This window comes from Gymnoscopelus microlampas, assembly GCF_963454915.1.
Source record: "Gymnoscopelus microlampas genome assembly, chromosome: 4".
NCBI lineage: Eukaryota > Metazoa > Chordata > Actinopteri > Myctophiformes > Myctophidae > Gymnoscopelus > Gymnoscopelus microlampas.
In genome coordinates this window covers 1035338-1102500 of record NC_139941.1, presented here as the reverse complement: position 1 = coordinate 1102500, position 67163 = coordinate 1035338, and the positions used below count along the sequence as shown (strand labels likewise).

General features: G+C 40.2%; 1 protein-coding gene and 2 long non-coding RNA genes across 3 annotated transcripts; all 3 read right to left on the bottom strand.

Moving 5' to 3' along the window:
- Positions 1–26583: 26583 nt before the first annotated feature.
- Positions 26584–34425, bottom strand: LOC311043250 (uncharacterized protein; the record flags this gene model as incomplete). The annotated part of the gene is made up of 5 exons (XM_084054426.1): positions 26584–26639; positions 27968–28093; positions 32690–32731; positions 33314–33355; positions 34254–34425. 5 exons carry the CDS (start codon positions 34423–34425, stop codon positions 26584–26586), a joined length of 438 nt encoding a protein of 145 aa, XP_083910552.1.
- A 13200-nt stretch (positions 34426–47625) lies between these two features.
- On the bottom strand, positions 47626–49408 carry LOC311043638. The gene is made up of 3 exons (XR_014600622.1): positions 49294–49408; positions 48908–48990; positions 47626–48390 (listed from the first exon to the last, which is right to left on the bottom strand). It is a non-coding gene; the product is annotated as an uncharacterized lncRNA (long non-coding RNA).
- Positions 49409–55969: 6561 nt separating this feature from the next.
- LOC311043736 lies at positions 55970–56745 on the bottom strand. Its single transcript, XR_014600634.1, has 3 exons — positions 56643–56745; positions 56183–56253; positions 55970–56087 (listed from the first exon to the last, which is right to left on the bottom strand). It is a non-coding gene; the product is annotated as an uncharacterized lncRNA (long non-coding RNA).
- Between the last annotated feature and the right edge of the window lie 10418 nt (positions 56746–67163).

Below are 67163 nucleotides of genomic sequence, written 5' to 3'. Positions count from 1 at the left end.
CAAGCTCACAACGCGTCAGACTCGACACTTTGTGAGCTTGTGGGTCTGCTATTTTCGGCTCACATGCAATATTAGTATAAATTAGGCTTCACCTCGGATGATATCTAATCTACAAGTCTAATTATCTAATGTGTTATTTTCAACAGGACAGAATGGAGGAACTGCTGATGAATAAAGACCTCGGACTCACCTCATGAGATAGTCATATTCATATATATTCTTTTTCTAAATAAAACGGTTACATTTATACCCTGCTTGCTGTACTCATTGTTCATGGTACATTTTACATTGCATTCATAATGACAAAATGTATGACCCACAATTCTATAATGGTTATTTTGAACCATTACATGATATATTAGTATTTACTTCTACATATGATCATCATCATCACGGTCTCAGTTGATTCTGCCCATCATGTTTTCTATAAGTTTAGCCCAAAGAATATAACTGGAAATGATAGTGAAACATTATGCTCTCAGAAATAAGGAATCACACATGCCATGAGTATGAAACGTTTTGTTTTATTATTATATTGTTGACTATGCCTCATCGCCATGGATGTCCCGAGTCCCAGATGGACGTCACCTGCACTGGACTGTCTTCATGGTGGGAACTGGGAAGGAATGTTGAACACACGTTTAGTGCTACTCTGCTAATTTACACATGATATATTTAGTTTGCTAAAAGATGCAATCAATACAGAACACAATACAACAGCAGCAAAGATTGAATATTTTCACCTGGCTGGCGCAGTAGTGCCACTGTTGAGACGATGATGATGGGGATTGGGGACTGTTATATCCTTCTGTATATATAGCTAACTTGCAATGTGTACTGGTCCAACTGTGTACTGGTTCAACAAGAGGCAGATTTCACATGGTCCAAGAAAGAACATGGCTTCATGTCGTGTTCTGTGATCCAAATTGGGTAAATAAAAATGTAAACGAAGTCGGAATGGAACATTCATGAAGTCTATTCAGTGTTGCCATCTTGTTGATGTGACTATTTTCTAAGAAATCTTGAGGAAAAAAAGCGCTAAATGTATGGAATATTTTTTAAACATTTTAACAACACAAATCTGAGGTCCCTGGCAGAAATTATAATTTCAGATGAGGGTCCGTGGACAAGTACACAATTATTTTATTTATGTATTTAAAAACAAGCCCAAAAAAACGTCACCCACAACTACCAATATTTACAAAGTCCCAGAGTCGCTTATAATAAGCAGACATGGCAACACTGGTCAGTGGTCAATGTGTTGATGACAACATCAACATGTGTTGATGTTGTAGTGAGAACTGGGAGGGGAAGTTACAATGTAGACCACACCCCCACGCAGCCTCCCCTCCCACAATGAAGGGCAGTGCCCCAAAGCATTATGGTCATTGTAGTAATGCAGCAGTCCAGTCAAACCCCAGTAAAACACACAGACTTCTATATTTTTCTGGCCATAGGGTGCAAATTTCAAAATTTTCTACTGTTATCTACTACAAATATTATTAACATTTAGTGACTGTAAGTTCTTCCAGGGGTGAAGTGCTCCTTTAACTGCATATTGATGTGTGAGCCTAGCAAAACTTAATGTTGTTCTACTCTGCAGGTGCTCACTGCTCCCCCCTCCCCGACCTGTTCTCTTCGTAAGCGAGAGGTGTGCGTGGCGTGCTGTCTGTCTGTTTGTCCAGTCTGTGCTGCTCTAACTGTTTATAGAGGTAAGGCAGTCGCGCTGCGCACATTGTAGGTTGTTTTATGTTATTTATTGATCAGGTTATTAATTATGTCATGTTTGTTTTGTTAGGAAAAGCTCCGTTTGCCGCTGCTGTTTGTCCTTATTATTTTGGTTATTTGATTTAGTTATTTGATTTAGGTTTATTTTTGGTTATTTGATTTAGGTTTATTTTTGGTTATTTGATTTGGTTATTTGATTTTTGTTTATTTTGATTTATTGTATTTGTGCAAACCAGCTGCTCGATAATAGACATATAATAGTATAAACTGAGGTATCTTTGGCTCCGGCCGTACCAGTACTAGGGGGCTATAGTTGTAGTCCCGACAGGTGGGTGGTCACTGGTGATAGGCTGTATTGGAGTTTGTGTTAGTTTTAGTGCATGATTTACTGTTTTGGCTGCATGCTGATTTAGTTTTTAAGATTTCAGTGTTGTGTTGTTTTTAACATCTTTTCTCTTGTCTTTTAGTGCGTGTGCCGTTTGTGCGCTTTTGGTGGCGGTGAAACCCCTCTCTCCTCACTCCCTTACTCCCTGCCTCCCTCCTGTGTGTAAGGACACCTATGCCCCCGGGTTACTGGTACTCTAGGCTATTGCCCCATTTTTATCCCTTTTGATACTGTTTGATTGAAATGGTGAATTACCTTTTACTTAGTCTTTGTAATTGATAATAAATATAACTTACAGTTCATGAACTTGACCCCTTCCAGTTTGACGCATTATTGATTGTTGCTCATTTTGCTTTTAATTATAAATAAAACGAATATACTCTTTTCAACTGGAAACACACGTCTCTGCTCCTCCTTATTATAATAACCTGTGGTCTAGTATTCAAGGTGTATTGTGCATTATATAATATAATCTCTGGGTGAAACTCCCAGGGTGGCGTAGTCTGGTATCCTGTTTCCGGGCCTAAGTGCCCTGGTCACATTATGCATCTTATGTCTCCTCATGTACATACTGTACCTTATGCACCTTATGTCTAACCCAGGGGTCATCAACATGTCCGTACACGGACAAATGTGTCCGTGGCAAATTCTTCATTTACACACCATTATAGTGTTCTTATTTTAATCATAAGACCCAATTACTGAATGTTAAGTCTCTGGGTTTTCTGAATATGTATGACTACGACACTATATATGACACATTAGGAGTCCTACTAGTGGTTCTCAAATGTTTTATTTACAAGGACCCCCATAACTCTGAGAGTGTACAAATGGAACCAAATGGACCCGTACATATCTGGTCACCTCAGAAGAGAAAACCCAAATAAACTCCACTGGTCTACTCTGCACATACATATTATTATGCAGGGTGACAAGGGGGAGTGGTCTCTGAAGACCATATTCACACGGCGGCCATTTTATTATTAAGTTAATGAAATGCCACACCGTTTCTTCAATGCAAAATGACAAAATGGCCGCCATGTAAATATGCTCTATTATTTTCAATTCCATAGTGTAAAATAATACCAGTCAGAGTTCCATAGTTTTTGTGTCCACCCCCCTAAGTACTTAAGTACAATTTTGAGTTACTTTTTACTTTACTGGAGTATTTCCAATTTGCAATACTTTTACTTCTACTCCACTACATCTCAGAGGCAGATATTGTACTTTTACTCCACTACAATTATTTGAAAACTTTAGTTACTAATTACTTTGCCGATATAAATCATTACATTATAAAACATACATTAAGGGACAGGTCGATTTTTAAAGAAGGGTACCCCTGGAGAAAATGTATGTGCCCTGATCTAAAATGCCATGACCCTCCCTTTGACAAAAAATACAAATCAATGACCCTCCCCAAGTGATTAAAAAAAAAGATTAACCCTCCCCGCCTAGGAGTGTCACGATATATTGTCCGACGATATAGCCTATCGTGATATTAAAATGTGACGATAGGTATTGTCATGATGTCATACTGTATCGTAATATATATATATATATATATATATATATATATATATATATATATATATTTTTTTTTTTTTTTTTTTTTTTTTTTTTATAAATAGGAGTTCTTAGTTACTGTATGATATGAAATGTAAGCATAATCACAGTAATTATTAATCATGTCTTCCATCATATTCATAGTATTTTGGAGAGAAATGTAACAGACTCCGGTCACTTTCAGATTAAAGCACTGCAGAGGGGAGGTGTTGTGTGTCAGCTGATGCTGATATCATGTGCCCAGCAGAACCCTAAGGTCAGCCGTCCAGAGTCTATTGGTCATTCGCTCCCGGTTGTTTTTAGGATTGATTTTAAAATGATTTTACTTGTTTATAAAGCTCTCAATGGTCTGGCACCTTCCTACCTCTATGACCTCCTCCCTAAATACGTTCCAAACCGCCCCCCTCAGGTCTTCTAGTGCAGGCCTACTCTAAGTGCCTGAAATGTCAAAGCACGGCAAAGCAGCATTCTGCTTCTACGGTCCGACGGCTTGGAATAAACTCCCATTACACATAAGACAGGCACCCTCTGTGGACAGTTTTAAAGCACAGCTCAAGACATATTTCTTCTCTCTTGCTTTTAGTTGATTTTTTCTCTTCTAAATCTCTGTGTTGTTATTCATGTCTTTACTGTTTTGCTCACTGCCTCACTGCCTGTTATGTATTATTTTAGCCATTAATTTTATGCCAGTGTTTTTTGCCACTGTTTTATTGTGTATTTAATACATTTTTATTGTCTCAGCCAGGAGACATTGTTTTCACTTTCCACATGTCAAGCTAACATTGGTCAAGCCTCACGTGACACGTGACAATACGGTGAAATAGTGTGATCTGATTGGCTAGTGACGTATAGCGGCCTATAAATACATGTGTCACTTTGAAAGAGTCTTAGCCTCTTTCAAAGTGAGGTAAGACAGGAATAATCACGAAATGGCTGAGAAATGGCGGATACTGTAACAATTGGATAGGACACTTACACAGACAGGACAGATAGGACACTTACATAGGACACTTACATAGACAGGATGGATAGGACACTTATACAGATATACAGACAGGACGGATAGGACACTTATACAGACAGGACGGATAGGACACTTATACAGACAGGACGGATAGGACAGTTATACAGACGGATAGGACACTTGTGTCATGTTACTATGACACAGTAACATGTTCTATTTTTTGTAAGAATTAGAACATAAGAATTAGAACATTCCCAACATTCCCAACACAAGTCTGCTGGCGGAGACTTGTGCTCCGAGGAGCACATTTTCTAGTTTTTGTTTGTTTTTGTTTTGTTCTGTAAAGAACTTTGCGCTGCATTTATGTCATGAAAGGTGCTATATAAATAAAGTTTATTATTATTATTATTCCTCGTACCAGGTTGGCGGCCATAGTTGAATGGTTAGAGAGCCCGCCTGGGAAGCCTAAGGTTCGAAGTGTCCCTGAACAAGACACTTAAGCCCTAACTGCTTCCCCCTCCGCATTCCCCCACGAGATGAAGAAAGATAATAAAAAATAAAAGAAAATGTATGGAATGTCCTTCCACAGGTCTTGAGAGCTGGAACGAAAAAAGGTCAGCCTCTGTGGAATTTTTTAGAGCCACTTACAAACATTACTGTTTAAACAAGCATTTGTGGAATGTCTTAGATTTTTTGTTTTTTCGCTTTTAAGCTGGAGGAGGCGGAGGAGGAGTTCCCCCACGGGACGAAAAAAGGTCAAAACTAAAATGTATGGAATGCCCTTCTACAGGTCTTGAGAGCTGCAGCCTCTGGACATTTTTTAAGAACCACTTGTGGAATGTCTTAGATTTGTTTGTGTTTGTTATTTTGAATGTTTCATGCTGTGTTTTTATTTCTGTTGTATGTCAAGCACTTTGTGAGTTCTATCTGTGAGAAGTGTTATATACTGTACAAATATAATGTACATACTTACTTACTTCACCTCACCACACGTTCGGAAGAGTTGTTGGACATGTTTCACCAGGCAGGTCATGTAATTTGTTAATGAGGTAATCAAACAAGCACTGCACTGGCTATGATGACATTAGAGACTATGGATGATGATGGTGCTGTTGTTCCCCAAATGGAAGGAAAGTTTTAAGCCTAGCCTGCTCTTAAACTAACAGTGTCTGCCTCAAGGACCAAACCTCAAAGATGGTTTCAACAGGAGAGCAGCCTGATAGTTGAAAGTTCTCTCTAGGTTGCGATTCTAGGAGCCACAAAGTAAGCCTTCATAGCCTACTGGGAATGCAGGGACGCGGAAGTGTGCACTCACACACACATGCGCGCGCACACACACACACACACACACACACACACACACACACACACACACACACACACACACACACACACACACACACACACACACACACACACACACACACACACAATCTTTAAATACACACTCCAAGGATTATGAGAAAATAGTCGTCAAGAAAACTAAGTATTTACTAAAAAGACAAATATAGATGTAATCTGAACATTGTTGGCTCTGTTTTTAAAAAATGCCCAAAATAGAGTCAAGATATGCTTAAGAATACCAATTTCATTCCTCGATTCCAAATTGTATGGAATATGTGTTTGTTTGTTTGTTTGTATGTTGTATACTTCCAGATATTTGCTATGTTTCCCTTTTTGGGTGTAACATAGGGTTAAAAATTAATCCTGCGGGACATTATTTCAGTCTGGTACATGGCAGAATTTTAAATACACACGTCAAGGATTAAGAAAAAGCAGTTGGTAAGAACTATTTAGTAAAAACAGAAATATATGATATGAACATTTTCAGCTCAGTTTTTTTGTGCTGTTTTTGTCCTGTAGCCTAATATAGAGTCAAGATGTGCTTCAATCTTAATAATAACCACTTTATTCCTTGGGTCCAAATTGTATGGGATTTATTTTATCTTGTCTCCGGATGTTTCCTTCAAAAGTTATGGCCGTGTGGCTCCTGGATTCTGACAGTCCAATGTTGGCAGCCCTGCAATTATGGCCTGATGATTCTGGTTTTACTTATGGATCTAGGCTGGCATCTATCCACGCGTTTTCTAGGGCGTTGTGGACATCACTTCCTGTCGATTTCATTGGATATCATTGGATTTCGTTGCATCAAATCGACAGGAAGTGATGCCCACAACACCCCAGGAAACTTGTGGATACACAACTGTCCATATAGGTCCAAATTAATCACATGCACAGAATTACTTCAAATGATTATGAATATCCAGTTATAAATTGGTCATTGTAACCTACCTGGTGTATATAATTCTATGAGCAACAAAAACACACTTGAAAGAGGATATTTCTGTGTTGGAAATTGGGATAATGCATCTCTCCAATATGCCTAATGCCTGTTGAAGTTTTGCTTAATTGTTCAACCATCGTTAAGACACTGAATAGATTTGACTGGGTTGTTCACTTGCTGTGCGTTGATGGCTTGTTAACGACCGTCATTGATTCTAAATAGACCAAGTACTTGATATCCTTTGAAATAGAGAGGGGTCATTGACCACTGTTCTGCTGTCTACTTAAAAAGTACCTAAAAAACGGACTATTTCAATTCAAAATTGCATGACCCTCCCTTGGATTCAAAGTCAAATTAGCTGACCCTCCCTTGGACTAAAATTAGAAAGCCATGACCCTCCCCTATTTTCCTCCAGGGACCCCCTTCTGTAAATTTCGACTGGTCCCTAACCACTTTAGTCGTATTTTACACATGGCTATTTGAAAATAGCAGATCTACAAGCTCACAACGCGTGGCAAGGCTTTGTGAGCTTGTACATCTGCTATTAATTTTTTTTTAATACGTTTACTTTTGGTGCTTTAAGTATATTTTGATATACTACTACTCTTGTACTTTTACTCAAGTAACATTTTGAACACAGGCCATGCCACTTGTAACTGAGTGTTTTTTTTATATTGTGGTATTGATACTTTTACTTAAGTAAAATGTCTGACCTACTTCAATCCACCGCTGGACAGTATTGATACTTTTACTTAAGTAAAGTATCTGAGCTACTTCAATCCAGCACTGGACGGTATTGATACTTTTACTTAAGTAAAACATTTGAGTATTTTCTTCCACCAGGCGGCTCTCTCTCACATGCAAACAGTCTTTTTACCCCATGTTCCTCAGTAGCCCCGCCCTGTAGACCCCATAGGGGCCTACTGGGCGGTGCTTCTTTCGCTCTACATTAGAAGAGTTGGGAACGTTGGGGGTTGTCACATTCAAATCCAGCCCAAATACCCAATCTCAGCACCGGCCTCAATGGCTGGGTTCGACTCCCGCTTGGGACAACACTTTTTCAAACAACCGCGGACTACTTTTTTTCCGCCGATAAAGTATAGTTTTGGACCATGACGTTGGCGTGCCGACTCAGCAGAACTTGAGGCTGAGGAGTCGCGCCTCAATTCTGTCCCTATGTACCGATAGGGACAGAATCGTAAATATTTTTGGTGGGGACTGCGTTTGCCCCAACTCGTTTCACTCAACTCGCCTGTCTCTCCCCGCCCCCCACCCCCCGCTACTGAGAAACATGGGGTAAAAAGACTGTTCGCGTGGGAACACTCTAAGCCCCCCACCTCACGTCTAAAATACACTTTTTGGCCAGAAAAGAAAATATTTCACCGGAAGGAATAAAAATGTTTGGTTACTCCACTGCGCCCCCTACAGAGTTTTTTCTATTGACCAGATTTTTCCTTCCGGTGAAATATTATTTTCTTTTCTGGCCAAAAAGTGTATTTTAGACATTAGGTGGGGGACTCAGAGTGTTCCCACTTAGTAGAGTAGGCTTTCAACTCCATAAAGCCGTCTTTGTTTTGGTGAGTAGCAAAAGTGTATTTTTTATTTTTTACTAAAGACTAGAGGCTGCGCAGCATGTGGTACGGCGCAAAGGCTCCAAGTCCCCTATCGTTAAGTAGAACTTCTTCTAACGGTATGGGCCAGAGCTAGGTCTACAGTAGGTTTATGGATGACCATATGTTCATGTAGCTCCGATCAGAACCTCTCCCTCCGCTATCGGAGCTATGCTGGAGGGTGAGGTTCCAAACGGGGCTAATGTAGATGGATTGAATAGACTAGGCATACTTAGACAGAAATGTAAACAGCACGTGGTAAAGGATAACACAAAAAAGTCCTGATGATGAGTGAGGTAGGGCAGGCCTATGTGAGCCAGCGGTCTTTCTTTCTAGAAATGTTCAAACTTACCTGCAGTTTAATAGATGGTAAATGCAAATCTACTGCATGGCACCATAATTCCACCTTGTTTTAATGGATATTTGATATACAGGTTCTGTGAATCTATAAAGTTTAATATTGCAGCTCATGAAGACAGTTCATGTGCTTCTGACCAGCTCGGACACTGGAGTGACAGCATTGATTTGACCTACTTTTGCGTACACATACTGGCCTGTGTAATTAATGATTTGGAAGCACCTGCGTAAGATTCCAATAGTAAACATCTTAAATGGCTTTCATATACTATTTATATATTTTTTTAAAATGAGATGTGGCCTTACAGATTGTAATGAGACCTGCATGTATGTCATAACTTTGCGGTCCAAACATCATGCAAATCGGTACACATTATCTCTATAGTCAAGAGATCAAGATGGTTCTGTCCGATTTTTATATTCCATCCTGATTGGCGAATTCCGAACATTGCTGGCCCACAATAACCTACCTGACCTGGCGGAGACCTGTGCTCCGAGGAGCACTTTTTCTAGTTATAAATGTAATTGCAGTATTTTTCTTCTTTTTTTTTTAGATGTAGTAGGACTTCTATTAATATTTCTGTTGATGTTTATGATCAGTGCAGTGGTTTAGTGATTTCTAGTTATAAATGTAATTGCTGTTTTTTTCTTTTTTTTTTAGATGTAGTATTGACTTCTATTAATATTTCTGTTGATGTTTATGATCAGTGCAGTGGTTTAGTGATTACACTGACTTCTGTAGGTGACAGATATGTTGGGGATGTGTGTGTCAGCTGATCGTTTGTTCCACTGCTTTAAAAGCCAGCAGTTTTTCTCTTGTTTCACATTTTTTTGGGGGGAAATAGACTGAAAAAATGGATAAAGAAAAAAAGAACAAGAAAGACTACAACCCCGATGCTATTTATACAAATTAGGAATTGCAATTGAAGTATGGAGCTCATGGAAATAGAAAGAACATAAAATGATCCGCAATAACCCTGAACATTTGGCCAACAATATTCATTATTGACACTACTTGCCCTTGGTTGGCAGACAATAGGCAGTAATCATCACTGGAAGTGACAATTACTGTGACTTCAGATCATCAAGAAGAAATGATGATGATGAGAAAAAAAAATTCAAGACCTTTGTAGAAAACGCGTTTGGCTTTGACCCCGCGTTTATCCAGGAGTATGAAGAGTTCCCTCATCTTCTTGACACTGGTTGGCGCAGCCCTCACGTCACCGTAGACCTCAGCCTGCATGACCCCCTCATCAACCAGTAGATCCAGGATGGCGTCGACCATGGACACTCGCTGAATCAGGTCACCACGGTGTTTAGTGACAAAGTCAACCTTTGAGGACAAGGCATAATTAAACATGTTTTAATTTTCTTTGCATTCCAAAGTTACTGGAATATGAACAATTGGTTGTATAGGCTGTATCTCAGCTTTTTGGAATTTGATAAAAGCTTTAATTTAGCCCAGTTGTTGCTTCCTACAAATTTTATTATCATTGAAATAGACTTCCAATGTAATAATATATGGAAAGTACTCTTATAAGTTGAATTTTCGATCTGTTTCAGGTATGCTTTAGGTCAGGACATGTTTTCAATAGGAACTAACCATGTCACAGTCAGTATGTGAAGCGCTTAACAAATGCATAATATATATTAAGTGTAAGTGATATTTTTGGTTAAAACAAAACAAAATTGTTAAATTGTTAAATAGCACTATATTTTGATAGTAATCATTGCTATAGAACTAGGCTGTAGTATACACGAATCCACGGAGCGCCGCCTCTGCCAGTGCAACCACTGGGTTCTGGGGGCTTTTTATGATCCAAGCACCACTTTAGAAGAGTACACCCAGAAATCACGTGATTACAACAAAGAAAATCTCGGCACCTTTCATGTTAAAGGATTTATAATTCGTCGTACAAGAATGCAAAAGCAAAAGTAGGATCTATCTACATGTACATGTACGAGGAATACCGTCGGAGGCCGCGCGACTTGCGATTCGAATTCGGTGCCGATCGGATCCCGCGTTCGTGACACGTGCCGTTTTGATTTGAGGAAATAGGCCCCTCCCACTAAAGAAACAGGCCCCTCCCACAAATGTAGCGGGCCAATGACATTGTCATATCACTCCTGAGATCACTTGCGTTTCATTTTGAGAGGATTGATCCCCCCCAAAATCATGTTTTTGCATCAAACGGTTATGTTTTGTGCATTTGTGGCGCCCCCTATGGATCAAAGTTAATTAAAGCACCCTTGACATGTGATTCAAATTTGGTATGGACCAGGCGTTTCGTTGGTGATTTTTGGCATTTTTTGTAAAACAGGCACCTCCCGCTAACTTTGGAAGCCATTTACGGATGAACGGTATAGACTATCAAAATTCCGCTTGTGAAATTTGGACAAAATATGTGGGAGAAGGAGCTAAAAGTGTGTTTAGAAGAAAATTCAAAATGGTGGAAAATCTATCCTGACGCAAATAGGCGTGGCCTATATGGGGAGTTGCGTCTTGACCCAAGGAATCTAGGGAAAACAATATTTAGTCTGGTTGCCCTAACAGGGAAACCAGACTATTGTTATCCTCCGAGGCCCTAACAGTTTATGTCAAACCGGATCTCCTCCCACAGTTTATTTTTCCCAATTTAGTGGCATATGTCAAAATTGATATTTAATCAATTTTAATTGATATTGATTTATTAGTGCATTAAATTTCCCCATCCACTTTAATGGGAAAATGAAAAAACTCCCATTCAAGTATTTTTTTCTCAGAAACCATAAGGGCTAGAGTTACAAGACTGGGAGGGAAGGTTCATAATTTAGTGCAAAATTATTTTTAAAAATAATTACACCAGTTGGCCTCATGGTGGCGCTATAACAGCCCACTTTACGTTTTGGCCTGTAACTCTTGAACTCTGGGTTGTAGAATAAAAATGTCCCTAGATTCCTTGGGTCATGACGCATCTCTCCATATAGGCCACGCCCGTCTGGATAGATTTTCCGCCATTTAGAATTTTCTTCAAAACACACTTTTAGCTCCTCCATATTTTGTCCAAATTTCACAAAGATCGGTACACATGATCTCTGGGCCCATGAGATAAACATCTCCAAGCGGAATTTTGATAGTCATTACCGTTCGTCCGTAAATGGCATCCAAAGTTAACGGAAAGGGCCCATTTTACAAAAAAGGCCACAAATCACGAACGAAACGTCCAGTCAATCCCAAATTTGAATCACATGTCAAGGGTGGTTTACTCAACAAATCTCCAAAAGCATTTCCACTTTGATCCATAGGGGGCGCCACAAATGCTCAAAATGTAACCGTTTGATGCAAAAACCTTATGTTGGGGGGATCAATACTCTCAAAATGAAACGCAAGTGATCTCAGGAGTTACGTGAGAATGTAATTGGCGCAGCCTCCGACGGTATTCCTCCCAGCGTATTCCTCGAGTCTCGGCGGCAGCGACCCGCGACTCGCGTCGGCACAACACACTCTGCAATTGCCCTGAATTGCGACGTGTCTAGTTTTATTCTATGACCTACGGTTCAAGAGTTATAGGCCAAAACGTAAAGTGGACTGTTATAGCGCCACCATGATGCGGACTGGTGTAAGTATTTTTTTTAATAATTTCAGACTAAATTACAAACCTCCCCTCCAAATCTGGTAACTCTAGCTTGGTTTCTGAAAAAAAAAATACTTGAATTTGAGTTTTTTCACTTTTCCATTAAAGTGGATGGGGAAATTTAATGCACTAATAAATCAATATCAATACAACTATGCAACCAATCTCTTAGAAAAATACAAGCGCACGATTCCCGGTGAAGCCGGTCATTTTGACATATGGCACTAAATTGGGGAAAAAAACTGTGCGAAGATTAGCGGTTTGAAATAAAGTTTATCTATTAATAAAGTGGGACTATTACTATAGTCGCAACCGGGAGGCATGCGTTAATCCGACAGACCTTTTCTCCGACTATGTGGCATCCGCGTGCGGTTAGGGTTAGGGTGCGGGTTTGGTTCGGGTTTACTGTTTAATGTCGGAGCACTGCGCTGTCGGAGGAATGCGCTGTCGGACTAACGTATTGCACCCGTCGCAACCACACTAATAAAGAAAGTAGAGTACTATAGTCTGGTTGCTCTGTTAGGGCAACCACACTAATTACAAAGGTTGTTTCTTCAGCTCATTGAGAAGACACATCTCATTTCCTTCAAGGCCTTTGTAGAAAGTATCTTACAGTGCTAACCACGTCTATCAATCACATCATGAACGCATCAGATTGTAACCAGATGTTCTCAAGCGTTGAAAGAAACCAACACCAGAGGGAAACGGGGTGTGTGACATATTGATGTACGATCTATGGCATAATTGGATGAATATGTTTGACACACAACATAAATCACAACTCATAACTACTATCATAACTACTAAATACGAACTGTAATAACAAAATAAATACAAATCCAGATAAAACAATCCCCCCCCCAAAATCCCCCCAGCAAGAATGCTCATCACTCCATTATTCCACGATATCATTCAAATGAATGTACTGTAAGCAACAAACATGCTATACGTGTTTATACACAGTGAAGCGAACATTCAACATAAGGAAAGGGTTATTTAAGGGCATTTAAATGACACGCCCTTAAAGATTCTCGAAACGCCCCGAAACAACCGGAATACGACCAAACAACGTATGGAAATACAGCCCTCCGGACATCATTTTGAGGCGACAGATAAAAGTAGAAGAAGGACCAAAACATAAAGGTAAAGTAAATTGTTTTCTACCACATACTAGAACCTAGAACCCCTTGGTATCATCGACAGAAGTTTGTCTTACTGTAACATACAAATAATGAACAAGCACATTTTACCCCTCTCTTCCTGTCTCTCTGATAGATTGCTATATCATTTTACAAACACCTTAGGCTCAGATTACACATTTGAATAAACACACACGGACAACTTTGAGATCTCAGTAGTAGTAGTAGTAGTAGTTAGAGTTTATTTCGGTCAACAAAATCATACACGTATATGGCTTTTCATACACCAAAAGACAAACAATCAAGAACAAAAACAATCAAAAACGAAAGCAAAATAGAAGAAGACCTGACCGAAAAGGTGTAGGCTGAAGCTAATAGCTTATAGTGCCTACCCTTCTTTAAATAGAAAATCAAAAGATAAACAAAATAAATAAATAAATAACAAATCAAATATCTGTACTCAATCATTGAAAAGAAAATATTCCTATGTTATATAAATGCAAATATATATATATATATAATTATCTATATATAATTTTTACAAGCTTTACAAAAAGAAAAAAGTAAAGAAAACAAAGAAAACAACTCCACATCACTACATTTCCTATAGAAATGTACATGTATATAATTATCCTATCATACTAATATATTTTGTTACCATTTTAATTTTATACATTTTCTTAAATTTGCCAATTGAGCTACATAGTTTTAAATCGTTTTCACAGCTGTTCCATATTTGAATTGCTTTTGCTGACACACATTGCCTTTTTACATTTGTTCTGGCCTTTTTTGCCTCAAGCATATTTTCTCCCCTCAGCCAATACCTGGTTTCTTTAACTTCAAACATCCCCTGAATGCAGATTGGGAGCTGGTTGTTGTGCGCCTTGTAGGCTATTTGCACCGTTTTTAAGTGAACTAGATCTTCAAATTTTAGGGTATTTAAATTAATAAAAAGTGTATTAGTTGGTTCATAGTAATCAGTTCTGGTTATTATTCGTATAGCTCTCTTCTGTAATATAAATATTGGATTTGTGTTAGTTTTATATGTATTCCCCCATATTTCCACACAATACGTAATATATGGTACTATGAGGGAACAATACAATATATACAGTGTCTTTTGGTTCAGAATATGTTTGGTTTTATTTAATATTGCTATAATTTTAGACATTTTTGTTTTTACATTATCTATATGAGGTTTCCAGTTTAATTTACTATCAATTAATACACCCAAGAATTTATTTTCATATACTCTTTCTATTTCAACATCATTGATTTTGATTTTTAATTTGCAGTTTATTTTCCTTGTGCCAAATATCATAAATTTAGTTTTACTTAAATTCAGGGATAATTTATTTCTATCGAACCAGTTCTTTAGTGTTATCAACTCTTTCTCTACTGAATTCAGGAGCTGCTCCAAGCTCTTCCCAGAACAATACAGGTTAGTGTCGTCTGCAAAAATAACATATTTTAATATGGTAGACACTTTACAGATGTCATTTATGTATAAAATAAACAACTTTGGGCCAAGTACAGAGCCCTGCGGGACCCCGTATGTTACCCTTGCTAAGTCAGATTTTGTATTATTTAACTGGACATATTGATTACGATCTGAAAGGTAACTCTTCAACCATAAATGGGCTATCCCTCTAATACCATATCTCTCCATTTTATCTAATAACAAGCTATGGTCTAATGTGTCAAATGCTTTTTTAAGATCAATAAACACCCCTACAGTATATTTTCCCTCCTCTATTGCTGTTGTAATGCCTTCCACCATTTCCGTCACAGCCATCGAGGTGGACCTGTTTGCTCTAAAACCATACTGGTGGTTGCTAAGAAGATTGTTTTTTTCAATGAATTTATCTAGTCTTTCGACAAATAGTTTTTCTATTATTTTTGAGAATTGTGAAAGTAGAGATATTGGTCTGTAGTTGGAGAATTGGTGTCTATTACCACTTTTGAAAATCGGAATTACTTTTGCAGTCTTCATATTAGTTGGGAAAATACCTGTTAAAAATGATTGGTTACAGATATATGTTAACGGTTTTGCTATACTTTCTATTATATTTTTAACTAGTGACATATCTATCTCGTTTGAGTCGGTAGATTTTTTCTCCTTGAATTTTTTAACTATTTCGAGTATTTCTGTTTCCTCAACCCCTATAATAAAAATAGAGTTAGGATTCCGGGGCACAATACCTTCCAACCCATCCATATCTCTTGGTTGCACAATCTCATCTGCTAGATTTTTTCCAACATTTGCGAAATACTGATTAAATTCATTTGCTATTTCCCTTGGATTATTTATAGTTATATTATTATTATTTACGTAGTGGTTTGGGTATTCTGCTTTAGATGTGCTCTTTCTTATTATGCTATTTAATACCCTCCATGTCCCTTGTATGTTTGTTTTATGCTGATCCAATAATTTATGATAATACTCTTTCTTATTAGATCTTATAATATGTATTAGTTTATTTTTATATGTTTTATATCTAGTTTCTGTTTCCTTAGTTCTATGCTTTAAAAAGGTTTTATATAATACATTTTTCTTTTTGCATGCATTTTCTAGTCCCCTGGTGATCCATGGTTTGCTCACTTTCTTGTGTTTGTTATTCTGTTTTCTGACTGGACAGTTTTTGTCATATAGTGTAGTTACTGTGGTCAAAAAGGCATCATATGCTTTATTTGGATTTTCTTCTGCATAAACCGCCTCCCAGTTCTGTTTGCTGAGGTCCACTTTGAGGGCTGCAACGGCTGTCGGTGTTTTAAGTCTATTCATTATGCATTGCTCATCGCTGAATTGGCTCTTGCTATTGATACAGTGTTGGAGGATTGCAAAAACAGGAAGATGGTCAGTAATATCGTTTATGAGCAGTCCACTTATTATATTGGTGTCTATGTAATTTGTAAAAATATTATCTATCAAAGTAGCTGTGTCTATCGTGATCCTACTGGGCTTTATAATCAAAGGAAATAGACTATTGCTATACATTTGATTTATAAAATCTGTCATTTTTTTATTTCCTTGTGATTTTAGAAGGTCAATATTAAAATCTCCACAAGTTACTTGAATCTTGTTGTTGTTGTTACAATTTCCGAGCATTGCCACTAGTTTGTTATTAAATGTGTCCAGACAGGTACCTGGGCACCTATAAACACAACTAATTATTATATTTTTCATCTTCTCAGCCTTAATTTCAATTGTTAAACATTCTAACATATTTTCTATACTTTGTGTCTTACTTTTAACAATATTACCTTGCAGAGCTGTATTAACATAAATAGCGACTCCTCCTCCTGTTTTATTAGTCCTGTTTGATGTAAACATCTCATATCCTTCCATGTCAGTATTTGACTTGCCGGACAAGGAGATGTGCTGACAGAAGTCTAATCACAACTGGCCTGCACACCGACTCACACAAGCATTTATTACAACACAAGACATAAGGGTCGGCCCACAAAGTACTCAAAGTATCACATAGACAGGTACCCAAAGTAATAAGTACAAAAAGTAATCCGTATCAGAGTAGTTGAGCTACTTAAACAAGGAGAGAGAAACAGGAGGAGAGACCCTGTTCTGTTGTCCCTCTGAAGAATGACAACACACAGGCTTGAAGTCATAACATGCCTCTTAGTATGAGAGCTTTCACCCCTTCTGCCTCTCACCTCCAGTTTTGCATAGAAATGACTACTCATATATCAATTAAATGAACACATTAACAAAATGAATACACATTAACCCAATTACTTTATGTCAGCATACTAAACTTAAAAATCGGTTCCTACACTCTCTCGCTGTCTTTAGCAGCCACTTTAGCAGCTTCACGCTCCCCTTCTCTCATTTTCTCTCTTCACACACACACTAGCATCTGTTAAGCAGTTACGTTCTACATTGTATATTGCTTGCTTACATGCACAGCAGGCAAGCTATTAGACGATGCCCACATGTGGAACTGGCAACAACATGTTTGGAAGCCATACGCAAGTGGTAACTTGCCCCGCCAAACATAGTATTCTGATAAGATAGAAACTGAATGTGTAGGCTATTTCAGAATCTTTACATGAACATATTGTCAGTCAAAATCTATTTTAGGAATGAATTAACTGAATGTGTCCTTTGGTATATGATTTAAATGTATGTGTGTTTGTTAACGTGGCTTGTCGTGGCTTCTCCTTAGTCACAACTAAACTTTGATTGCAATCTTGAATAACTTTATTCATGTGTGTGTGTGTGTGTGTGTGTGTGTGTGTGTGTGTGTGTGTGTGTGTGTGTGTGTGTGTGTGTGTGTGTGTGTGTGTGTGCGCGCGTGCGTGTGTGTGACCTCTGGTACCTCCCCCTGCTGAAAAAAAGGGCAAAAACAAAAATGCTAGACGTCACATATTGTTCTAATTATGCATGGATCATTCCCCAAGAATTCACAAACACACCCTGCCCTGTGATTTTGGTTTCTTTCAAAAGTCTGAACATAAAGTATGCAGGCACACAACACTCAATGCTAGAGGAGATTTATCTACAACTGCAGCCATCTCTGCTCCCTGATGCTGCTGATAATTCCTCTTGTTAAAAAACAACTTTTTCCACTCCAGTGTGAGTCACTCAGGGCCTGTGCAGACACAATTGCCGCTCCAGGCAAGCATTCTCTGATGTGCCAACATTCTTTTACATAAAAATGTGAATACACAGCTGACAGTTGGGGGAAAAAAAAAACGGGCTTCGCTGTTAGGTGCACATGGTAATTAATGGTCAATGGCTGTGTGCAAATTCAGATCAATTGCTCCAGCCGCTGAGGAGAACCGGGCAGAACAGTTTTGGCCTCACCACCCTCACACCACTACAGTGGTCAAATTAATGGAGGATTGACAGTTTTCTTTTTTAAATGTTGCTCCTACAAATCAATTCTAATAATAATAATAATCAGTGTGTTATGCTTAACCTGGCAAACCTGGTTGCTTATTTCTCTCGCAAAATCTGGCAACACTCACAGACAAACACACACACACACACACACACACACACACACACACACACACACACACACACACACACACCCCTCGCTCTCTGTGTGTCTCTCTCTCTCTCTATGCAATGGTCTCAAATAAACAGCCCCCCTTTGAGCACGCTCGCTCACTCTCATTCTGTTTTATAATAATGTTTAACTCAATACAGGACTGGACGGTAACTATGCAGGGGATCTGTTTGTTGTGTTCAGGTCCACCACCTTCCATAGCCGCGGTGGCTGTAATGTGCTCTAATTGGCTGTAGCGTTCATCTCCTTGCAAGGTGGTCGCAGCTCCTTTCATATTGTATGATATTGTCTGCTGTCTGGGACAGAGCTGAATATCTAACAGGGTATCTGAAAATGGTCAGAAAGCCATCGCAGAGCGGATAATCGCGGCCGGATCGTCTCGCGGAGCCTTTCACACACAGCGAGCATTAGCTCGCCGATCAAAGGCCGATCCGCGTCAGATCGGGAGGTTTTGTCGGCGAGCGCCAAAAAAAGTCGCCGACAGCAAAATCGGACCAAATGTCCTGCAATGTGTACCTGCCTTAAATTCCTCCTTTGAGAGAGTGTGTGTGTGTGTGTGTGTGTGTGTGTGTGTGTGTGTGTGTGTGTGTGTGTGTGTGTGTTTGTGTGAAACTGCGCTAAAACTAAAACAGTATTGGTATCAAAATGTACTTAAAGTACCATAAGAAAGTACTCATTATGCAGAATGTCCCGCTTCACAAGTTTTCAAATGTATAAAAATCATTTGAAAATAGCAGATCTACAAGCGCACACTGCCTCGCATCCCGATTCCCGACGCATAGTCGGCTTGTAGATATTTTCAAATGGCCGAAATAGGGCTGAACCTAACCCTGGATAATGTATGTTTTGTCATAATAATCTAAATCTACAAAGTAACTAGAAAAGGTGCTCCTCAGAGCACAGCTCTCCGCCAAGTCAGGTAGGTTATTGTGGGCCAGCAATGTTCGGAATTTGCCAATCAAGATGGAATATGAGAAATCAAACAGATCCGTCTTGATCACATGACTATAGAGATCATGTGTACCGATTTGCTTGAAATGTGGATACAATCTGAAGGCTTAACTCTTTAAAGGGCAAGACCACTTTGGTAGAGGTTTGGGTTGTGTAGTAACCTTGCCATGATGTAACTCCCAAAGGTGGACAAGAAATCAAAAATAATTGCTCCATTGATTAGAAATTGATAATTCAAAATATGCTCCTCAATGACTTACATTGTACGATAAAACAGCTCTCAAAGTCACTCTTTTAGCACATAAATGAACACAAACAAAGTTGATTCAGACAATATAGAACATCACCAAACCCAGTAATGTTTTTATTTTTTTATAAAAATGTTAACTTCCTGTTGATTTTGCTATTTTATTAAGAAGAAAACCTGGACTGGATTCGTGGATCCGGATCCGGATCTTCAAATAGTAAGGTAAGGGAAGTGCTGTACATTTCCAACAATAATGCAAGTTCAAGTAGCTACCAAATCAATTAATTAAGACCATTCATTTAAAAAGCGTGTTTTAAAAACAACTGTTCGAAATGCAACAATTTAGGGCTATCTGTAGCCCTAAATTGTAACAAATTGCATTGTTTGTTTTTAATGTCAATAATTAAAGTAGCTATTCTTCTTAATACATTTAAAAAAAAAGTGATATGCATAGTTAGTAGCAGTGTCTGAGTGCGTGTGAGTGCGCATGTGCGCCCGCAACTGGTTCCGGCCCCCATCAAGTCACCATTTGACCAATCCGGCCCTCACCCCAAAATGAGTTTGCCACCCCTGATCTAGAGGATATCGCAGATGTATTATTCCAAAAAGAATCACTGAAACTGACAAGCAATGTGCAGATGTTCCCCTCCATATGACTGTGAATGCTTGTTTTTTGAAGAAACATTGGCTATATAGCTCTGGTCCGTAGCGTTAGAAGGATTTCTCCTTAACGCTATGTTACTTTTCAGCCGTTGCCCGCACACCCCCAGTAGCGCAGCTGCCGCAGCCTCTCGTCTGTAGTAAAAATTCAAAAATACACTTTCGCTTGTCACAAAAACAAAGGCGGCTTTAAGATGTTGAAAACCTACTTTCCTTAGTGGGAACACTCAGAGCCCCCCAAATCCCATCTGAAATACACTTTTTGGCCAGAAAAGAAAATATTCCACCGGATGGAAAATGTTTTAGTTACTCCACTTTGCCCCTGTGGTGTATTCAAGACTGAAGGCCACAGTAAATATGAAATTAGATATAAGTACATTGCTTAATTAGAATAAGGTGAAGGCCGTAAATACTAGGTTCAAATTAGCATGCTAGATCAAGGAAAAAAGACAGGGTGGGGCCCACAGCCTTACACTTTTATGGTGAGATAAGAAAGGACAGTCAGAATCAATTTAGATATAGGATAATTAGAACAGGGAGTCCTTTTGTTAAGAACATATGCCCCAGAGAGGAAACCCTTCAAAGCAGCGACCACTGATTGTAAATGTCACAATCAAAGTACAGTTGACTGGGGCGAGAAAAGACCATTTGGCAGAACCCGACCTGTTTAAAAGTGTGCTAGCCTTTAGTTAAACTTGTTAAACTATAGTAATAAAGAATTAAACCTGATGTGAAGATACGATGATATTCTGATATAAATCCCAAAACCTGTTGAATATACATGAGTTACACTAAGGATTTCTACTTTTACTGCTTGAATAAAAACTGGACTATTCTAAGAACTCACAAATCAAAGATCAATGAGGTTTTACTTACAAAAATAGTCCCCAGTAGACTTTATTTAAGTTTATTTTTATAACACTACATTCTAATATAAATAAGTCACGTGGATAAATGTTTATTTACACGAAAGCTTGATTAAGAAAGATAAAGGGAAACCTGTATTTTAAATGAGACTGTATGAGTGTAACTTTGGTTTGCAATGATTTAATGCAATACTTTTTGGTCTTATCCTAATGTGTGTGAAATATTGAATGTAGATTACTGGACAAAGTTTTGTTTAACGGATTGAATCAAGTAACAAATTTACTGTTTTTAATACATGCTTAAGACTGAATACTGTTGCACCTGAATGCTAATTCCTCACACACTGGAGCTGCTGTGAGCAGGAAGCCTGAGCTTCTGTGATTGGACGATAGCTCTGTCATTGAAAAGCGGGTGTTAACCCCCGCCCTGGAGGTATTACTGTTTACAAGCATATAGGCACCAGTAGTAGATGGAAACAGAGCGCAGTACAGATTTCTCTGATCTCTCAGTATTATTCTACAAAATACTTTATGTAAACTTTCTACTGGATGTTTTGCAAGACTTCACTTCCATGATTATAACAATGGGAGATAGAATGGTAGAACAATTAAATGACCCATTACTAGAGTCAAAGTATAGCCTATAGTAGGGGTCTTCAATGTTTTTCAGGCCAAGGACTCCCTAGCACTTGCATGACTAGCCGGTCAATCTGGACGATTTTGAGAATTTAAAGTGGATTAACTTCTCTCAGGAAGCTCCGAGGAAATTCCCCTTTCATGACTTTTCCTAACTATTTGATACAAATCCTCTCTGTTTTTTTTTCCTGAAACTTATTATAAATATGAAATCAGACCCATATATACCATCCCAGCCGTTATATTTTGGCTAATTTGACCGCTCTCACCCTTACTCCCCCATTTAAGAACAGTTGACACCTTCGAGACCCCCCGCAGACCGCGCAGCCATGCACTCTGAACAGCTAGCGCTCTGTCTATGTTGCCATGTCTGCTTATTATAAGTGACTTTGGGCTTGTTTTTCCACATATGTCTATTATTACAGGGCCAGAGCTCAGCTCTGGACTTGTTTTGTTATTGGCAGTATTCTGTCACTTCTTCTTCTTCTTCTTCTTCTTCTTCTTTTTCTTCTTCTTCTTCTTCTTCTGCCACTTTTCGCAGTTCTGGCTGAACCGTGCTGTCGCTTTTTACGAAACTCGGCCATATGGTAGATGGTCATGAAAAACGATCAAAAAATAATTCTCACAATCTTTCGTCCAAAGGTGGCGCTATAGCACTCAATTGAAAATGCCAACTTTGAACAGGTACAACTCATGCCCTGTTTGACCTACAGCCATGAAACTTGGATACACATATGCGTCTCCTCATGCTGAACAACTTTCACCCTCTGACGTTTGACCTCTGACCTTTAGATCTCCCACCATTTTGAATTATATGAAAAACAGTCATTGGCTCCTAACTTCTGCATTTTTTCACTTATGGAAAATCCGCTCCCATCATTATGTCGGCAGAGGTCCAAAGTTCAAGTGTTAAACGTTTCGTGCAGATTGCTCCAAAATCCCAGGATTCCATAGATTTTAACTATTGCAGTTTTATGAAAATTATTCATCTGCCCGTAACACATACATGCTAGACTCACATTTCTTTGAAACGTTGCAGTAATGTAGAGAGTCATTCCAAATATCACTGAAACCAATCTCACTCCAATTGGCCAAAGGGGGGCGCTATAGCAATTTTTTGAAAATGCAAACTTTAAACAGGCAAAAGTCATGCCTCGTTTGGCCGAAAGTCGTGAAACTTGCTTACACTTGTGCCTTGACTCATGAGGAACACATCTATCGCTTTGACCAGTAAGCTCCGCCCTTAGATTGTCCGCAATTTTGAGCAGTTTGAAAAACACTTAAACCCAGGATTTTCCAGCTATTTGCGTGAAACTGTATCATCTGTGTGATCTCCTTTTTCACAGTTAATTGTCTGTTGGGCCAATGGCGTCTCCCTTAAATGAATGCCTCACAATCTCAAGGTCGCCAGTTAAAGCCTCACTTGATGCAGACTTAATTTAAGTTGAATTGCAAACAACATGACTGTATCAATGAATACATGTGCAAATGGTAAAGATAACCTGAAATGCTTATTTGAGAGTACGTTTTTTCAACGTATGACATACTTCATTCTGAAAATAGCTGATCTACAATCTCACAACTTTTCTTGGTTTGTGAGCTTGTAGATCGGCTACTTTCACTAGTTTTGGTTCTGAGGAGATGTACAATTTCTTCATTGGTAAATGGTTTGTGAACGAATGATCTTAGTGTTAGTGAAACAGGGGCTTGGTTCATGAAAGAAGGAAAGAGTTTATGATCTTCAACAGACAATATCAGCCTGGACAAAGCTATAGCACTATAGGTAGTGTTGCAGCCTATTAGTCTGAAGGTTGAGAGTTCGAATCCTGTTAATGGCAGTAGGTTGAGATGTCCAATCAAACCATTATGTTTCCATCTCTCTCTCTCATCAATCTATTGTTTCCCATGTCACTCTCTCTCTCTTCAATCTATTCCGTTTCCATGTCTCTCTCTATTCACTGGCCCCGTATTATCGCTGCTTGCAGCTATATTTTTTGTTTGTTTTTTTCAAAATAAATTATCCTTTGCAGATTATTCTATATTGCCAATATGAACTAATCTTTAACTGTTAGTTTGTGTGTCCATGTTGTTCATTATTTAAAGTACAGTGTATATATACTAATGGAATTATGTGTTCAAACACACACATGAAATGTTTAATTAGAAATGTCATTTTTTTATGTGGAAAAAATGCATAAAACAGAGCACACTTTCAACAACTTCTGCACATTTTATCCCTGTCACTCTTTTGAAAACGACAGTATCTGTATTTTCAAATGCCCAAAGTATACACTAGGACTTAATTGGTTAATGTATGTTTTGTAGAAATAATCTAAATCTCCAAAGTAACTAGTAACTAAAGTCTTCAAATAACTGAGTCAAAATATAAGTACAATATCAGTTACAAATTATTACTGAAGTAAATTCTCAGGTAAAATAAAAGTGTCTCAAAATTGCACCACTGGATATAAAGAACATCTGCTAGACATCAGGGTGTCTATGAAAGTTTATGTATTGATGGGTTAGTAAGGTAAGGATATTAACATATTTGTACAGAGACAATAAGTGTTGATTCATATGATTTTATTTGATTGGAATAACATTGTAACTGTAAAACACAAAGCACAAGTAGCAGAAACATTGTATTAAGTGTTTGTAGTGAAACACTAATCTTTTAAAGAAAACAACAAAATAAATGGTCCGTCATCACCAACTGGTAAACACAATGAAGAGACCAAAGCAATGAGAGACAAAGAGAAATAAGTAGTACTGGACAAAGTACTTAGTACTATGTACTTAATTACTGTCCTCCACTGGAAGCAAGAGAAATAAAGACATTCATTGTCTATGATATATGATACATTACTAATATTGTATGCATTTTACAGACTGTTCTGCTCACATAGATATAGGTCTGCAAATTATTTCCGTAACCATTATTCTATAAATAACTGTTTTGATTCATAAAATTAGCGAGTAGCATGTTTTTACTCATTATCTTTTTTGAGTGGTGCTAACCACTCCTTTGTCTGACTTTGTCTTGGCGTCTGTTTGAGCACGACCTCACTATGACCTCAACAGCTGTGGCTGATTGCAACACACAGATGCAACCAGTTACACTAACTAATTATACACAAACAGGAGTGCAACACACACACGCGCGCGCACACACACACACACACACACACACACACACACACACACACACACACACACACACACACACACACACACACACACACACACACACACACACACTTTGGAGTAAAAATACTTAAACTGAGTAAAAATACTTAAAATGAGTAAAAATACGTAAAAGTTGTTAAAATGAGTAAAAACACGTAACGGCACCACTCTCTTCACACTGGGTGTGATTTTTAACAGTATATCAATGAATAGATTAACCACTTAAGTGGGTTTAAAAAAAAGGGGGAAAAAATAAGTTAAAATAGCCGATCGACAATCTCACTGCGCATCACGGTGTCAGCTTGTAATTTGCCTATTTTAGATATTTGAAGTATCTATTTTTCTTTTGTATTTTTTTTACATATTTTGATGCTCATTAATTATTTCATGAAATCATCGATTGTTCCTTTTTTGAATACATAATCGATTAAATGCAGTGGTGGAAAAAGTACTCAAATTCTTTACTTAAGTAAAAGTACCGATACTGCAATATAAAAATACTCTGTTAGGGCGCGCTCCCACCGCACTTTTATTTTACCTCTGGGGCAGAATCTGCCAATGCTTTGTCAATGCAAATGTGTGGATTCCTGGTCTTGCAGATTTTTTCCAAGAATCCATGCATTTGCATTGACAAAGCATTGGCAGATTCTGCCCCAGAGGTAAAATAAAAGTGCGGTGGGAGCGTGCCCTTACAAGTAAAAGTCCAGAATTCAAAATTTACTTGAGTAAAAGTACAAAAGTATTGGCATCAAAATGTACTTAAAGTACCAAAAGTAAAATTACTAAATATTTGAAAATAGCAGATCTACAAGCTCACAACGCGTCGCAATGCGACGCGTTGTGAGCTTGTAGATCGGCTATTTTCAAATAGCCTAGGTATAAAATAGGGCTAAAGTGGTTAATGTATGTTTAATTATATCATAATTTATATCTGAAAAGTAACTAGTCACTAAAGTTTTCAAATAATTGTAGTGGAGTAAAAGTACAAAATTTGCCTCTGAGATGTAGTGGAGTAGAAGTAAAAGTATTGGAAATTGGAAATACTTAAGTAAAGTACAAATACCTCAAAATTGTACAGTACTTAAGTAAATGTAAATGTACTAAAAAGTTACTTTCCACCACTGATTAAATGTATTCGTTTGATGAAGTGTTGCAAAGAGCAGGAAACCAGTGAATGTGGTTTGTTTACTGCTGTCATCATAGACCCCGGTATTGCCTGCAGGAAGTTTCATTTCAACCACATCACCTTCCTGTAGCTCTACAGCCAATGCATTAGACATGTAAACATTTGCACCATTCGTGAGTCTGCCATTCCAAATGATCCGCCTGCTGTTATGGAACAGCAACGCACCCACATTCATACCCTGATCCTGAAGGCGACCGTTAGCTGTGTATCTGATGTAATAAAGTCCGCTGAGTGGAGCAGTGAACACACCTGCATCAGAGCAGAACAAACACACGTTACTGCAGGGGTCTTCAATGTTTTCAGGCCAAGGACCCCCTAGCTGAGAGAGAGATGAAGCAGGGACCCCCTCTATATTGTGTAAAATTGTGTTTTAGATTAAACTTTTCTTTATTTTACTTCGTCTGCTCTTTTTCCCTCTACACCTATACCTCTTTGATCTACAAGCTCTACAAGCAGATCTACAAGCTCACAACGCCTCACGCTGCGAGGCGTTGTGAGCTTGTAGATCGGCTATTTTTGGCTAAAGTTCTCCTCAGAACAGGGATGCTAGGGTTCAAGAAAAAAAATCGTATCACACAAAGATTTTGCGGACCCCCTGTAGTAACTATGAGGACCCCCTAGGGGTCCCGGACCCCCTGTTGAAGACCCCTGCATTAGTGGATCATAACATTTATAATAACATCCGGAGCATATCATCTCTGTCGGGTGGAAACCTTGTATTTCCATATTTCAACTTTTTATGTTTTTTTTGGTATATTTAATGCCCTGCCTTGTTGTAGAGCAGTGTCATGCAAAAGTTGCTAAAATAGCAATCGCAATGTGTTTTTGTGAGTTTGTAGATCTGATATTTTGTGTCAGTGAACGTGTTTAAGTGTCTGTGGGTTTTATACATATTAAACCAATGAAAAGTATTAACAAGTGCTTGTGACTAAATATAACTACATTGGATCCATTGGAACACAGGTTATTATATTAATAAATACATAATAACTACATTGGATCCATTGGAACACAGGTTCTGTTTTACATTTCCTGAAATGTAACAGTTTTGGACATACAAGGTCTCCATCTGACAGTGATAATTATGTTTATGTACGGTACCACCATGTGTATGTACGGTACCACTGATTACCACCAACACAATGACTAACAAACAAATAAATACATCTACACATACAGCAATTATCCAAACATGACAAACCTAATATATGCAAAACAATATGATTTAGAGACAAATATATCTCACATGGCTACTTCACAGAACTGTATGCAAATGGTTCTCTATGTGGGGTCTGCGTCCAGGGACCTTTAGGAGGTTCCAGGGGGTCCCCAGCTAAATGATTGATCGTTAGGAACCAAATGGACCCTTACAGGTCTGTAACTCTGAGAGTGTACAAATGGACCCAGAATGGATTTGGTTCCTTTTTTACACTCCCAGAGTTATGGGGGTCCGTGGTCCTAAAGCATATCAAACTGGGGGTCCTTGACATGATCCAGTGTGAGAACCACTGTTATGTACATTGATAGAATTTGTGTAGATGAGAAGAGTTTGTACCTGTAGTTGAGTTGTAGGCCTGGCCCATGTTGGTCACTACGTCTTTGAAAACCATTGTGGTTTCAGAGCTGACGGGTCCCAACTGTCTTACGTTCCCCAGTGCAGCAGAGAAAGCCACCTTTCTCGCTGTGAACACAGGAACCAGAAACAGAAACTCTTTATTGTCATTGAGGTAGAATATAAACACATTGAGGTCACATTCCATAAAATTCCATAAAACCGGACATTTTTGGCTCATACCATTGCGTTCTATCGTCGTCCTTTATTGTGTCAGTCAGGAGGTTTTGAACCAGCGCATGATATTCATTGAATTCATCAAGATACTCTTTAAATGAGGCAACATCGTTATTCACACTTGTAACATTTCCATCTGGTACCAGCAGAGTTTGAATCTCTTTCATTTTGCGAGTGCAAACACCCAGTTTCCCTCTGCGCCAAAGACATCGCCTAATTGTCGAGGTCGGAGCGCTAGAATATTAACGTTCGGCCAATCACAGAAAACCGCACGCACCGGGAGGACGGGATCGACTCCTGCCCGAGCCAACTTTGTTTAACTGTGGCTCTGCTTGCTTGTAACATATATACTGTACATATAACGTAACATACTCTTGTATTCATTGCATCTGTCATTCTAGACTTACAATTGATGAGATGATCAAAGCATTAATAATTACCACGAGCCACCGAGGGCACGTTGAGCCACGAGTTCAACGATGCTTGTAGACAGCCGATAATGTAACATTAACATTAACCTGATCAAAGCAGAACGAGAGCTTTTACTGGCTGACATATTAATGTTCCTGCATGGTTTCTTTCCGACAAACAGCTAACATTGTCCAATTTTCTATTAAGTGTATAGCCTACATTATATTTTGGCTACTTGTTTACTACTACTTGTTTTTTTGCCCTATACACCACCAAACGTCTTAACCAAAAATAGCAGATCTGCAAGCTGTTGCAGCATGACGCATTGTCAGCTTGTACATCGGCTATTTTCGGTGAATGCAGGCTACCCCCAAAGGATGCTGTATAGCGTAAAAAAAAAAGAAGAAAAAAAGAGAGAGAAAGTGTTCTATCTCACATAGATTTGGCGGACCCCCTGTAACTACGAGGACCCCCTAGGGCCTAGGGGGGTTTACATCATATCGGACGGCAATTTATTTTGTTAACGTGTCTTGCCTGTCTAAGTGACTATAGGTAGCCTACATTATATTTTGCTTATATAATATAATGTTGACACTATGACGAACTCTTGTTTCCCCTAACCTATAACTCCCTAAACTTGTTTAATTGCGTAATAAATAGCCGACATTTTGCAATTGTTATCCAAGTTATTGCTTATTGCTACTAATCAGTGGTGGAAAAAGTAGCTACTCAAACGTTTTACTTAAGTAAAAGTATCAATACCGCAATACAGAAATACTCTGTTAAAAGTAAATGTCCAATTCAAAATATAGCCTACTTGAGTAAAAGTATAAAAGTATCGGCATCAAAATGTACTTAAAGTACCAAAAGTATACCAAAAGTAAAAGCACTGACTCAGTATGCAGAATGTCCAATTTCAAGTTTTCAAATGTTAACAAATCCTTTGAAAATAGCAGATCTACAAGCTCATTGTGAGCTTGTAGATCTGCTATTTTTAAATGGCTGAAATGTGTATACAGGGCTGAAGTGGTTAATGTATGTTCTATAATAATAATCCAAATCTATAAAGTAACTTGTCATTTTAACTAAAGTTTTCAAATAATTGTAGTGGAGTAAAAGTATAATATTTGCCTCTGAGATGTAGTGGAGTAGAAGTAAAAGTACTGAAAATACTCCAATAAAGTATAACAAAATACCCCCAAATTGTCCGCAGAAGACCGCATGGCTAATTTATATTCACGAGGATATGCAAATTGGCCGGTCTCAGTCCGCAGGCTAGCCACGTCTTTAGCCATGGATTACAACCGTCATGGATGAACTTCAACCTGGTGTTTGCACCTTTCTCCTTTACTGCTCCATTCATCTACATAAACGTTCATATCACAGCATGACGCGTTGTCAGCTTGTAGATCGGCTATTTTCAGTGAATGTTCTCCCCGGATGGTGGTTATCGTGAAAAAATTCAACAAAAGAGAGAGAAAATCTCAAATAGATTTGGCGGACCCCCTGTACTGTAGTAACTATGAGGACCCCTAGGGGTCCAGGACCCCCTTATGAAGACCCCTGAACATAATGCTATGGTTTAAAACATATGTTTTAAACCATAGCATGTTACCCTATAATATAATGTTGATACTATGACAAACTCTTGTTTCCCCTAACTCATAAACTCTTTTAGTTATGTAGTGATAAATAGCCTACATCAGGGGGTCTTCAACGTTTTCAGGCCAAGGACCCCCTAGCTGAGAGAGAGATGAAGCAGGGACCCCCTATACTCTATACTGAATAAAATAGTGTTTCAGATTAAAGTTTTTTTTTTTACTTAGTCTGCTCTTTTTCCCCTCTACACCTAATAGCCTCGTGCTGCAAGGCGTTGAGAGATTGTAGATCTGCTATTTTTGGCAAATGTTCCCCTCAGAAAAGGAATTCTAGGGTTCAAGTGGTTAATGTAAAAAAAAAAAAACGAAATCCTATCACACAAAGATTTGGCGGACCCCCTATAGTAGCTCTGAGGACCCCCTAGGATTCCCGGACCCCCTGTTGAAGACCCCTGGCCTACATCATTGTGAGCTTGTACATCTGCTATTTTCAAAAGATGTTTATACATTTTATACATTTGAAAAGTTGTGAAATTGGACATTCTGCATAATGAGTAGCCTACTTTCTACTTTTGGTACTTTAAGTAGCCTACATTTTGATGCCAATACTTTTATAGCCTATATACTTTTACTCAAAATTCCGGACTTATAGGCTACTTAGAGCCAGGCCTACTTGTAACAGAGTATTTTGCAGTATTGATACTTTTACTTAAGTAAAGCATACTTTTTCCACCACAGCAGCGGTATTGAAAAAATAACCAAATGACTGTCATTTGTAGCTACGTTATCTGACTTTATCTGAAGGAAGAACATTGTTGCTTGTAGGCTACATGACAGTTCTGCCAAGCTTGTAGTAGATAATGATATGGATACGGATTTTGAGAGTTGTACTTGAATGTTGTTGACATTAAATAATAATCCTGTTTAGTGTAGCTACCGCGAGCGTGAAAGACTGCAGCGCTTATTGACGGCGCTGATGATCAACACACAGCTTTCCTTCGCGTTGGCCGAATCATTTATATGCCAGTTATATCAAATGTTGCTCATTAATGTAACGTTTTGGTTCAAAATTGTAAAATAATCGAGATTATAGCATGTTGTTACCATATGCTCTGCATAGCACAATGGAAACTCCAAAACCGGTCATAATGTTAAACAGCTGATTAACGTGGATTATAGTTGGCAATAATAATGAAGAAGGATTACACACATCTAAAGAACGTGGATTTATTTTGTATTTATAAACTGTGGGCAGGCAATTGGCATTGACTGGGATTTTACATCACAACCACGGAGGCTAGGTAAGAGAAACAAGTCTTATTTAGCGCTGGACAACTTGTAGTAGGCTAATGATGACGTTGGCAAACTGTTTTGCCGTCGTTCAGGTATTTCGGGGCCTCGGGTTATGTACGGGTTCGGTTCTGGTATGTCACGGACCACGGTTCTATACGGGTCGGGGTCCGACAGCTCTCGGTTCTGTTCGGGTAATATTTCCGCGGGTCCATTTGGGTATCGGTCCTTCATATTGGACTATAGGCTGGGTCCATTCGGTTCCGTTTTTTTTTTTTTTCACGGGTCCATTTGGGTTGGGTCTTGATATTTTACCCGAGAAGTAAGTAATTAAATTAATGGCGTTCGGAAATACAGCACTGGCCAATACAAACTAATAGGCGAGTGCGCTCCGTGCAGTGGTGGAAAACGTAGCCTATACTGCCTACCTAAGTATTGGCATCAAAATGAAGGCTACTTAAAGGGGTGCAATACGTTAGTCCGACAGCGCATTCCTCCGACAGCGCAGTGCTCCGACATTAAACAGTAAACCCGAACCAAACCCGCACCCTAACCCTAACCGCACGCGGATGCCACATAGTCGGAGAAAAGGTCTGTCGGATTAACGCATGCCTCCCACTTAAAGTACCAAAAGTAAAAGTACTAAAATATTTGAAAATTACATGATCTACAAGCTCATGCCAAGCCATGTGAGCTTGCCTTGTAGAAAAAAAACAATGAACTAATTAAACACAATGAAATAAAAAACATTGCAAAATAAAATAAAAACATTTATTTATTTCATTGTGTTTTTTAATTATTTGATTCTATTTATTTCATTATGGTATTTATTTTTTATTTTTTGGACCTATGGACTTCCATACTTGTGGATTGAAACAGTCACGCATGCATGCGTGTGTGCGTCAGTAAGTAACAACACAAGACTGGCCCCACTGCCCCAATCATGTCAAAACACTGGCCGGCGCGTATCTGGTGCGCGCGCCCGTCACTGACCGCATGATCGTGTCGTGTAGTTTCCCATTGAGTTAATACGGTGACACGAGAACACGGCGCGGTCATGCGCGCGCGTGAGCGCGTGCATGGCCACGCGCATGCCAACGCGTTGTGAGCTTTGAAGTAACTGTGTCACCATGTATGAAGTTACTTTACTTTTGAAGAAATAATGTTCAGATCAAACGAAATAATTCACCTGAGTTCACTGTCTTCAGGGCCGACACATTACTCTGCAAGGCTGTAAACACATGAATTGAAACATTTGCATCAATTAAAATAATATTTTTTAATATAAACGTTTAAATTAATTAAAATGTATAGCGCCAACATGATGCCGATTTAAAAACTTTCATTGTGTTTTTTAATTATTTGATTCTATTTATTTCATAGAATTGTGATCATTCTGTAAGGCTGTAAACACAGGAATTAAAACATTTGCATGAAGCGAGGGAGGTTACACAACAGATGCGATCAAACAGATGAGAATGATTGGATAGACAATAATGTCCTTCTCAGAGGTGGAAAAACTACTCAAATTCTTTACTTAAGTAAAAGTACCAATACTGCAATATAAAAATACTCTGTTACAAGTAAAAGTCCAGAATTCAAAATTTACTTGAATAAAAGTACAAAAGTATTGACATCAAAATGTACTTAAAGTACCAAAAGTAAAAGTACTAAATATTTGAAAATAGCATATCTACAAGCTCACAACGCGTCGCATCGCAACGCGTTGTGAGCTTTGAAGTAACTGTGTCACCATGTATGAAGTTACTTTACTTTTGAAGAAATAATGTTCAGATCAAACGAAATAATTCACCTGAGTTCACTGTCTTCAGGGCCGACACATTACTCTGCAAGGCTGTAAACACATGAATTGAAACATTTGCATCAATTAAAATAATATTTTTTAATATAAACGTTTAAATTAATTAAAATGTATAGCGCCAACATGATGCCGATTTAAAAACTTTGAGGCGCAAGTTCTTCCTTGGCCAACTGGGAGTGTGTGTGCCAAGTTTCATGCAGATCGGTCCGACAGAGATTAGCACACACACACACACACACACACACACACACACACACACACACACACACACACACACACACACACACACACACACACACACAGACAAAAGGACTGGATACACACAATGTTATACTCAGCATAGATCCACATCACCATAGTTTAAATTTTATATGCATTCACCTGAGTTCTCCGTCATCAGGGCTGACACATCATTCTGTAATGCTGTAATGTTATTCTGCAATGCTGTAAATACATGAATTGAAACATTTGCATCAATTTAAATAATATTTTCATGTAGTAAACATACAAAACAGTAATGGAGCAAGGTCACATTTCAAAAAGACCGGATACAGGGTTGACATTTCACTCTGCAAGACTGTAAACACATGAATTGAAACTGTTATAGTCATTTAAATAATACATCTATACATATTTAAACATATCGAGGTCACATGTCAAAAAGACTGGACATACATCATGTCATTCTCAGCAGAATCATCTAATAAAGTTCATGTGAGATGAATTCACCTGAGTTCTGTGTCTTCAGGGCTGACACATCATTCTGTAAGGCTGTAAACACAGGAATTAAAACATTTGCATGAAGCGAGCGAGGTTACACAACAGATGCGATCAAACAGATGAGAATGATTGGATAGACAATAATGTCCTCCTTCTCAGTAGAAACATCTATTAAAGTTCATTCAGCGTATGCATCCTGATGATGGATTACCTCTAATCAGCCCCTCGAGATGATCTTCGGGTGGATCTAACTCGTGGGGGACCTGACCGTGTTGTACACCCAATTGCAATTGCAATCCAAATGGTTGCTCTCCCTGAACCGCTGTCCGAGACAAACGCAACATCACCACCAGATGGAGCAGCAGAGTAACAGCAGCCTTCATCTTTGTGGTGGATGAGAATGTAGCAGACAGGATGGATCAGCTTTATATAGCTGTAGCTCAGCACAAGCTCATGAATATTCATGTTTCTACCAACGTGTGTCAGTGTTTGTGGGAAATCCTGTTGCTCTGCGTTCCTCCAATAGCCTTCAGTAAACATGTTGTTCTGAAAAAAATGCCACATAGTCCATGGCTTTTCAACAGGGGGTCCGGCTCAGCGTTACAATAGGGGGTCCGGGACTCCTAGGGGGGGTCCTAATAGCAAAGATAATGTAAACAAACAACACAGATAGATATACACAAGTTACACAACATTGCAATTCATTAAGTCTTACATACATAGTTATGTATGCAAAATGTGTTTGGCATATCACACATTTGTGTTATATTTTGAAATAGGTTTGTCATGGGCCCCGGGCCAAGAAGTAGTCGACTCAGTTTGTTTTGGGAGGTCTGAAGCTTAGTGACATTGAGATGTTGGAGAACCAAGAGGTGCAAGCATAGTAATGGCATTGAATGAGGGCTCCGGCAGGAGTCCTGAGAGCACTTTTGTTGACAAAAACACATTTTCATATATACATAACAAATGGGACTGGGTTGGGGAATAAAATAAAATAGGCCTATTTTAAAAATAAAATAGGCCTTTTTTAAAGGCTTTTTTATTTTTTTATTGTCATCACGAATCAACGTCTGCTGTCCGCTGTTTCCTGTTATTTACATTACGCGCGGGGCGCACAGGCTCTGAACAGTCAGACAGGTTGTTTAGTAGTTTACAGCATGGCTCAGAAACGAATATCAGTGACATTCTGGACACCTTTGACATACATGCCCTGATGAGGGAATAATGAACTCACCCCAGAGCGCAAAAGCACATTGGGATAGTTTAAGGTAATAGCATTTACTGTATTGTGTTCTGATGGGCCACATGTGCCAACTGCTGCTGCTATTATACTGTATTGTGTTTTGACGGCCGGGTCGCTGTGTCACTGTAAATAATGCGGGGTGCCGGGGGGCTCTGCACCCGGCACCCCGCACCGCCAGGTCGAAAGTAGTTGCTGCAGGTACGGTGGGCCTGTAACTGTTTATACACAAATGACAGCCTGAATAAGCTGCCGGCTGGGAAGGAGGGAAGGAGAGAGAGTGCGAGAGAGAAAAAAAAATCACGCCGACTCTGTTTTGGACAGTTTGGTGAAAACGATGATTCTACCAGCTAAACCATTTGGTGGTTTGGCTTTGGTAACTAGCTGTGGATTCCATTAAGGTGATCGGGTATTTTCTTTTGATGAGGAAGTCCAAAGCATGCAAATAACAACAAGCCAAACCTGATTTGATTTGATTTATTAGACGTAATAATTACATGTTAAAGTGCTTCTCACCGATACGTCAAGGATAAAATGCAATGGAACATTGGAAAAAGGAAACTTGAGAGACAAAAAAGATAAGTACATGATGAGTGATTAATGAAGGGCATGACAGGATTGTAATTGCATGCAGTGTCACAATAGTTTAATGCGAAGGTAACTAACTTTGATCAGAGGTGAGCTAACTTTTAGGTTGGAGGAGGTCCTAGGCTGTGGGTGGAGGCTTACCATGGATTATGATTGTGGAGTGTTATTACGGGGCCAGGCTTCCAGCATGGCTCCGTTTTGTTATTGGCATTATTCCATTTCTTCTTCTTCTTCTGCCACTTTTCGCAGTTCTGGCTGAACCGTGCATACGCTTTTTACGAAACTCGGCCATATGATACATGGTCATGAAAAACTATCAAGAAATAAATCTCACAATCTTTCGTCAAAAGGTGGCGCTATAGCACTCAATTGAAAATGCCAACTTTGAACAGGTACAACTCATGACCTGTTTGACCTACAGCCATAAAACTTCAATACACACATGCGTCTCCTCATGATGAACAACTTTCACACTCTGACTTTTGACCTCTGACCTTTAGATCTCCCACCATTTTGAATTACATGAAAAGCTGTTAAAATCTATCTCCTCCTGGGATTTTTGAGCAATCTGCACGAAACTTTTTACACATGAACTTTGGACCTATGCCGACAAAACGGTGCAAGTGGATTTTTTCTAAGTAAAAAAATGAAGCTTTAATGAGCCAATGTATGAATATTTCAGTTTTATGACAATTATTCATCTGCCCCTAACACATACATGCAGACTCACATTTCTTTGAACATTTGCAGTAATGTACAGGGTCATTCCAAATATCACTGAAACCAATCTTACTCCAATTGGTCAAACGGGGGCGCTATAGCAATTTTTTGAAAATGCAAACTTTAAACAGGCAAAAGTCATGCCTCGTTTGGCCGACAGCCATTAAACCTGCTTACGCATATGCCTTGACTCATGAGGAACACATGTATCACTTTTACCAGTAAGCTCCGCCCTTAGATTGTCCGCAATTTTGAGCAGTTTGAAAAACACTTAAACCCAGGATTTTTCAGCTATTTTCATGAAATGGTATCATCTGTCTGACCTCCGTTTTCACTAGATCAGGTCTGTTGGTCCAATGGCTTCCCGCTTAAGTGAATGTCTCACGACATCAAGGTAACTGGTTCAAGCCTCACTTGGTGCAGACTTCATTTAAAGTGCGTTGCAAACAACAAGACTGTATCAATGAACACATGTGCAATTGACAAAGATAACATGAAATGCTTATTTGAGAGGGAGAGAGATGTTTTTGCAATGTATGACATACTTCATTCTGAAAATAGCCGATCTACAATCTCAAAACTTTTCAGATAGCAACGTGTTTCTGAGCTTGTAGATCGGCTGCTTTCACTGGTTCAGTTTTATCTTCAACAGACAACCTCAGCCTGGACAAAGCTATAGCACTATAGGTAGTGTTGTAGCCTGTCAATCCGAAGGTTGAGGGTTCGATTCCTGTTAATGGCAATAGGTTGAGATATCCAATCTGCTTCCATCTCTCTTCAATTTATTCCCCCTCTCTCTCTCTCTCTCTCGGTGAGAGGTGGCATTGCAAAAAACATGACCTTAAGCTCAGTCTTCTATGGCTTATCGTGCATATTACTTATAGTTTTGTCTCTCTTTTAATGTATGATATGCTTCATTGTGAAAATAGCCGATCTACAACCTCACAACTTTTCAGATAGCAACGTTTTGTGAGCTTGTAGGTCGGCTACTTTCACTAGTTTTCGTTCTGAGGAGACACAAAAATGCCTTTATTGGTAAATGGTTTGTGAACCAGTGATCTAGAGTAGTTCGGGACACAGAGGCCTGGTTCAAAATGAACGGAAATACTTATAAATATCAACAGACACTATCAGGGAGGCCATATATCTAGCTCAATGAGAAGAAAGGCAGTCTTGGAGTCCGTAGGTTGCTGGTTCGATCCCTGTCCACGACAATGTATTGAGGTGATCATGATTTGGCATTATTCGGATAACACATAGTGTGTCTTGAGGATAGGCTTAGGCGTTATTTTACTGAGGTTAGGGTTAGTGAGGGTTTAAAATCCTCATGTTAATTGCATGGTCTTCTTTCTCTCAAGTTTAGTATTCTATGTTTCAATGGCTTATTGTGCATATTACTTATCATTGCTTCTTTCTTTTTTCTCTCTTCATTCCCTGGCCCTTTATTATCGCTGCTTGCAGCTATATTTGCGGGGCCAGGCTTCCAGCATGGACCCGTTTTGTTATTACGGGGCCAGGCTTCCAGCATGGACCCGTTTTGTTATTGGCATTATTCCATTTCTTCTTCTTCTTCTGCCGTTTTTGCCAGTTCTGGCTGAACCGTGCATACGCTTTTTATGAAACTCGGCCATATGATAGATGGTCATGAAAAACTATCAAAAAATAAATCTCACAATCTTTCGTCAAAAGGTGGCGCTATAGCACTCAGTTGAAAATGCCAACTTTGAACAGGTACAACTCATGCCCTGTTTGACCTACAGCCATGAAACTTCGATGCACATATGCGTCTCCTCATGCCTAACAACTTTCACTGTTTGACTTTTGACCTCTGACCTTAAGATCTCCCACCATTTCGAATTATATGAAAAGCAGTAAAAAGCAGTTAAAACCTATCTCCTCCTGGGATTTTTTTAGCAATCTGCACGAAACGTTTTACACATGAACTTTGGACCTATGCCGACAAACGTTTGCAGCGGATTTTCCATAAGTGAAAAAATGAAGCTTTAAAGAGCCAATGAATATTGCAGTTTTATGACAATTATTCATCTGCCCCTAACACATACATGCAGACTTACCATTCTTTGAAACTTTGCAGAAATGTAAAGGGCCATTCCAAATATCACTGAAACCAATCTTACTCCAATTGGTCAAACGGGGGCGCTATAGCAATTTTTTTAAAATGCAAACTTTAAACAGGCAAAAGTCATGCCTCGTTTGGCCGACAGCCATTAGACCTGCTTACACATGTGCCTTGACTAATGAGAAACACATCTATCACGTTGACCAGTAAGCACCGCCCTTAGATTGTCCGCAATCTTGAGCAGTTTGAAAAACACTTAAACCCAGGATTTTTCAGCTATTTGCGTGAAACTGTATCATCAGTTTGATCTCTTTTTTCAGAGGATTGTCTGTTGGTCAGATAGCTTCCCGCTTAAGTGTATGTCTCACAACCTCAAGGTCACAGGTTCAAGCCTCACTTGGTGCAGACTTCATCTAAGTTGCATTTCACACAACATGACTATCAATGAATACATCTGCAATTGTTAAAGATAACATGAAATACTTAATTGAGTGTTTTTTACATACTTCATTGTGAAAATAGCTGATCTACAATCTCACAACTTTTCAGATAGCAATGAGAGTATGTTTTTTCAATGTATAACATACTTCATTGTGAAAATAGCCGATGTACAATCTGACAACTTTTAATGGTTTGTGAGCTTGTAGATCGGCTACTTTCACTAGTTTTGGTTCTGAGGAGATGTACAATTTCTTCATTGGTAAATGGTTTGTGAACGAGTGATCTTAGTGTTAGTGAAACAGGGGCTTGGGTCATGACAGAAGGCAAGAGTTTTTGATCCTCAACAGACAATATCAGCCTCGACAAAGCTATAGCACTATAGGTAGTGTTGCAGCTGCCTAAGAGTGCCTCACGACTGCAAGGTTGCCGGTTCAAGCCTCACTTGATGCAGACTCATTTAAGTTGAATTGCAAAAAACATGACTCAATCTATTCCGTTTCCATGGCTCTCTCTCTCTCTCTTCAATCTATTCCGTTTCCATGTCTTTCTCTTCAATCTATTCCGTTTCCATGTCTCTGTCTCTTCAATCTATTCCGTTTCTATCTTCAATCTATTCCGTTTCCATGTCTCTCTCTCTCTCTCTCTCTCTCTCGCTCGCTCTCTCTCTCTCTCTCTCTCTCTCTCTCTCTCTCTCTCTCTCTCTCTCTCTCTCTCTCTCTCTGTCTCTCTCTCTCTCTCTCTCTCTCTCTAATAAAACTTCAATACACACATGCGTCTCCTCATGATGAACAACTTTCACACTCTGACTTTTGACCTCTGACCTTTAGATCTCCCATCATTTTGAATTACATGAAAAGCTGTTAAAATCTCCTCCTGGGATTTTTGAGCAATCTGCACGAAACGTTTTACACATGAACTTTGGACCTATGCCGACCAAACGGTTTGAAAAACACTTAAACCCAGGATTTTTCAGCTATTTGCGTGAAATGGTATCATCTGTCTGACCTCCGTTTTCACTAGATCAGGTCTGTTGGTCCAATGGCTTCCCGCTTAAGTGAATGTCTCATAACATCAAGGTCACCGGTTCAAGCCTCAGTTGGTGCAGACTTCATTTAAAGTGCGTTGCAAACAACACGACTGTATCAATGAACACATGTGCAATTGATAAAGATAACATGAAATGCTTATTTGAGAGGGTATGTTTTTGCAATGTATGACATACTTCATTCTGAAAATAGCCAATCTACAATCTCAAAACTTTTCAGATAGCAACGTGTTTCTGAGCTTGTAGATCGGCTGCTTTCACTGGTTCACTTTTATCTTCAACAGACAACATCAGCCTGGACAACGCTATAGCACTATAGGTAGTGTTGCAGCCTGTTAATCCGAAGGTTGAGGGTTCGATTCCTGTTAATGGCTATAGGTTGAGATGTCCAATCAATCCATTCTGCTTCCATCTCTCTTCAATCTATTCCTCTCTCTCTCTCTCTCTCGGTGAGAGGTGGCATTGCAAAAAACATGACCTTAAGCTCAGTCTTCTATGGCTTATTGTGCATATTACTTATAGTTTTGTCTCTCTTTTAATGTATGACATACTTCATTGTGAAAATAGACGATCTACAACCTCACAACTTTTCAGATAGCCACGTTTTGTGAGCTTGTAGATCGGCTACTTTCACTAGTTTTCGTTCTGAGGAGACACAAAAATGCCTTTATTGGTAAATGGTTTGTGAACCAGTGATCTAGAGTAGTTCGGGACACAGAGGCCTGGTTCAAAATGAACGGAAATACTTATAAATATCAACAGACACTATCAGGGACAGGGAGGCCATATATCTAGCTCAATGAGAAAAAAGGCAGTCTTGGAGTCCGTAGGTTGCTGTTTCGATCCCTGTCCACGACAATGTATTGAGGTGATCATGATTTGGCATTATTCGGATAACACATAATGTGTCTTGAGGATAGGCTTAGGCGTTGTTTTACTGAGGTTAGGGTTAGTGAGGGTTTAAAATGCTCATGTTAATTGCATGGTCTTCTTTCTCTCAAGTTCAGTCTTCTATGTTTCAATGGCTTATTGTACATATTACTTATCATTGCTTCTTTCTTTTTTCTCTCTTCATTCCCTGGCCCCGTATTATCGCTGCTTGCAGCTATATTTATAGTTGTTATTGGACACTTTGAAACACTGTGGTTACAATCGGCCTTTTTAACTGAAAGGATCATTATTACCAAAAGGAAAAAACAACGAGATCGGTGGGTGTTTTAACTGATAAGATTTTTTTATATAGAAGCCTTGTGAAGAATTGACAGAATAAACGGTATTTAAATCAAATAATAACACTTCCAAAGTTTTCTTCTGTCCCTGTCGCTCTCCCTGATCAATAAAATAAACAGCCAAACAAACAAATAAATCAAAAACAAACAATAATCACTTTAACTGCCCCTCCCACCCAAACAAATCTCACTGTTCCTTGTAACCCCGCGGGTCACAATGTAATCAAAAACAATAAACAAATACACACAGCGTTTAAGAGTCTGTCATGCACGCACACTGCTTAAATAAATAAATAAACAGTCCCCGCGACCGTCCTCTTCTTAACACGCTTCCGCGACGCAACAGTTCCTTTTAATCCTTTTACTCCAAACGAAAAGAAAAGTCTTCTCCGCCCGAAGTGGCCCAAATAATAGCTAAATGTCGGGGTACCCCTCTAATTTGTATTCCAAAACGAATAGGACACTCGGGTTGATCTCACCGGTTTCGACCACACCACCACGGCGCTCGGATCCCAACGCACGGCAGAAACGCTCCGCTGGGCTCGAAAGTCTTTTAACCTCGGCTGCAGTTTACTGTTTACTTTGTTTCAAAACTCTCTAAACTGGCGCTTCGAAGTCTCTGCTTTCCTCCTCCGTTCCACGGTATGCCAATGTTAAGGGTGCCTATAGTGCGGCTCCACTGGGCAAGTAAGCTGCTTCCCTAATAACAAACCCTGGATCACCAGTGACATCAAGGTACTTCTGAATCAGAAGAAGGAGGCCTTTAGGGATGGAGACAGGGAGAAGCTCAAACGAGTGCAACGTGAGCTGAAAGGGACAATAAAGCAGGCAAAGTTGGCCTACAAAAGGAAAGTTGAGAGAAAGCTGCAGGATAACAACATTAGAGAGGTGTGGAAGGGAATGAGGACTATCACGGGCTATAAAGCAAAGAACAGCCAGGTAGCGGAGGGGGATGTGGATAAGGCCAATGAGTTCAACGTTTTTAGCGGCGCTAGAGCGGATCCTGCTCTATACCTGACTTTGTCCGTGTTCACCGTCAACGTTCTGATTGGTCAGACCCGTCAACGTTCTGATTGGTCAGACCCGTCAACGTTCTGATTGGTCAGACCCGTCAACAAAGTGATTGGTCAAGCTTCATGTGACACATGGCTATAAACACATTATAAACACATATCGATGACAAAATGTATCAAAGGCGCCGCTACCTTCACACAGGGTGTGATTTTTTATAATAGGTTTAGCTCAGTGGCCAATGCCGGCCCTGTACCACCAGGCACAGCTCAGTCAACTCACCACCCCCCCACCCCCATCATCTCGGCAGTGGCCTCTCCTTCTACCTCTCTATCTCCACCACTGGACTGCAATACCATCGCTGCAGCTGCAACGCCGGTCACACCTGCACCACCTCCACTGTTCATTACAGTGGATGAGGTTAGGGAGGCGCTGGGGAGGCTGCGCCCTGGAAAGGCAGCAGGCCCAGATGGTGTGTGTCCGAGACTGCTTAGGGTGTGTGCTGCCCAACTGGCGGAGCCCTTACAGAAGATATACAACCTAAGTCTTCAAAGGGGGAGGGTCCCGTTTCTGTGGAAAACATCATGTCTTGTGCCGGTACCCAAGAGGCTGCTTCTCTGTAAACTGAGACCACAGGTCAATGACATGCTTGACCCCCTGCAGTTTACATACCAGGAACACATAGGCGTGGAGGATGCTGTCCTCTACCTGCTCCATCGAGTCCACTCTCACCTGGATAAGCCGGGTCGATATGCGAGGATTATGTTCTTTGACATTTCAAGTGCATTCAATACCATCCAACCCTCCATACTCGGAGACAAGCTCGATGGGATGGGGGTGGACCCCTCCTTTGTGAACTGGATAACAGACTACCTGACAGAACGACCACAGTATGTCAGGCTGGGGAACTGTGTCTCGGGGACGCTATTGAGCAACACGGGGGCTCCACAGGGGACTGTGTTGGCTCCCTTCCTGTTCACGTCGGACTTTAAGTACAACTCTGAGTCCTGTTTCATTCAGAAATATTCTGATGATACAGCCATTGTGGCGTGTGTCAAGGATGGAGGAATACAGGGACCTGACAAAGGCCTTCGGGGAATGGAGTGACAGGAACTGCCTCCTACTAAACACCACCAAGACTAGGGAGATGGTGGTGGATTACCGGAGGAACAAGCCCGCTCTTCTTCAGCCTGTCAACATCCAAGGGACAGCTATTGAGCAGGTACAGTCCTACAAGTATCTGGGAGTTCACCTGGATGAGAACCTGGACTGGGCTCTGAACACCGATGTTGTCTATAAAAAGACACAGAGCAGGCTCTTTTTCTTGAGGAGGCTTAGGTCTTTTGACGTGTGCAGCAGAATGCTACATATGTTCTACCAGTCAGCAGTGTCAAGTGTCCTGTTCTATGCTGCAGTTTGCTGGGGAGGCAGTGTGATGGACAAGGATGCTAAGCGGCTGAACAAACTGGTGAAGAAGGCAGGCTCAGTACTGGGTGAGAGGCCGGACTCACTGGAGGCTATTGTGGAGAGATGTATACACAAGAAGAGGAGGGCCATAATGGACAATGTGGGTCATCCTCTCCACAACATCCTGGCAGGTCAAAAAAGCGGTCGTAAGGACCTGTTCCGTTCATTGCCCTGCAAGAACGATCGTTTCAAGAACACTTTTGTTCCAACAGCAATCAGGCTCTTCAACTCCATGACCAGCCGCTAGGCCTATGAACTGGACTAATGGACTAATGGTCTTAGTTTTTAGTTATTTATGGGTCTATGTGCAATGACAATGACAAAGGATGATTCATTCCCAGTGACACCTTTTAAATGCTTTTTTTTATGCTTATTTCATAATATATCTTTTATATTTGTCTTCTCAGTTTTAACCTGTGCCCCCACCGCCCCTTTTTTGTTATGTGTTTTTAACTAACCTTGCCTGTATGAGCTATGGGATATCTGAATTTCCCCTCGGGGATCAATAAAGTATCTATCTATCTATCTATCTATCTATCTATCTATCTATCTATCTATCTATCTATCTATCTATCTATCTATCTATCTATCTATCTATCTATTTAGCTATCTATCTATCTATCTATCTACCTGGCACAAACGGTTTGGTTCAACTAGGCACCACGGTTTGGTTCAACCCCCCTTTGGTGTACCACTCCCTCTATTAGTAACCTCGGGTGGCATCATTCCATTATCGCCCCAATCAGACCCATTACAGTTCATGTAGCCTCGGAAACCCATCCTTTTTAGCAGGTTGTAAACCTGCTCTAAGAAGAGGCATACCAGTAGTCGACACATTACAGATTTGCATTCGACAGATTTGCGACACATTTGCCTCATTGGCTGTCCTTTAAGCCAATGGGGATACTCGCCTCCTATTGCTTCACATAGATTGGTGAAGCAATAGGAGGCGCCGCACTGCTCCGGGCGCCTGGGTTTGGATCCGCCCTTCGAGACCATGGAATGGCCTCGTTCTTTCAGTCTACAGTTCATGTGAACAGGACAAGTTCATTCTCTTTCTCACAGCTTCAAACATGTTACATACAGTATATTTAACAAATATAATAACATGCACAGGTTGAGTGGAATACCAATAATAATAATGTGCAATTGTCACACTGTCTCTCAACTAACGACGCAGTAGTTCCTGCAGGTATGGTGGGCCTGTTTATACACAAATGACAGCCGTGAGTCACAGGCCACGGCTGTCATTGGGTATAAACACAACACTGTGTTTTATTTGAATAAGCTGCCGGTTGGGAAGGAGGGAAGGAGAGAGAGTGCGAGAGAGAAAAAAAAATCACGCCGACTCTGTTTTTGACAGCTTGGTTAAAACGATGATTTAGTCATGAGAAATAGATCATATTTGGTGTTTTCGTGCGTGCCTCTGTAAATAATGCGGGGTGCAAAAGAAATCACAACAGGACCCCCCCCCCCCCCTTGCTTAAATAACAAGCACTTGGCTGCAAAGGTGAGTGCGTATTATACATCATATGGCTATTATAGAGATTGATGGCTTTTCAAAAGACAGTTTTACTTGAGGACAGGAGAACAAGTTCTACCAGCTAAACCATTTGGTGGTTTGGCTTTGGTAGCTAGCCGTGGATTCCATTAAGGTGATCGGGTATTTTCTTTTGATGAGAAAGTCCAAGGCATGCAAATAACAACAAGCCAAACCTGATTTGATTTGATTTATTAGACGTAATAATTACATGTTAAGTGCTTCTCACGGAAACGTCAAGGAAAAATGCAATGGAACATTGGAACAAGGAAACTTGAGAGACAAAAAAGATAAGTACATGATGAGTGATTAATGAAGGGCATGACAGGATTAATTGCATGCAGTGTCACAATAGTTTAATTCGAAGGCAACTAACTTTGATCAGAGGTGAGCTAACTTTTAGGTTGGAGGAGGTCCTAGGCTGTGGGGGGAGGGGGAGGCTTACCATGGATTATGATTGTGGAGTGTTATTACGGGGCCAGAGCTCAGCTCTGGACCTGTTTTATTATTCCCTGTATTCTTCCGATTCTTCTTCTGCCACTTTTTGCAGTTCTGGATGAACCGTGCTGTCGCTTTTTACGAAACTCGGCCATATGGTAGATGGTCATGAAAAACGATCAAGAAATAATTCTCACACTCATTCGTCAAAAGGTGGCGCTATAGCAGTCAATTGAAAAATGCCAACTTTGAACAGGTACAACTCATGCCCTGTTTGACCTACAGCCATGAAACTTGGATACACATATGCGTCTCCTCTTAACACATACACGCTGCGTAACAGGAATCGAGTTCGATTCCTGTTACGGGAAATAGGATGTGATGTCCAATAAATCCATTATGTTTCCATCTCTCTCTGAAATCTATTCCATTTCCATGTCTCTCTTTCTTCAATCCATTCAGTTTCCATGTCTCTCTCTCTCTCTTCAATCTATTCCGTTTCCATGTCTCTCTCTCTCTCTCTCTCTCTCTCTCTCTCTCTCTCTCTCCCGTATTATCGCTGCTTGCAGCTATATTGATTATTATTATTACAAAACAAACAGTAACCACTTCAGCCCTTATCAGCTATTTGAAAATAGCAGATCTACAAGCTCACAATGCTCACCAATCACATTTGAGGGAGGCATTGTGAGCTTGTAGATCTGCTATTTTCAAAAGATTTGTATATATTTGAAAACTTGAAATGGGACATTTTGTATAATGAGTATTTTTACTTTTGGTACTCTAAGTACATTTTGATGCAAATACTTTTATACTTTTACTCAAGTACTTTTAATTCTGCATTGCAGTATTGATTCTTAAGTAAGGAGGAGAACTGGAGGTCAAGTTCAGCCCCCCTGTCCGTGCACAAAACGCCCTTGCGTTTAGGGTTAGGCATAGTTTTACTGAGGTCAAGTTTAGAAATAGGGTTAGGTTTTGGCACCATTTTACTGAGGTTAAGATTAGGAATAAGGTTAGGTTTAGGCATAGTTTACAGAGGTTACGTTTAGGAATACCAGGTAGAGACCGTTCCGAGGTCGCTGGATTTGGCGTAGTGTCACCGAGCGGTCACGATGTTTGTTGTTGTTGTTTGTTGTTTAAGCGAAGACTTGCTTTTTTGCAGTGAATTCAGTTTACAGTAGATATTTGGCGCCAATGCTGCTCAGACAGGCTTTTATATTTGTTATTGTCTTTGTCAGTAATAAGAAGTACAACACTACTGCCCTGGGATGTTACTCTCTGTATTAAATTGACTAAGGCTTAGAGTTACTTTTGTTAAATAAACATTTGACCTCTTATTTTTTTTACCATTTTGGAACCAAAATAGGGAACCGTTAGGAACCGGAACCGATAAGAAGAACTGGAACCGGAATCGGACTCAAATAAATCCTAACGATACCCATCCCTAATCACAAGCTTGCATGGTGATGACCCCTGATTAGAAACCACCAACAAAGACAGATTGGCTCAAAATAATCATGCAGTGCATGTCGTTGGAATTTTTAACCTGCCTGCTACGCTCCACAACTGATGCCTGACTTTCTGTAAAATATGGGACCCATATTTGCAATTTATTGGCCCTCAATTAGCTGACACTTAAGCAATAGAGTTCCTTAACAGAAGCGATACCGCTAACCTTGATGGATAATATCATTAATTCTTGTTTATTCTTATCTATGTATATATTTTATGTTATATTATTGTTGTTGTTGTGGATATTAACACAGACTGTCAAGCACCAAACAATGTGGGTATATAATGCTGTATTTTATGGACTGACGTAGGTATGTGGTCCATATTTGTATCTGTGTCCTTTGTTTTGCAACGTGTCTGAGCTGAGCTGTTTGTTTTGTTTTTTCTTTGTCATAAAATGTAAAAATCTATAAAAAATACTACTGAAATAAAAGAAGAAATAAAGAAGTAAAATTACAACAGATTAAAAAGTACTTAAAACAGCTAAACCAAAAAACAAAATAAATGGATTAAAACTGCCACAATCTTGAGTAAAACTGTTAAAAACCATTGCCCTGAACCGACCAAATGATGGAACTGATTTTTTAAAAGACTTTTGAAGTTCATTCCATGAGCTGGACCACTGCCAGAGAATGCTGCCTTGCCCAACTCTGCCTGAGCATGAGGAACCTTGAGCGTTATAAAGGGAAATGTAAGCAGGGAGCATACAGTATACAGATTAGACAATTAATTAGATTAGAGTCCAGGGGTGCCCAAAATAATTACAATTAGAGTATTTAAACATATTTATAAACAAAAGTCACAAAACTCCTCCTCTTTTTGGCATCTACCACTTGGATTAAGGTGACTTGATTGACAACAAGAAGGGCCTGTCAGCTCCCTTCATGGCTTCTATAGAAGTAGGCAATGCAATGCTTTGTTTTTGAGGTGACCAGAAGGGGGTGCTGTAGCTGTAGTTGTCACTCCTTGTCTTTAACGTTTGTCAGCTTTAGTACGATGTCTGCTGGCAGCCCCAGTTTGACCAGTTCTTCTTTAAGCTGGAAGTGAAAAAAACAATGTTTTTGAAATGTGATAACGGCTATCTTCTCTTTTGTTTTAACTGGTTTAGATGGCATAGTTTGAAGGAAGTCAAGCTGGAGAAATAGTTTGACTGATAAATATCATGTCTCTGTGTGTTACATTAATACTCAGGTTACCTTTCAGTCCGATAATCATTATAGTACCATTACTGTCCTGTCAAATAGCTTGTAAGACGTGCTGAGAAAATATGAAATATTGTACATTTTAAGTTTAAAGATCACATGAAATTAAATATTTTTCACACTCCTAGAGCATATCCGTGGTCACAAAGGAGATATATATAATACAACAATGTTTGTGTATTTTTCTGACAAAAGTTCCCAAAAATCCAATCTCAGTCACTTCCTGTGATAACAAAAGGTAATGAGTGATTACATCAGTAAGACCCTATGAATAATCATGAATCATGATTTCATTCACCTGTGTGATTATTTATTATACATTAAATTATCATACATAGTTTGATTACAGTACCTGCGGCAACACAATATTCTCAATGTCTTCTTCGGTTAAAGATGTCTCTGAAGAGAGCCCCATCCTCAGACCAATGACGTGACCTACAGGTAAAGTATCCCAGAATTAGAATACAGACGGGTATGATATTGTTGATGATGTGGGTAGAACCTTGGGTTAGCCAGGGGTGGAGCGTCAGGGGGGGCTGGGGGTCTGGCCGTTCCCCGCCCCTGTACTCCAGGTGCCCGTGGCCGTCACATTACATCCCACAGACCTTTATAACCTTTACCACTAAATGTAGCCTTTAGTACTAACAACATCACTTTCTCTATTGACACTTTTTAACTTACATCATGACAGCTTTGAAAAAAGGAAAGGAAAACTATAGATCATTTTATAAAACGTACGAGCTGGGAGTTCTGTTGTGGGCGGTGGGGTTGGATGGATGGGTGGAGATGTCCCATTTGTTGTTGGTGTTGTATTAGGTGTAGTAGTTGGTGTTGTAGTTGGTGTTGTAGTAGGTATAGTTGCAGCAGTAGTTGGAACGTTTGTAGTTGCACCAGCAGTAGTTGGAACGTTTGTAGTTGCAGCGGCTGTAGTTGGAACGTTTGTAGTTGCAGTGGCTGTAGTTGGAACGTTTGTAGTTGCAGCGGCTGTAGTTGGAACATTTGTAGTTGCAGCGGCTGTAGTTGGAACGTTTGTAGTTGCAGCAGCAGTAGTTGGACCGGCTGTAGTTGTTACAGCAGCAGTAGTTGGACCGGCTGTAGTTACAGCAGCAGTAGTTGGACCGGCTGTAGTTACAGCAGCAGTAGTTGGACCGGCTGTAGTTACAGCAGCAGTAGTTGGACCGGCTGTAGTTGTTGCAGCAGTAGTTGGAGCGGCTGTAGTTGTTGCAGCAGTAGTTGGAACATTTGTAGTTGCACCAGCAGTAGTTGGACTGGTTGTAGTTGCAGCAGCAGTAGTTGGAACATTTGTAGTTGCACCAGCAGTAGTTGGACCGGTTGTAGTTGCAGCAGCAGTAGTTGGACCGGCTGTAGTTGCAGCAGCAGTAGTTGGAACGTTTGTAGTTGCAGCAGCAGTAGTTGGACCGGCTGTGGTTGCAGCAGCAGTAGTTGGACCGGCTGTAGTTGCAGCAGCAGTAGTTGGACCGGCTGTAGTTGCAGCAGCAGTAGTTGGACCGGCTGTAGTTGCAGCAGCAGTAGTAGTTGGTGTAGTAGTTAGTGTTGTCGTAGTGATCTGTTGTGTTGTAGTTTGGACCGTGGTTGTATTTGCTGCAGAGAGAGATAGAGATCATAAAGATGACAGATTTCACCTTAAATTGTACTTGAGTACAATACTTTAGTCAATGTACTTTAGCTACTTTACACAATGACCAGTGAACTATTAGTCAGCACATGCCTGTAGATCAGTTGTTCCTAAAATGTTTTGCCCGGGACCAAACATTGTGTGCCGGGACCCAAACTAGTGAAAATAGCAGATCTGCAAGCTCACGTTGCTTCGTGCTGTGTTGCAAGCTTGTAGACCTGCTATTTTCACTCAATCTTAACCGGAAAAAAAGGCTTGCGACCCATAAAAATTGGTCCATGACCCAAACATGGGTCCTCCTGACTGATACTTAGGGTGACCATATGTCCCGATTTGTGCGGGACATATGATCTAAAGATCGTCAAAACACGGTAAAAAATGGTGGCACTCTGAGGATGATTTGGATGCATAGTACCTGGCACTCAATGTGTTAATTAATGCATTTGCAATTTAAAAAAATAACATGAAATGCTTTTTTGAGAGTAGTTATTTTCAATTACCCTATTTCCTCCTATTTCCTCCAATCTACAAGCTCACAACTTTTTGGATAGCAATGCTTTGTGAGCTTGTAGATCGGCTACTTTCACTAGTTTTGGTTCCGAGGAGATTTCTCTATTGGTAAATGGTTTATGAACCACAGATCTCAGTGTTAGTGAAACAGGGGCTTGGTTCATGACAGAAGGCAAGAGTTTATGATCTTCAACAGACACCATAAGGCTGGACGAAGCTATAGCTGAATTGGTAGTATGGCATCCTGTGAGTCCGAAGGTCAATGGTTCGATTCCTGCCTATGGCCATGGGTTGAGGTGTCCATGAGTAAGGTTCTTAACCCTGGATTGCTTCCATGATTGGTATATATGACCACCTCCGCTTGGTTCGAGCTTAGAAGTAGTTTCCCTTGTTGGAATCATTGAAGGTCTTTATTATTATTATTATTATTAGTAGCAGTAGTATTGTTGTTATTATTGTTATTATTGTTATTATTGTTATTATTAAGGTTTCGAGCCTATCAGGCTTCGAAGCCTTATTACATCTCTACACTTTCATTATTCTTCCGCCGGTTTTGGCAGTTCTGGCCTAACCGCGTGGTCACTTTTTATGAAATTCGGCAATATGGTAGAGGGCTATGCCAAACGGCGAAAACCCCAAACTCACAACAACCGGCCAAAGGGTGGCGCTGTAGCACTCAATTGAAATATGCCAACTTTGAACAGGTACAACTCATGCCCTGTTTGACCCACAGCCATGAAACTTCGATGCACACATGCGTCTCCTCATGCCTAACAACTTTCACTGTTTGACTTTTGACCTCTGACCTGAGCAGTTTGAAAAACATTTCAAACAAGGATTTCTGAGCAATTTCTATGAAACTGTGTTAAATAAATGTGTCAGGCCCTTTTTCACAGGTTTAGTTGTGTTGGTTCAATAGCTCGATCGCTTAATCATCTGCCTTGAAACCACAGGGTTGCCGGTTCGAATCTCACCTCATGTAGACTTCATTATAATTGCATTGCACACAACATGACTGTATCAATGAATACATGTGCAATTGTTAAAGATAACGAGAAATGCATACTTGAAAGTAGTTATTTTCAATGCATGACGTACTTCATTCGCCCTTTTGTTTTGTTTTGTTAGATTCTCCTTTCTCACTTTCTGATCCTGCGGATTCGACAGCTCCACCAGTAGAGTGTGAGCCTCATGTGCCGAAGGTCCCTGGTTCAAATCCCACTGATTACAGTTTACATTTAAATTGCATTGTACAAAACATGACCCTGTTAATTCAGACATGTGCAACTTTTAAACAATAACATGAAATGCTTTTTTGAGACTAGTTGTTTTTTTATGTACAACGTACTTTCTTGTGAAAATAGCCAATCTACAATCTCACAACTTTTCAGATAGCAACACATTGTCAGCTTGTAGATCAACTATTTTCACTACTTTCCATTCCAAGAACACAAAACAAAACTTTATTGCTAAATATTTGTCAACCAGTAATCTAGAGTAGTTAGCAAAACAGAGGCTTGGTTCATAACGGACTGAAAAACCTATAGATATCAACAGACACCATCAGGGAGGCCATATTTCTAGCTCAATAAGAAGAGAGGCAGCCTGTGAATCCATAGGTCGCTGGTTTGATCCCTGTCCCCAACAATGCATTGAGGTGATCATTATTTGGAATTCTTACTTTGTTACAAACACACTCCTGGTAGCCTGTCTGTCTGTCTGCCTCTCTCTCACTCTGTCACTGTCTGTCTGTCTGTCTGTCTGTCTGTTTTTGATTGATTGATGTACTTTATTTAGTAAGACATGAGAACAGTACATGACAGTACATAACAGTACATGGAAGTACAAATTCACAATACAAGGTCTACTAAACTGGATAGCTCAGTTAAGCACGTAGCTTGTTTAAGATGAGATCCCCACGCACACAAATCATGATGACATATAAGAGACAGACAGATATACACACTACTATACAGAATGTCATACAATCAGTTTACAGGTTACTGGTATGAAGGGTGAAAATATGTACAAAAAAAGAAAGAGAGAGGGGGGGGGGGGGTAGGTTAGGTTAGGACATGGGGTAGGTTAGGACTTGGACAGGGGCCATTTTTGAATTGCAGCCTCCTGAAGGTGTATCTTTAGGGCATTTTTGAAAGTGAGTAGGGTTTTACACTCCTTTACTCCTTTTGGTAGGGCATTCCACATTTTAGATGAATATCATGAGAAAGAGTTCATTCCCTTTGTTGTGCCAAATCTGGGTTGAACATGGTTTGTGGAGCTGCCTCTGGTGTTATGATCATGGACTTGATTAACATTTTGGAAGTATTTTGACAAATACAGGGGGATCCCAATGTTGTGGTGTATCTTGAAGACCAGGCCCATAGCAAGTTGCTGTACTCTGTCCTCAACCCTAAGCCATCCAATCCTAGCAAAATGGGCATGGGTTAGATGGGTTTTGTAATTGAGGCCAAGAAGTAGCCTTACAAGTTTGTTTTGGGATGTTTGGAGCCTTGTTTTTAGGGCCTTGGAGGTGTTGTGATACCATGAAGTGCATGCATAATCATAATGACCTTGTATGAGGGCCCCTACAAGAATCTTCAGAGTATTCTTACTGACTTTACGAACAAGCCTCCACATCCTCCGTGTTATTTTGTGGACCTTTTTGATCGTTTTTTCAGCGTTTTTGTCACCTGAGAGGTTTGCCTCCAAGATGGAACCCAGGTAGGTAATTTCCTCCTTTCTTGTGATAACATTTTCACCCACTTTGATCGTGAAACTCTCAGCCTTTCTAAGGTTAGGGTTGGACCCAAAGAGGATGGATTCAGTTTTACCCAGGTGTAATGACAGTTTGTTGTCGGAGAGCCAGATGCAGATCTTGTTGAGTTCAGTGCTGAGAGTTTTCTCAACCTGCAGCCTGTCCCTGTCCGAGACCAGCAGAGCCGAGTCATCTGCGAACAGGAACAGTTTGCAGTCGCAAGCTGAAGACATATCATTCACATATATCAGGAACAGTAGTGGTCCTAGTATGCTTCCTTGAGGAACACCACAAGTCACTGGGAGGGGAGGGGACTGGGTGCCGTTTACTTCCACCACTTGCTCCCTCCCTTCCAGGTAGGATCTCATCCATTTCACCGACGTGTCATCAAAGCCTATTGCTTTGAGCTTATTGATCATAATTGGGTGATTAACGGTGTCAAAAGCCTTCTGGAGGTCCAGCATGACCATGCCGCAATATTTGCCCTTGTCGACATCTTGTTTGATAGAGTCGTTCAAATAGAGAAGGCATGTGTCAGTGGAGTGGTTTGTTCTGAAACCAGATTGGAATTCGTAAATTAGATTTTTTTCGGCAAGGTACTTATCAACCTGTTCGTAGACTATTTTTTCCATGACTTTCGAGATGGAGCTAAGAATAGAAATAGGGCGGTAGTTGCCAGGGTCTAATTGGTTTCCTTTTTTGTACAGAGGGGTCACTCTTGCTTTTTTGAAGTCGTTAGGGACCCGTCCCTGTATGATGGAGAGGTTTATTATGTGGGTAATGATTGGAGCAATGGAGGTGGCTGAGTCTTTTAGAAATTTAGCGGGGATGTTGTCGGGACCTGTGGATCTGTGTTGTTGGAGAGCACTCAATTTTTTAAACACCTCATCTGTTGACACAGGGGAGAGTTTAAAATCATCTTTGCGTACACCCTGTTTATCGTAAAATGAATCAACATACTCTCCACCATGACTCCCAGAGTGAGGGGGTAGTTTTTCAACTAACTCTGAGGCCACGGTCGTGAAGAATATGTTGAGGATTTTACTCACTTCCCGTTTGGATGAAATGAGAGTGTCATTCACCTTGAGGTTTATGTTTGTAAACCTGGTTTTCAGTTTCTTGCTGCAGCCAGTAGGTTGTTGAATAGCTTCCAGAGCTCACGTGGTTTGTTTTGATTTTCCTCAATTTTGCCATCGAGGTAGCTTTTTTCTGCTAACAACAGCATGCCATTAACCGTGTTTCTTAGCATGTTTTTCTCTTTTTTTCGCTACGTGGGATTCGAGACCTTTGTTGAAGCTTTTGGCAAGTTTGATCCTACTTTTATGATAGTCAGAACACTTTTTGTCTCTGACTTTCATGGTTTCATGGTTTGCCTCTTTCTCACTCTGTCACTGTCTGTCTGCCTCTCTCTCACTCTGTCTGTCTGTCTGTCTGTCTGTCTGTCTGCCTCTCTCTCACTCTGTCACTGTCTGTTTGTTTGTCTGCCCTCTCTCTCTCTCTCTCTCTCTCTCTCTCTCTCTCTCTCTCTCTCTCTCTCTCTCTCTCTCTCTCTCTCTCTCTCTCTCTCTCTCTCTCTCTCTCTCTCTCTCTCTCTAAACCGCTCATTGCTGCTTGCAGCTATATTTGTTATTATTGTTATTATAATTATCATAAACAGCATCCTGACCTCCAATATTGACCTCTGAAAACAAAATGACAACGGTACAGTACGTTGCTTATTTCATATGTTGGGTTTAAAGTTGACTTCTTACAGTGGTAGAAGGGCAACACCGATATCTGCTGTCGGAATATGAAGCCTACTAACCACATACTGTCACCATGGTGACAACATGTATAAGCCTAATTGCAAACTTTTGTCATGATAACAGAATTTGTGACACACGTTTGGACTGATGGTCAGGTTGTGTTTAGTGTAGGTTGGGCCCGGGATATACCAATATCCAGATACTCGTTTGGCATATTGGTATTAAAACATCATTTCAATATGTATATGCTTTATTGATTATTTATATTGGCATCTTAATCATGGCACAGACACGGCATGTGTGCACAAGTTGGGTTTATGAGGAGTGTTGTTTCTTTACATGCATACTGCGAATATCAACAAAAGTCTACACGTTTCATATTCTCTTGGTGATTTCATTCCCTTTAGAGACAAGACCATGGTGCAGTGCATATCTTGATACACTAACATAGATCTTGTGAGCCAGATTATACTGAAGATGGCTATTTCCCTTTGCTGATGATGAGGCAATGCAAGGGGTCAGTTTACAGCAGTCTTTTCTCTAAATGGAAATGGTGATCTTTATAAAAGAAACTCACCCATGAGTAAAAAAGTACTTCACTAGAAGAACATATTGTGTAACTAAGACATTGACTGAAAATTGTTTGTATTCACATGCATAAATTCTCAACTACGATATAGCATTCAACAGCTGTACATTACTTTGTGGTGTAGTCTGTAGCGTAGTAGAAGGTGCAGCAGTGGTGGCTCTAACGGTGCCGAGGATGGCGTTCAGGGAGGTGGAACCAGTGCTAATTGCAGTATTCATCGCTGTTTCTACGGTGCTTGTAGAAGGAACAGAGTCTTTTGGGAACACCAGACTCATTTGAGTAACAATTGATCCTGACCTGTAATGTGTGAGAAAGAGAATGTGACTTTTAAATTGCAAATCATTGCCAAACTCATAATGGAACGTAAGCAATTGATCAAAACTCTGTCTTACGTGAAACTGTTGACTATAGAGCGTTTGAAAGTTGTAGTGCCACTGCTGCTGCTGCTGTAAATCGTGTTTACCTGAAAAAGAAGAATGCAAATTGATTTAGCTCAATTGAATTAACCCCCCCCCCCCCCCCCCCCCCTTTTATCTTTTATTTTTCTGATTTCCTTCAAACCGAAAAAATATCCATCCACCGAAAAAATGGTATTAATTCCATTATTTACTTGAAGGACCACATGGAAACAAGCCATCAGGGCTTTTTGTGTTATGCTTTTAGCATAATTGTACCTGTACCTTTTGCAAACTGCTAATAAACTATTCAATCAATCAATCAATCAATTCACATCTGACTTAAATTAGATAAATACATAGTAAAAGCTCCATTCCTGCCTGCATTGCATATTGATAATACGTTAGAATTTAGAATGTTCTTGCTTAAGTACAACGAGCACATCATTTGTCTCACTTGTGAGACCACTGTAGCAGCCAAAGTCTTAAACGCTGTGGTAGATGAGTCGGAGAGTTGGATGTTGAAGATTTGGTCAAGACTAAACTTAAGAGTTACGGTGTCTTCATCAGGAGGAGCATCTGTCGAGACAGTGGTGGCAGCAACCGTGGCAGTTGCAACTGTGGTGGGAGGGGTCGTAACAATGGCAGCAGTGGTGGGAGCAACTGTTGTTGTTTCTGTACCTATAAAAAAACAAAAGTGTAAATTAGTGTAAATTAGTGCATAACCTTGAGCAGCAATAAAAGCAGAAATGGTTGCAGCTTTCTGTCAGATTTGAAAGGAAAGACAAAAAACACATACTTGTTGCCACAACTGTTGATGGATTCACAGGAAGGGACAAGCCTGAACTGCTGTTTGTCGCAGCTTCCACTAAAGTGTTTGCCACAGCATTGGTTGTTGGTAACGTAGAGTTGGCATTGTTAAATTGCAGGGTCGCATTAACCACAATTGAACCTTGGCTGTGAAAAGATGATTATTGTCATATATATATATTTTTTTATGGATTGTGTCATGTATATTTTTATGGTCCCCGTTTTCCCATCGTCACATTATGTAATTAGAAAAAGTGCTCCTCGGAGCACAGGTCTCCACCAGGTCAGGTAGGTTATTGGGCCAGCAATGTTGATGGAATATGAAGATCCATATTGATCACATGACTATAGAGATAATGTGTGTAATTTGCGTGATGTTTGGACAAAATATGTAAGAATAAAATGTATTTTGGAAATATCGGCCTCCTGGTGGCGCTATAATAGGGTAATGTCAAAATCAGGCAATCAATTTTTGTTGTTCAAGATCTGAGGCATTTTGTTCAAAACGGGCCACTACTACAAACTTTAGATGTCAATCTTAAAGTTATCAATGTTGTAATTATTTGGTCCATCAGACGTCATGTCAAGAACATACCTGAAGCCATTGATCACAGTTCGAAAGAAGTTAGGATATTGTGCTCTATACAGATTGTCCAGCTGTGAAAAGAACACAAAAACATTTTGCAAAGACGCACGCACGCACGCATGCACACACACACACACACACACACACACACACACACACACACACACACACACACACACACACACACACACACACACACACACACACACACACACACACACACACCTATGTGCATATATTAGTATTATTCAATAATAATAATAACATAATAATGTAGAATGAATTCCCTGTAGAGTCCTTGAGTAATATTTGACAGGTCATACAGTGTGAACTTACCGCTGTGGCAACTTGGGTTGATAAGTTTTGGAATGCTGCTGAGATTGGATTTGCAAGATCTGCTGTGAAGTTTTGCTTGAGTTTGAATTCCAGCACGATCGTTGCCACTGATGCTGGAGCACAAAAGATAGGACATAATTAGTTGCTGGAAGTTAATATTAATAATGACGAAGTTAGATTCATTTGCAATAAAGATGTGTTGACCCATGTGCAACCCATTTTCTCTGTGACTTGGCTGTTGTTTCTCTCAAAATGATTTAATCTTTTATACCCAAGAAACAAGCAAACCTAAAAATAACAATAAAACCTCAGCATATATATATATACAGTATTATAAGCAACACAATACAGAGATACATTATAATATCCACAATCCCTCAGCACTCTGCTCAGCTGTTCAGAATGCTCATTTGTTAATTGCATGGGCTGCTTTGTCTCAAGTTCATCTATTTGAATCTGTTTCTACGTCTTATTGTGCTATTATTGCATATTGTATTGCATAAAATGGTATCATATTATAATGAGCATTACTGAGGACCAATAATATAAAGATAGGTTGAAAATGGGTGAAGTCGTCCATTAAGTACAATATTAGTCAATGTACTTAAGCTACTTTCCACACCTGTATATGACCAGTGAACTATTAATCAGTACATGACTACTGCAGATCAGTGGTTCCCAAACTTTTTAGCTCAAGACCCAAAAGAGAAAATTGATGTTCAGGACCCAAACTAGTGAAAATAGCAGATCAACAAGCCCACGTCGCTTTGCTCCACGTTGCGATTTTGTAGATCTACTATTTATTTATTTTTTGAAAAGCTGTCTGTATCTGCTGCAGGTGGAGATCATAAAGATGATAGAATTAGCTTGAGCAAAAGTAAAAGTATCTAAACTTGTACTTAAGTACAATATTTAAGTCAAAATACGCACCACTTTATAAGACCTGTGAACACAAGGAAAACAACTGAACAAGTCTTTACATAATCTCTCAAGAACAGATTCCGACCTGCGGTGGAATCTGTCGGAGCGGTTCGTCCTAACCAGTGCGCATTGAATACAAGTGGGCGTGCCTTCAGATCAGGAAGTGGGCCGCGCTTTACCCAATCAAATGTAGTGGGCGGGATTCACGTGTCCATCCACCATGATCCACCCTCCCCCCCTCGAAACTAGCCGAAACTAATTTAACAATAGCGTCCTCGGAGCGGACAAAACCACGGAAAGATATTCACATTTTAAATTACTCTTTCATCATAGAAACAAGTGGGCTTATAACCAAAACCATCCATGTTCTCTGGGAGAAGTGGTGTTAGTGTTCCGTGTAGAAATATTGTTAGTGGGAATGAAAACATGGTCGCACCAACCGGAAGTGATGCGCTATAGGCAGACATGAAACCGGTGTTTCCCTGCGCTCTAGTCTAACATTATACTCCTGCCAGACTCCACAGAATATCAGAAAAGCAGAGGTCGCTGTTTTTCATTTTCTGTGGGGTCTGGCTACGCGAGACTAGTCTTTACATGACTGTTGTACCTGTGGTAGCACTGTAGCAAATTGTACGCAGTACAACGGTGCACCTGGCATCATTCCATTGCCCGTTTATGGCTGGTTGATGGTTGATATAAATCGTTACGCAATCCCCATCACCGTTAGGCTCCCCAGCCGCCCAGTTTGCAGCCTCCGTGGTCACACTCTCCCCGGTTTCTACCCAGGTAAAGACACCATTCACTTTGCGGATGCCGATCCAGTATGATTCACGGCCGTCCACAGACATAAGCTGGTTTATGTAATCATTCTCCTCTCTGGTCCGGACGGCCACCATGTCTGTGAAGTTGTCCTGGCACCACTGGCGTGCCTGGTACCAGTCACCGACCGGGTCGGTGCTCCAGTGGTACGTCTGTGCCTGAGCCCCTCTACCTGCCAAGTCTGAAGTCAAGCAGAATGAACTTACTTGATGGATAGATATCAAACAGTCATGGAAACTACAGTAAGTAAGATTATGCGTGAGTGGGACTTTTTTTCAATTACTGTTTTCATTTATTTTTTTGAAAATGAAAATGAAAAAATATAGAATTAAGTTTTAAGTGGTTATGATCATTTATCATGATGTTAACCACTTAAACGATAGTTGAATGGAATAACACACCTTGGATGAATACAATCACGGCTACAATCAGTCTGTGATACATGCTAGGTCTAATGTGGATCAGTCCTTGGAACATCTGTGGGAAAACATAAAAATGTATTATTAATAATAATAATATTAATATAGCTGCAAGCAGCGATAATACAGGGCCAGACATGGAAACTAGAGAGAGAGAGAGAGAGAGAGAGAGAGAGAGAGAGAGAGAGAGAGAGAGAGAGACATGGATACTGGAGAGAGAGAGAGACATGGAAACTGGAGAGAGAGAGAGAGAGATAGAAACGGAATAGATATGAGAGAGAGAGAGAGAGAGAGAGAGAGAGAGAGAGAGAGAGAGAGAGAGCGCCATGGAAACGGAATAGATTGAAGAGAGACATGGAAACGGAATAGATTGATGAGAGAGAGAGAGATGAAAACAGACAGGATTGATTGGACATCTCAACCTATTGCCATTAACAGGAATCAAACTCTCAACCTTCGGACTAATAGGCTGCAACACTACCTATAGTGCTATAGTTTTGTCCAGGCTGATGTTGTCTGTTGAAGATCATAAACTCTTGCCTTCTGTCATGAACCAAGCCAACACTAAGGTCACTCGTTCACAAACCATTTACCAATAGAGACATTGTATGTCTCCTCGCAACCGAAAACAGTGAAAGCAGCCGATCTACAAGCTCAGAAACACGTTGCTATCTGAAAGGTTTTGAGATTGTAGATCGGCTATTTTCAGAATGAAGTATGTCATACGTTGAAAAACGTACTCTCAAATATGCATTTCAGGTTATCTTTACCATTTGCACATGTATTCATTGATACAGTCATGTTGTTTGCAATTCAACTTAAATGAAGTCTGCAAGTGAGGCTTGAACTGACAACCTTGAGATTGTGAGGCACTCATTTAAGGGAGACGCCATTGGACCAACAGACAAGGAACTGTGAAAAAGGAGATCACACAGATGATACAGTTTCACGCAAATAGCTGAAAAATCCTGGGTTTAAGTGTTTTTCAAACTGCTCAAAATTGCGGACAATCTAAGGGGCGGAGCTTACTGGTCAAAGCGATAGATGTGTTCCTCATGAGTCAAGGCACAAGTGTAAGCAAGTTTCACGACTTTCGGCCAAACGAGGCATGACTTTTGCCTGTTTAAAGTTTGCATTTTCAAAAAATTGCTATAGCGCCCCCCTTTGGCCAATTGGAGTGAGATTGGTTTCAGTGATATTTGGAATGACTCTCTACATTACTGCAACGTTTCAAAGAAATGTGAGTCTTGCATGTATGTGTTGGGGGCAGATGAATAATTTTCATAAAACTGCATTAGTTAAAATCTATGGAATCCTGGGATTTTGGAGCAATCTGCACGAAACGTTTAACACTTGAACTTTGGACCTCTGCTGACATAATGATGGGAGCGGATTTTCCATAAGTGAAAAAATGCAGAAGTTAGGAGCCAATGGCTGTTTTTCATATCATTCAAAATGGTGGGCGATCTAAAGGTCAGAGGTCAAAAGTCAGACCACAAACGTTGTCGGGCATGAAGAGACGCATGTGTGAATCGAAGTTTCATGGTTGTAGGTCAAACAGGGCATGAGTTGTACCTGTTCAAAGTTGGCACTTTCAATTGAGTGCTATAGCGCCACCCTTTGACGAATGAGTGTGAGAATTATTTCTTGGTAGTTTTTTATGAGCATCTACCATATGGCCGAGTTTCGTAAAAAGTGTATGCACGGTTAAGCCAGAACTGCCAAAAACAAGTATTTTTCAAACTGCTCAAAATTGCGGACAATCTAAGGGCGGAGCTTACTGGTCAAAGCGATACATGTGTTCCTCATGAGTCAAGGCACAAGTGTAAGCAAGTTTCACGACTTTTGGCCAAACGAGGCATGACTTATGCCTATTTAAAGTTTGCATTTTCAAAAAATTGCTATAGCGCCCCCCTTTGGCCAATTGGAGTAAGATTGGTTTCAGTGATATTTGGAATGACCCTCAACCTTTCTGCAAAGCTTCAAAGAAATTTGAGTCTGCATGTGTGTGTTAGGGGCAGATGAATCATTTTCATAAAACTGCAATAGTTAAAATCTATCTCCTCTTGGGATTTTTGAGTAATCTGCACGAAACTCTTTACACATGAACTTTGGACCTCTGCCGACATAACGATGCCAGCGGAAAAAATGCAGAAGTTAGGAGCCAATGACTGTTTTTCATATAATTCAAAATGGTGGGGGATCTAAAGGTCAGAGGTCAAAAGTCAGAGGGTGAAAGTTGTTCAGCATGAGGAGACGCATATGTGTATCAAAGTTTCATGGCTGTAGGTCAAACAGGGCATGAGTTGTACCTGTTCAAAGTTGCCATTTTCAATTGAGTGCTATAGCGCCACCTTTGGACGAAAGATTGTGAGAATTATTTCTTGATCGTTTTTCATGACCATCTACCATATGGCCGAGTTTCGTAAAAAGCGACAGCACGGTTCAGCCAGAACTGCGAAAAGTGGCAGAAGAAGAAGAAGAAGAAGAAGAAGAAGTGACAGAATAATGCCAATAATAAAACAGGTCCAGAGCTGAGCTCTGGCCCCGTAATAATTACCGCAGTTTCAGCGAATGACTGTGATCGTTAAGAATGCTTTGCATAAGCCAGATGCTGGTTGAACTGAACTGAGAGAAACATGCTTCTGTCTGTCATGCTTCAGTCCCGCCCCCACTTGCTGTGTGTGTGTGTGTGTGTGTGTGTGTGTGTGCGTGTGCGTGTGCGTGTGCGTGTGCGTGTGCGTGTGCGTGTGCGTGTGCGCGTGCGCGTGCGCGTGCGCGTGTGCGTGTGCGTGTGCGTGTGCGTGTGCGCGCGCGCGCGCGCGCGCTTCACACAGGTTTGATTGATTAATTGATTGTTTTTTTATTAAATACTTTATTAACAGTTTGCAAAAACAAGCACAAAGAAGTACAGATCAATACAAGGTCTGTTAAGAGGATTTTAAACCCAAGAAAGCACAATGGCTTGTTTCCATTAGGGTCCTTGTACTCAATTCATCGAAACATGTAATGACAGACAATTATACACTACTATGGGGGGGGGGGGGGGGCTTTGACTTTTTACTCTTTTACTTCTCGATCCTTGAAGCTGAACCTCTCTCTTTCTCTCTCTATGCATGGTCACTGGTTGCTTCTCTGTCAGATAACATTTTCTCTACAGGAGAAAAACTAAATTCTGCCACTGACTTTGTTGTTGCCAATCGGCTTCTGGAATTTAATAACAAAAGCAGATAGTAGGTCAATCTCGGATTGTTCGGAGAACTGTGTCCCTCCAACGCAACAACACCTCTTTCAGTGGCGACTAGATGCCCGGTCAGGGCCGAGGTCAAAGTGTTGTCCAAGACATTTGGACGCTGTTTGATAAACTGTGACACATCATCATCATCCTCTTCATCATCATCTTCCCTCTCGGCCAATGGAAGGATTACACATTTGCCCGGAAACTCTTCTTTGTACAACCCATGATATCATTGTTTATGTTGCAATGGGTTACAAATGAGATAAAGGGTCCTGTTATAAACCCCTTGCATTGACTGTTTAGGAGGGAGAGCCACTCACACACACGCACACACACACGCACGCACACACACACACACACACACACACACACACACACACACACACACACACACACACACACACACACACACACACACACACACACACACACACACACACACACACACACACACTCAGGCATGCACTATCTACAAACATATCTATGCTACCATATTAACATAACAGGTGCTTCACACTCACTGTGTGTGAAGCGACCGCGCACGCACGCACACATTTTAATCATTTATTTATGTCCACATAAGACAGATACAATACAAGGACACAAATATTACAAGGTGCTGTCAAAAATGTACAGTCAGCAAATCATGGACAAATACTCCCACACCTTTTAGGGGTACAAATAACAGCGCCTTCGCCTTCCCACACACACACACACACACACACACACACACACACACACACACACACACACACACACACACACACACACACACACACACACACACACACACACACACACACACACACACACACACAAGCGATCATAATGAGCCAGTGTTGCCAGGTCTGCTTATTATATGTTTTTATGTAAAGTTGCTTGTAAATAATGGTAGTTGCGGGTTGCGGTTGTGAGCTTGTAGGTCGGCTATTTTCAAATAGCCGACATACATAAATATGCACTTTGTTTAATAGCCGACATATATAGGTTTGTAGTGCTCATGTGGCCTATAGTCGCTTCTTTTGGGCTTGTTTTCATAGACCTGGTTGCTTATTCCTTTCGCAAAATCTGGCAACACTGCTCATGTTCCGACATGAACTTTGCTACCGCACTGATACGCCGTAACATTGGACACCATACACCCGAAGTTTACTTCATAGGCTATAGCCTTTGATTGCCTTTCAATAAAACCATATTTGATAGACATAAGTATCACTCACATGTTACTGATTAGAGAGAATTTTATATTATTGTAAATAATCAGTTAATTATTTCCTGCGTAGTCGATGAATAAAACTGAAGATCTATGGAATCCTGGGATTTTGGAGCAATCTGCACGAAACGTTTAACACTTGAACTTTGGACCTCTGCTGACATAATGATGGGAGCGGATTTTCCATAAGTGAAAAAATGCAGAAGTTAGGAGCCAATGGCTGTTTTTCATATCATTCAAAATGGTGGGCGATCTAAAGGTCAGAGGTCAAAAGTCAGACCACAAGCGTTGTCGGGCATGAAGAGACGCATGTGTGAATCGAAGTTTCATGGTTGTAGGTCAAACAGGGCATGAGTTGTACCTGTTCAAAGTTGGCACTTTCAATTGAGTGCTATAGCGCCACCCTTTGACGAATGAGTGTGAGAATTATTTCTTGGTAGTTTTTTATGAGCATCTACCATATGGCCGAGTTTCGTAAAAAGTGTATGCACGGTTAAGCCAGAACTGCCAAAAACAAGTATTTTTCAAACTGCTCAAAATTGCGGACAATCTAAGGGCGGAGCTTACTGGTCAAAGCGATACATGTGTTCCTCATGAGTCAAGGCACAAGTGTAAGCAAGTTTCACGACTTTTGGCCAAACGAGGCATGACTTATGCCTATTTAAAGTTTGCATTTTCAAAAAATTGCTATAGCGCCCCCCTTTGGCCAATTGGAGTAAGATTGGTTTCAGTGATATTTGGAATGACCCTCAACCTTTCTGCAAAGCTTCAAAGAAATTTGAGTCTGCATGTGTGTGTTAGGGGCAGATGAATCATTTTCATAAAACTGCAATAGTTAAAATCTATCTCCTCTTGGGATTTTTGAGTAATCTGCACGAAACTCTTTACACATGAACTTTGGACCTCTGCCGACATAACGATGCCAGCGGAAAAAATGCAGAAGTTAGGAGCCAATGACTGTTTTTCATATAATTCAAAATGGTGGGGGATCTAAAGGTCAGAGGTCAAAAGTCAGAGGGTGAAAGTTGTTCAGCATGAGGAGACGCATATGTGTATCAAAGTTTCATGGCTGTAGGTCAAACAGGGCATGAATTGTACCTGTTCAAAGTTGCCATTTTCAATTGAGTGCTATAGCGCCACCTTTGGACGAAAGATTGTGAGAATTATTTCTTGATCGTTTTTCATGACCATCTACCATATGGCCGAGTTTCGTAAAAAGCGACAGCACGGTTCAGCCAGAACTGCGAAAAGTGGCAGAAGAAGAAGAAGAAGAAGAAGAAGAAGTGACAGAATAATGCCAATAATAAAACAGGTCCAGAGCTGAGCTCTGGCCCCGTAATAATTACCGCAGTTTCAGCGAATGACTGTGATCCGGTTAAGAATGCTTTGCATAAGCCAGATGCTGGTTGAACTGAACTGAGAGAAACATGCTTCTGTCTGTCATGCTTCAGTCCCGCCCCCACTTGCTGTGTGTGTGTGTGTGTGTGTGTGTGTGTGTGCGTGCGTGTGTGTGTGTGTGTGTGTGTGTGTGTGTGTGTGTGTGTGTGTGTGTGTGCGTGTGTGTGTGTGTGTGCGCGCGCGCGCGCGCTTCACACAGGTTTGATTGATTAATTGATTGTTTTTTTATTAAATACTTTATTAACAGTTTGCAAAAACAAGCACAAAGAAGTACAGATCAATACAAGGTCTGTTAAGAGGATTTTAAACCCAAGAAAGCACAATGGCTTGTTTCCATTAGGGTCCTTGTACTCAATTCATCGAAACATGTAATGACAGACAATTATACACTACTATGGGGGGGGGGGGGGGGGCTTTGACTTTTTACTCTTTTACTTCTCGATCCTTGAAGCTGAACCTCTCTCTTTCTCTCTCTATGCATGGTCACTGGTTGCTTCTCTGTCAGATAACATTTTCTCTACAGGAGAAAAACTAAATTCTGCCACTGACTTTGTTGTTGCCAATCGGCTTCTGGAATTTAATAACAAAAGCAGATAGTAGGTCAATCTCGGATTGTTCGGAGAACTGTGTCCCTCCAACGCAACAACACCTCTTTCAGTGGCGACTAGATGCCCGGTCAGGGCCGAGGTCAAAGTGTTGTCCAAGACATTTGGACGCTGTTTGATAAACTGTGACACATCATCATCATCCTCTTCATCATCATCTTCCCTCTCGGCCAATGGAAGGATTACACATTTGCCCGGAAACTCTTCTTTGTACAACCCATGATATCATTGTTTATGTTGCAATGGGTTACAAATGAGATAAAGGGTCCTGTTATAAACCCCTTGCATTGACTGTTTAGGAGGGAGAGCCACTCACACACACGCACACACACACGCACGCACGCACGCACGCACGCGCACGCACACACACACACACACACACACACACACACACACACACACACACACACACACACACACACACACACACACACACACACACTCAGGCATGCACTATCTACAAACATATCTATGCTACCATATTAACATAACAGGTGCTTCACACTCACTGTGTGTGAAGCGACCGCGCACGCACGCACACATTTTAATCATTTATTTATGTCCACATAAGACAGATACAATACAAGGACACAAATATTACAAGGTGCTGTCAAAAATGTACAGTCAGCAAAT